Consider the following 72,089-nt stretch of genomic DNA (forward strand, 5'->3'; position numbering starts at 1 on the left):
TGGTGCTATTATAAATAATTAAGATAATTATCCAATATGTTTATGACAACTGACTGCTTTGGTTTGGCTTCTCTAAGGACTCCTGTCATCAATGAAAATTCTGTAAATGGAGGCGTTTGCAGACTCTGGCGCCAAAGATGGATTACCTGGAAGCTTTCAGAGCTATAAACAATGCACTTTCCATTTGCCTCTCCATACTGTATGGACTTAATCAGAAACTGTAATTTTATAGTGCGAGTAAATGGGTGAGAGACATCAACAGCCTGAGTGAGACAGAGGCATTGTCTGTCGCGATGCCAAATCCCAGAATATTAAGAGTTTGCCAAAGGCATTTCAGAGATAGGTTTCCTATCTACATCAATAATTTAAAACATTCCCAAGTCTCCTCTGAGTAGCTCAGAATAAGAGCTGAAGGCACGGATGTCAGCAGGCAGAGTGACTCCCAATTAGTCAGGTAGAGTGCTTTCTTGTTGACTCAGCCGGGGCAAGGGTGGCTACAAAACCCAGGCTTAAGTCCTTATAGATTCCTTAACAGTTTTTCTTCTTTAAATCTGTGGTAATTTGTAAGAGATGAGTGGGCAATCCAGTCCCTAATCCACCGGGGTACTCATTAGTGCCACTGAAGAAACACACGGGCGACTGTGTAAGTTGGCGGATACAGTTGCTAACAGAAAATGGGCTGGAGAATCAGCACCACATTGTATGTCAGCGAGACCCAGAAAAAGGTAGCAGCTTTTAAAAGCTGCTGGAAACTGTGGCATGACTTGGGGACATGATCAGCCAAGGAAAGTTTGCAGTGATGCCTTCTAAATTGATGCTTCTTTTTTGAAAGCATTGCCATTAGGATTGCCGTGTATACGTGGGGTTTTGAGGAAGTGACGGTACTTTGTTCCTCGCACGTGTGGCTCTTACTAGAATGTTTGGGTGTCATGCAGAAAATTGCCTGTGGGCCCCTAAAACTGGGTCACATGAATGAGTTATCCTGAATCAGCCAATTTGCAGCATCTCTCTGGCTACATCTATCTGGATGTGTCAAAACTCTTGAGCATGCTATCTCTTTTTGAGCATGCTAAACGTGTTTATTTACCACACAGCTTATTGTGCACTAAACTCATCCACATGGCAGGCAATTTTCTAGTGCTTAGGCCACTATTTGACCCAGCTGCCTAGGAGAAGACTATATTAAGTCCAGCTGATCAGGGCTGTCTCCATGGTGGAACAGGAAATTAGTCTCTATAGCTATATGACTCCGTCAGCTTTTCTACACGTTTCACACAACTAATTTCCTATAATGTGCAATTTTTCCTACCTTTTTTTTTTCTCTGTGTGTGTAAGATTATTTTTATATAACATTCCCTGATGTGGTATTCAAATCTTAAGCATGACACTAATTAAGATTTTTTTTGTTATGTTTTTTTTTCTGTTACTTTCTCCTGACACTGCTTACTGCACCTGTTTATGCCTTAGTGCTTTTAACTGCACGTTATTCCATCCAAAACATGCTTGTTCCTTGCACTTGGTTTGGAATCGTGTTTTGCTGCACACTTCTACATTTTAATCACAGCTTTGCAGTGCTTGTCTGGCCCAGTAGCAGTGCTCGCCTGTGAAGCTTCCCTCCTTTGAAAAAGCATGGACTTTTCAAAGCTGTCCCTTGTGCTGTTGAAATCAGATTTGAATAGCTGGTTACTAAGAAAAAGTTGCAAGTGCCTTGGAGATAGAAGTTTTGGAGATTAGAGGAGCTCTGGAAAACTGCAGATTAAGAGAGGATGAAGAGGATGGGGTTGCAGTGAAGTGGGGATTTGCTTTCCTCCCTGTAGGCTTCTGTTCCAGCATGGACTTCAGTCATCATGCACAGTTGCAGGTGTTGTTGGCCAGACTTCGAGTCCTGGCTCCTTATTGTATCTGTATTCTATATCAAGAATCTCATTCCAAGAGGAACAGATCTTCAGCTCTGCAACTCATATTTTCAAGGAGCGGGGCATTTTTATCAGTGATGCAAGCCGTGATAGTGCCTAACGTGTCTTGAGTTGTGTAAGCAAAGCCCCTCCGTGCGTGCTCCTAGCTCATGGCAAATGAAAGGTAATTCATGGGTCTCAGATGAAAACTCCAGATCCTTGATGCTCCAGGTCTTGTCACTGTTTCGTTAATATGACGGAATTTTTTCAGCTGCAAAATATGGTTTGATGTTCAATCTCTTTGTCCATAGTCCTTCAACTCCCATGAAACTATGTGATGCTTGGCAGGTCCAAATTCTCATCTAAATTGCACTGCTTTGAGTCTAAGGCTACTCCTCTGTACTGCAAGGATTTTGTCCCTGCACTTCCCCACTGTAGAGTGCCAACTTGCCTATGCTTTATGCCTTGCATTTTACTGATCAGGTGGCTAGAGAGCTGGTAATATGCCACTGGGCCAGTGGCTTAATGCAGGAATTACTGGAAGCGGCAATCTTGGAGTGCTTTTTATGAGGATAACAAGGCTTTTGCAGACATAAAAAGCAGGAGAAATGCTTATTAGTTATGGGGAAGGTGAAAGGCTTAGAAAACTGATTAGTGTAGCAGTGTGGTCAGATTGAAATGAAAGCTCAGTGGCATAATCGTTAATTGGGTGCTTACTTACCTACTAATTTGAGCTTGGATGTCAGCAGTACTGCACTTCATCTCAAACCAGAGGTCAGGCTTTAATGCTACATCATAAATTACGTAAAGGCACAACACTAACAATTAGATAATTATGGAGACCCATGCTGTTGCAATTTAACTGGGCAAGTTCAGGGCAATCATGACAGGAATAGTGCTTAACCCTGAATCTGCTGCCTTTCTTTCAACCTGACAGCCAAATATATGTGGCCAAGGATGTACCCAGCTGTCTGGCAGCCCACAGGTTAAAAGCATGTTCTCCTATTAGTCAGATTCATCAGATGGCCTGGGCGAACTCTGAGGCAATATTGCAAAAACATTCATTACGGTTCAGAAAGAAAAGCCTGTATTTCAATCTACGGGAGATTCTGGGCAGGGCACAACAGTCAAAACCGTTTTTGTGCGCAAGGCACCATTGTGGGTTTTTCATTTGTTTCTAAGCCAAGCCTATGGATATGTTTGGTTTATTTACTTTGCTAAAATAAACCACCAAGCCAAAAATAAGGTCATCCACAGGGATCTCTTTGCATGCATCCATGCAGCACAGGACAGACCCACAAAACCTCACATTGTGAGTACTGGAGTAATTTAATTGCCCACAGCCTTGTGCTTGTATCTGCCCAACTGGCAGTGCTGCTTTCTGGGTCAGAAGTAGCATTGCAGAGCAGAGATGAGGCCACTGCAGAGAGTGGCTTATCCCCAGCTGCGTTCCTGCTATGACCATGCTAGGAGGCACGTTGCCCAGCTGCAGCCTCTGGTGATTCTTGCCCATCAGTGCCGAGAGCGTTCAGCATGGCTTCTCTCGATGCCCATGATGGTTTTCATGGGGAGAGAGTTCAATCAATGCTGGACACTTGAAAATTCAATCCAGAGAAGAGATATTGAAGATCAGGGTCAGGTGGATTGGAAAGTGATTGACAGTGGGATGAAATTAATAACGTGCGGATCTGGGGTTGTTGGGCTGCATGGTTTCAGACATGAGCAACGTACCCTCATCTGGAAATATGTAATGAACAGTGATTTCCGTGGGGTGTTAGAAGCCTACAGGCTTTATTGGATTTAGGCCTAGGACTTTTTTTAGTTCTGTCCTTTTACTTTTGTTCCTGATCTTTTTGGCAATCGGGTAAATCGCTCACACCATAATATTTTATTACTTTTGTAAACATTGAAGTCTTGTTTGTGCTTTGGGTGGGGCTGAGTAAAGTCTTTGCACAAAAAAAAAAAAATTAGAACTGCCCACCACTAGTGTTTTGGTACTGTTTTCCTTATTCAGGACATTTTATATAATTCAGTAGAAAAATGGTCTGTTGCACAAGTATCTCCTATTCGTAGTAATGGTGTGTTCTAGTCTACGATGCAATGATGTCATACATCATGCCAACATTTTTATTCCTGGGTTGAGGGACTGTGTGCATTAGGTGTAGCAATCTTTTGCTTTAGCCTTAGTAGGTAAAATTCCTTCAGGTGCTAAGTTTGTTATAAAAGTGCTAGGAAACCCTTAGCCATGGCACACTGCTTTGAAAAATAATCCTTTATATATAAACCTTTATATATATGCTGCAATATAGCATGGTCAAGTAATGACACATCTGGTTACCTATTATTAAGGGTTGAGTTATGGCATACTTTTTGTTTTAATTAGTCTGTGATAAACAAAAACTCAGGAGCTGTTCTGCTCTGGTAGTTCTCATTTTTCCTGCAGCCTTCCCTGCCCTTATGGGTTTATTAGTGTAGAAAAAGTGGCATGTCACACTTGCAACATCTAGACCGCTGTGGTAGACCAAGCAGGAGGCTGTAGATTGAACCAAATGTCCATAATACGGTACTGGGGTACTCTGGGTAGTTCTGTGTTTCATCTAATTTGGTAGCTAGAGGCTACCCCCAGCCCAAATTCCCTAACAGCCCTGCAGGGCAGGCTGCAAACAGGGCCTGAGCCAGGTTGTCCCCTTTTGGGGTGCTCTACAAAGCGTGGGGAGAGGAGATGGACTCCTTGTTCAGGCTGCTTGAGGACTACATTTTTTTTTTTTTTCCTTTTGGTAGTTTTTAAAGGAGAAACCAAAGCTGACCTCTACCATGGACTGGGCTACACCTGGCTGTGTGGGTCTGGAGAGCCTCATGCAGAAGTTACTGGGCTCAGTCCACCAGTGACCAGTAGGGATTTTCTGGCCTTTATAAAGAGACTACTTGGAGTAGGGGTACCAGCGCTCCCTTCAAGCAGTAAAATCAATCTCATTCTTTGGCTGCTGTCCTCCCAGCACTGCCCAAGGGAGAGCTAGGGCAACGGGCGTAGGGAATGGCCTAGTGCTACACAGGGTTATGCTGGGTCTGAATCTGGGTCTTTAAAAAAAACCTTTAATGGGTTGGAAATGATCTTCAGTACAGGGGACATGCAGGAGTAGCCTAGCAGGCATGTTGGCAGTTTTGGCCTCCTAATAAATTTGACACTGCCCTTCTGCAGCATTTGTGGGTATTTATTGCCATACTTCATGGCATGTGTCCTTTTCCAAAGGGGCTGGTGTCTTGGGTCTGTGACAATCTGATCAGCGCTTTAGACCATGACATAAAAAGTCCAGCAATTCCTCCTGGCAGGCCGTTACTAGCAAAACGCATTTTATAAATAAACTCTCTTATGGGAGTTGGAAAAAGAAATCCTGTCCTTAAGATGGTGCAGACCAACGCCTTCAACTGCAGGCCAAAAGGAACTGCTGTACTTACAGGTGTAGCTCCTGTGCAGATCCCTGTGTAGGCAGTTGTTCACAGCCAGCTTGAGGATGTGGCCTGCAGGTTGGTGCTTGCCTGGACAGCCTAGGGCCAGAGACAAACCACTGTCAACCCTGGAAATTTCACTGCAGTATTTGGTCTTTCTCTTAAAGCTGTAGCTGCTGGAAGGAAGAAAAAGAAGTAGAGTTGCAGTTTTCACTTTAAAAAGCACAGGTTTATAGAGCTGAGAAAGAAAGCTGAGCAACATAAAGCAAGTGTGCCCTCAAGGTTCAGGAAGCAGAAGGTGAATGAAAGGCACCTGCAGTGATTTCTTCTAGAAGGACCACTTGATGTTTGACCTGTTCATGTGGCTTCCTCATACTTGTGTCAGGACTTCTGCATCCTTAGGACTGGTTCCAGCACTCACAGAGCAAAGAGCAGAGACTGGTGTTGTGGTCTGCTCATCTGGGCAGGATCCCAGGCACATGTGTCAGTGAAATGCTGTGCCTGAAGCGTATCAAATGTCTGTGCTATGGGTTAAAGCTACAGCATTGATGAAGCACTTAATGCTCGCGGAGTTTGGTACACCACAGCACTGGTGCCCGTTCACGGGGTTCATTCTGTAGCAGCCATTAGAAATCCTGGCCGTGCTTTAATTATATCCCTTCCTTCTCCCTGCCCCCCAAAACAGAAAATATCCATAGAAAATAAAAAGTTAACTTTCATCAGTATTTCTGTCTTCAAAAGCTTGGGCCTCTCCCACTGTATTGTCTTGAATACCGATTACCACGGGATTTATTGCTAGTGGATTGGGGATTGAGTTGAACTGAGGAACACCTGAACTGTACAGCTGGCCAAGTAAATAATGTAATCTCTGCACATTGGGAACAAAGCTACAGGTCCAATTTACTCAATATCTGCAAAGACCTGAAAGCTGTGGCTTGTTCCTTGCTCATCCCCTATGTCTCTGCGTTATGCTTTGGCATCAATAGTGCAGGAGATCACCAGCTCTCTGGGAGTTCAGCAGCCCCTGCGCACAAAGAAAGGAGAGAAATATCGACAGTTTTGCTGTGAACATTTTTGCTTGCATCGGTGGTTTGTTATTCACATGTACAGCAAGGCTCTGATGTAAAGTAAAGACCGTTTGGGATCCTCTCTCTGGAGAGAAGTTATATCTCCACAGGTGTCTGGAGCCTGGTGTTTTGAAGTAAGATCACTGAGTGAACAGTGGTATTGCCAGGGGGTTGGACTGCTCTGTCACTGGGGAGGATTTACATGAGGTGAGAATATCCTGAGGAGACCTGCAGATGACCTGGGTAAACCTGGGGGCATGAGGCCAATTTCTTTTCTCCTCTAGCACAGACAAGATGATTCCAGCTAGCTGGTGTAAGCTATTTCACTCACCTCCCACGCCAGGGAATTTTGCCAGGGAGTCATGCCCTTCCATGAATATTAGAGAGACAGGCAAAAACCTAAATCTTATCCTTTATCACTTGGAAGGGCGAAGGTCTGATTTCCGCCCAGACTGGCTTTGCCCCACCTTGCCCCATTTTACAGGCTCTGCCCAGACTTGCTTCTCTTTGCTCCCAGTGGCAGCACGGCATTTCATGCCCTGTGCTGTGACTCCTCTGCCCCGTGTCAGATCCCACCTGTGCACAGTCCTGGAGCTGGGGACTGGACCCCAGAGGAATCCTACATGCGAAAGAGCCCCCATAGAAAGCGTGGTAGCCCTTGCTATAGCCCTGCGTTACAACCCCTCCGACGTTACAGGATCAGTTCCTGAGGCTCTTCAAAGCCTTGTGCAGTGTCTCAGAACAGCACAGTGACCTTAAACGTGCTTGTAACTTATTTATACCAAGTCTAGATGCTCTCGAACAATTGTATGCTTCATACAAAGCTCTGATTGATCTGGATGTTTTCGCTCTCTTCTTTGAACCTTTGTTTACAATCAAATCTGAGACTTTAACTACCTTTGCCTTTGAAAAGCTGAAAATAATGTTTTTTTCAGAATCAAATGCTCTGTCTTGTGCATAAAGCAGAGATGTGCCACTGTACACCAGCTTGTGACTTCAATGTGCGTTGATTTTTCCAAGTGAGCTTCCAGTAAGCAAATCCCATCACGCTGCCACTTGGCCCCCACAAAAATGCTCACAGGTGCAATGCAGCATGGGCTGAAATTTCCTAAAGATAACTTCAACTTGGCGCTGTGTGATCTTGTCCATAGTTGCAATCAGTAACAGCAGTGCTGTTGCTAACAGTATTAGTGCTCCGCTTGCAAGAGAGTGGGTGGTGAATTTAAACAGGACTTTGGTGGCAGCCAGTAGTGCCCAACTGCAGTCACTGTGTGTTCTGGAAGAACAAATTCTGTGTATTGGTGGTGCAGCTGCCTTTGGATCAAAAGCTCCTGACTAGTCTGCCCAGGCTGGGACTAGAAGTCAAACAGCAGCAGCATCTGGGGCTTGATTTCGCTTCCTGGTGGAAAAAAAAAATAACTTAAGAATTCCTGTTGCATTAACATTTATTTTTGATACAAATGGTAAAACAATTCAGCAAATGGAATCTTTACAGCTGAGAGATTGAGTAACAAGGGAAAGAAAATGTCAATGCAAGTTAAAGCAAATTTAATAAAGCAAATAAAAAACAATATACTGACACTGAAATATACTCTTAACAGTCTGACTGCAACTAACTGAAGCCAGGAAATTCTCAGCTAAGTGTTCCCTCAGCCCTCTTAAATCAACCCATTTTGCTTAGGCATTGTTGCACGTAAGCGCCTTTATGAGATGGCCCCAAAACACTGGATGATAATATGAACACTAAGAAGATATTTATTTCGTCAGCTGTGTGTTTGGATATATCTGTGATGAATGTGTCAGCGCTGATTCTGCAAGCCATTGAAAAATCAGCTAAACTTTAAGTATATGCTTACACAGTTTGCAGAATCATTGTCACTGTGCTCCAGGACAAGTGCAATCCGTAAGGTGGTACTGAAGACACAACAGTATTAACAAGGTCCCTTTGTACTCGAATGCTGCTATTCACAGAACTGATCTTCACAAAATCTGTACATTAAGGAACCTTCATTTGCCAGACGAGAGACTGAGGTCCTGAGACATTTAGCGATTAACCAGCAGTCTCAGAAGGTGTGTGTGGCAGTTCCAAGACTTGAACGTACATTCTCAGTGCCTCCATTTGGCTATTTATGCCTGAGATGTCCCACTCATGGACTGAAAAAAATTAAAAGGCTCAAAACTTGGGAAATCTGAACTGCCTTGCAGGTGGAATTTGGTAGATTTTTAACTAGAGCTGAGAGGGGGCTCACCATGCCCTGCTGTGGGTTAGGATTTGGTTTTGGGAACTGGGGGCCTCCAGAGCTAGAATTGCCTGGAGTCCTGCTTGAATCAGAGACTTAGGACAAAGGCTGGGTCAGGATGGAGCTGCTGCACATATCTGCTTTGGAGCTAGAAGAGGACTTTGAGATGGGTGATGAGCATTCTAAGAAGCATGGTCTACTCAACACCAATTTTTTTCCCTAGAAAAAATTCTCAAAGAAAATGCTGGCCTTGAAAAAGAAGATAAAGGGTGCCACTTGCATCTTTTCTCCGTCTTTCACTGGAAATCTGTCCCTTAATATGTATTCAGAGTTCTGATTCTTCATTCTTACGGAAAAAAAAAATATCTTTCTCACATGAGTAATCCTGTGAAAGCCTTCGGAGTCTGCTTGAATTGTTAGGTTTACAGGTCTTTTGGGTGAGATAATGTAAGCAACAGTTTGTGCCAAGTGCTTGTGCTTTTGTTCCCCCACCTCTGAGGAGTTAGACCAACCAAATTTGAACCTCCTGATACTCTTTGCAGTTGAATAAGAAAACATTGATATCAGCCAAATATATGCCTTGGTTGTTCTCGCTTATGTTTAGAAAATGCACCTAATATTTCTCTTCCGTAAGCACAGCAGAAACAGGTTTCTTGCCCAGATCTGCCTTGCTGCTGGATTCCGTGTCGAAGAAGCTTTGACCTGCCTCTGCCTCTCGAGTCCTCATTGCTAGTCCTGACTGTCTCTTTATTGAAGAGCCTTCCCAGCCCAGATCCATCCTGTTTATCACTCTTACTTAGTATTGACAAATCTATGCCCAGTCCTGATAGGCCACAACTAATTGATTCTCTACCAGCAAAGTTTTCCAGCAAACTCTTTTGCAGTATCTGGCCTTATGAGTTCCTCACGGACTCAGGGAGAGGTAGTGAATATCTTCAAAAGTATCTGGTTTTGTAATATTTAAACTATGCTTCCTGTCTTGCTTTCCCACTAAAAGCCTGTTGAAGACAGAGGAGCAGTGACACGGTACCAATCAAGAATTCTTCATTGCTTCTACTTTCTTTCCCTCCATTTTTTCATGTACCACATGCAGGTTGCCTTCACACAGTGTTTCTATTTATCGTGCTCAGGCTGTGAGATCTATGGGGCTGGGGCTCTCATTCTGTGCAGCCTCAGAATACTGGGATCTTAATTTGCGCTTAGGAATCCCAGAATATTGGGATCTTAATTTGCGCTTAGGACTCCCAGAATTGGTGGCGGTACAAATGTTAAACGGTCTCCTCTGCTTGGGTGCAGGCAACCCCAGTAAACTCATCTGGATATAGCTCAGCCCTGCTTTTAATTCCTTGCCAGTGGCACACACTATCCATGGTTCACTAGTTTAGAAAGGCTCTGAGCTTCTGCTCACACCCAGTGATTTTATGAGGATATGGCTACCATACTGAAAGGGTTAGACGTGAAGACAAATATCAGCACCTCTCTAGGTTACAAGATGATCTTGGTTTGTTCCTGTAGTCTGAGGATAGGAAGCCGTTTTCTTTCCTAAAATCCCATTTATTCACTGTAGTAATTCAGGGCCTGACTTCTTAGCTTTTACCTTTCTGTGACTACAGGACTACAGGGCTGCGCCAAATCACAGTGTAGCCTGAGCTGTCAGTCATTTTAATAATTATTATTAACCCCCTGCTGATGCTTTTCCACATGAAAGCGAGAGTCTCTTTGGCACTTTTCTTACTTTTCTTTAAAAGATGGAAGGTGGAGTAACAAAGTTCTTAATTAGCTGAGCTGGTGTTGGAAAGCTCAGTGTCAGATTTCCAGGTCAATGTTTGATGGAGGAATGATAGGGGGAAGTGATGCATCGACATTGATTAAAGAGCAGTGATGAAGCAAGATAAAATTGACATTTAATTCTTCCCAGCTAAAGTAATGTGACTGACAATACTTAAAGGTGAACAGTCTTATTTCTTGAATCAACAATGCAACCTGTAAAAACATCCGTCACAGCAGTCTTTTCTTAATTACTAACATCTAATTAGCCCCAAATCACTGTAGCGCACTGATTAAAATAAAAGGTGCCTGCCACTCTTTCTATTTTGGGTATATCTGAGAAGGGCAGAGGACATAAAATTAACTGGCACTTCCAATTGTTTCATCTGTAGACCTCACAAAGATGTCTCAGCTCTTCTCTCTATTCTTCATTCCTTGGTCAAATAGAATAGTAATCCCAGATGAGGGTTTTTTTTTTTTTTTTTCCTGGATGCTGACCGGGGACAGCTCGCTGGAAACACTGAAAACCCCCTAGAGGGGTGTGGGAACACTGCAAAAAGCCAAGATACTGCCTCTCCTGCTGTTAATAATGGGGAACAATTAATATTTTATAGGACTAAACTTGTTATTGTTTTGTTTTTAAATGTAGTGCATTTTTAAGCTCCTTTAAACTAGCAATTTAATGTTGCCTCACTTTAGTAAAAGACCAACCCAGCCTCCTTCCTTCAAGTTGACAAAAGGCTTTTGATGATCATTTCCCACCCCTTAGCTTTTTTCCCTTGAAAGAAACAAAGGAAGTAACAAATATAAATCTCCCAATACCTTGTTTCCTACAAGGGGTCTGGAGTGCAGATGATTACTCTGTGAATATAGTTTGCATTGCAGAAAAGAGTGTTCAGGTGATAACGCTTGAACTAGCAGTTAATGCTCATTTTCGAGCTCTGATGGAGTTGAAATATTGCTTGTTGCACCAAGGTGACTGAGACAGGAGACAAGATCCCAGAGAAGTAGCATCCTTTTATCAGTAGATGGTAGTATAACAACATGGAAGAAGTGTAGCTGCTCTAAGGTTGTCCCAAGATCCAAGCTGTTATACTTGAATCTTAAGTGAAAAACAAGACAAAGAGAGGCAGAGAATAAGTTTAGACTCCTGTTATGTTTTACTTTACAGCAAATAGTAGTTTACAACGGAGGGAATTAATGTATGTTTTTATTCATGATTTATGCATGGTTTATCTAGAGCAGCGTGAATAATTGATTATTTTTGTTTTCTGGCAGTGCAAAAAAAAATAAAATAAATATGGGTTTTTTTGAAGCAAAGTAAAAAAAAGTTAAGAAATCAAACAGTGAAAGGGAAGGAGCAGACTCTTTTGTGTCAAAATAAATGTTTTATTTCTCTCCAAAACAACTGTTTTGTTCCATAAATGCTTTGCTTTTAAGGATGGTTTGAATCATTTAACATAAAATTAAAGAAAATTGCCAAACAAAACAGTTGTAGTTCTGTTCTGGCTTGTACATATCAAAATAGCGGGTTTTAAACATTGTTTCCCTTCTATCTCAAAGGCAAAGATTTTGGTGAAACTGGGACAAGCTTCCCAGAAGATGGGTGCTGCCAAAACTGAAATTATCATGAGAATGTTTCAACCAAGACAACGACCATCCAGGCCCTTGGTTTGCCTGTGAATTTCCAGCTATGAAAATACAAATAAAAAAGAATAAACCTGCCAGAGGGGCCTCATCCCTCTGTAAGCCCACATTCGCAAAGCCTTTTTTTTTTTTTTTTTTTTTTTTTTTTTTAATTAAAAGCAGACTTTTCCTGTATGTGAGTTCAAGGATCCCAGGGGCTGGATTCACAATGTAAGCACTTAGGCTAAAGAGATCTGTATTGATTTGTATCAGTAGAGGATCTGGCCCAGTAGGAACAAACTCTGCTTTTTGATGTAGTGTTGAATTTGTATGTGTTGAATTCTGTGCTTTGGAATTAAAATCAAGGATTTGACAGCAAAAAAAGAGGAAAGGAGGGATTTGCAGAGATACTGGCATCCACTGTTTTCACTCTGCATGTCTTCTTATTAGCAAAAACGCCGTTGTAGGGGTGATGTTGATGAAGATAAAGGGCTTTTTGTTTACAACTGGGTTCTAATCCAAACCCTACAGTATGTATTTGGTAATGGTTGACAGAAATGACAGCTTTTCTTCATGAAATTCAAAGAAGGAAAAGAATCTAAGAAAACTTCAGATTTCAAGCCTTTTCTAACTAGATCTGTAGCTCATTGAAGAGCGATGCTATTTTTCTTCACCAGCATTTTTCTTCCCTCTCTCTCTTAAATTCTTTACTGCTAAAAATACATTAGAAATATTATCTAAGTCCACTCTAATAAATGTACCCATGAATTAAAATCAATGCTACAATGCAAATGTATGAATGAATAATAGAAGAAAACCACTAATAGTGTATCCACAAGAAGGAAGGGTTCATCATCACAAGTCTGAGGTGTGAGTTCCTATGTTGTTTTATTGCACACTTATGTGCTTTTGCAATTTAAAGTGAGGTTAGGACCTTTGTGGCTGAAGTATCATCTGGGATCAGAGGTCACAGAAAAAGAAAAGCCAGAAAACGCGGTTTCCTCAGGACATTGTGGGTCTGGGCAGCCACCTCAGGCCTGGGATCCGTGCTGGGTGCCCTTGGCTGGTGGCAGGGGGAGTGTGGCCTTCTGGAGAGGGCTGAGAATTTGTTACTGTATTAAAACTGCAATTTTTTAGATTTATGTAGTGGAGTCTGTGATTTCAGAGCAGGTGGAGCCGCTTCCCTTAGTGCCCAGGGTTGGGGATGCTGTGGCCAAAAGGAGACCAGGGGAGGTCTCGGTGGCCCTCCAGTGAGGGGGTGGCTTTTTGTAGTGAACCTGGACTTCCAGCTGCAGGGGTGTCCCTTTGGAGCTGGGGCTGCTATCACAGACTGGTTTGCAGTGCGATTGTACTTTGTCTTGTACTGGTGAGCATCTCTCTGCAACATGGCTAGTTCTGCTGTTGGAGGCTGTGATAGGTAGGGATGTAACGAGAAACGGTTCTTCATCCTCGCTTACTTTAGGGGATGAGGTCAGTGTGTGTGTGGATGTGTATATGTGTGTGTGTGTACATATATATGTCTCTCCCCTATTTACATGTTTAGGGAAAGTCTGTGAGGAAAGCTGTGTACAAGCTCTTACTGCATTTATTTTGCGAAATCCTCCCTTGTACTCTCCTCTCGCTCCCCCTGCCTTCCCAGGGCTGTGCTGAGGGTTTGCTGCCAGACACGTGACGTGATTGCAGGAGCTGTGGAGAGCCGGCGGGGAGGCAGGGGAGGTCTTTCACCAGCAGCATCTTTCTCCATGCCCAGGAGGACCGATTTTGTGTTTCACGTAGCGTTGCTGGCCTCGGGTACAAATCCTGCTAAGCCATTTGGTGGTGCAGTGGCTCGGTGCCGGTGGGCCTGCCTGCATTTCTGGTACCGATACAGCAGTACTGCTCAGGAAGGGGTCTGGTAACCTGCGACTGAGTGAGCTTAGCACTTTAGGCTGCCCGTGACCAAATCTATTAAAGTGCAGATATATTCGGAGCATGTGGAAAGGGAGAAGGACACAGGAAGGCATTCTGGAATACCGGAGTGCATAAAAAAAGTCATTGCCTGGTACATGCAGTACTTTTATGGGGACATTCAGGCTGTGTAAGTAATATAGTAACAGTGCAAGTCCTGCTACAAATGCATTCTTGCTGTGCCACAACGCTGCTAGAGGAAACTTTCTCTTTACGCATTTCTATCTAAAGGCACAACACGCAGGTCAAGGGTTTTGCTGCCATATTGGAACAAGTGCTCTGGCATCTATTAGGTTAAGAATTTTCTGAATGAATTGTCTTTATGTCTTAAAAAAGATATAGAAAGTTCTGTTAAAAACTGTACTGATAAAACAAAAGCATAACAAACTGGCTGGCCATAGACAAACTGATCCAGCCTGTCCTGGCTGGATACAAAATCGTGTTATTGTGTGTACTGAGAGGAGAGATGATACCCCAACCACAGCCTCATCCGGGTAGAGGTGTGTGTTGTACTTAAAGGAGAACTCCAAGAGATGAATGAAGTTTATGTCTGTGTGGGAACCTTCCTGGATGGAGAGATGAACCATGTGCAGAAAGCATGGTGCAATTGGAGAAGACGACTCTCAGTAATTTTAGGTGGCTTTAATTAAGGTGAGACTGGTGCTACCATGCCTGAATGCCAGTTGTTTATATCGAGTACTAGAAGGCCAACTACATGAACATGGAACATCTTGTGCTAATGGATTAAATCCAGCTTGGCAGGAACCTCACCGTTTCTTTCCAAAGAGCAAACATGCACGTGTGTGTGCACATCTGGGACTGATGCTAACACAGCTCGGCGAACCTGTGCTATGAAACTGCGGTGTGGTAGAAAGCATGATGGCTGCTTGCAGGAGTCCAAATGAAGGAGATGTGATAAATCTTGCGTCCTGTTCAGGTAGGGGAACCTTCAGATGACAGGATGGCTCAAACAATTCAATTCTGTTGTCTCAGTCCTGTTCCAGTAAAACCAACTATCCAGTCCCGTGAAAGATGAGCTCTTCCCTGAGGAACTGGATGAAAGGTGTGCGTGCCTCTGGATATACCTGACAGGAGAGCACCCAAACTTTGTGGCTAAGGCTGGAGAAGGTGTTTTGCCATGGCACACGAGGGCTTGCTCATCTCCAGGGAAGCCAGGCTTTGTGTACAAGGTGCCAGAACATGAGCAGGGCAGCAACACTGTGCTGTGAATATATAAAAACCCAGCTCTCAGCGGGGCATGGATGGTTACAAAGGGCCTTCTGAGGCTTAATGCCTCTGTAGGCTTGTCTGCACAGAGCAGGTTGAGAACAGTGGGATCTCCTCAGCAGGTGGACTCTGTGCTTAGATGTTTCAGTCTTAAAGCCAGCTTGCTGGTTAATTTAGCTGAAGTTACTGTTTGAGTGCTTTGGAGACAGGTAAGCAGAAGTGCAGGCGTTTACAGCAGAGAGGTCAGGAACAATAAAACCAATAAAAAAGGACACTGTAGAGGAGGGAGAGTAGAGAAGAGACACATGGACCCTCCATAGCCTGTGTGAAGGAAGAGGAGTTTGCCCTGTTTACAACAGTCTCACCTCAGGTCAGATATTACTCAACAGGTCTGGGGAGAATGACAGAAGAAAACACACCAGGAAGAAGTAAGCTGGGGTGACTGATAGTTCTTGTTGAGCTGGATACTTTTCGTCTTTGCTAGAGTGAAGAGGAGATGTCTGTGTTGGGAGGCCCCAGGAAGAGGCAGTTCCCAGGCCTGATGAGGTGGGACCCAGCTCTGGCAGTGCTTTTGCCGAGGGAGGGAGAGAGGACTCCTGGTTTTTATTTGCACAGCTGTAAACCAGAGCTCTTCCAGGGATATGGCTCTTCTTGCAAAGAGAGAGGATGCTGAAACTCAATAGGAGTTTCCATTTCCTTCACTTCTGAGCTCATGCCACTAAGGAGTTTGCACAGCTCCTCTGGTGCACTCGCTGGCTACAGTAATAAATAAAAAGAGATTGCCCAGGTGTATCCAAAGCCAAACTTTCATCTGCAAACTGCATCTTTGATACTGAGATCATTATTCACTTATACAGAGCTTAGACAAAGATGAGGAGTGGTTCAAATCCAGGGCAAAATTCCTGTCATGCAGGTGAATGCTGAAAAACAGGACTGACTTGAGTGTATGCTGTGTTCAATAACAGAAAGTCTGGGATGAAAGCATTTCACAGGCTTCTCTGCCTCACTGAGGGCTTGATTGAGAACATAAAACTCTATGTGTAGACAGAAGTTGTTTAACATCACTTTTAAATACAGTCAAGTTAGTAATTTTCTTTGTAATTTTTCCAGCTGTTTATGTGCAAGTCACCGCTGGAGAGCACTTTCTGTGCTCTCAAAAATCATGAGTTAAGTTATATTGCTGAACTAGTTATATTTAACCTAATACTTGCTTTTGCTTCATAAGGGCTACCCATTTTTTCTCTGATAATCACTAGAACCGAAAAATATGGCATGTTTATGCAATGTCTGGTATTGGGTCTAATTAGCTAACATTCTTGAACCTTTGATCGTTTGGTGCTATTCTAGATAGACTCTGCTCAGAAACCTAAGCAACCATTTTTTGATTGCTGTTGACTTGTAACCAATTACATTAACAGCAAGATCAAGTATCAAAAGACTTACCTTAATTCTCCTCCTCCCTGCAGTCACTGTCCCCCTTGCTGTGGCAGTCTTTAACTCCAGGGATAGGATCCTTTCCATTTGGGGTGGGACTCCTCTTCTCGTAGACTTCTACAGCTTGAACAAGTCATGAGGACTCCTATTCTAGTCTTCTGAGAGAAAAATGTACTTCTAAGGTGTGATTAATCTCGTCCGAAAATAGACATTTGAAGGAATGAGATGAATAGCATTCCAGGAGTGCTTATTTTGGTCTTGACGACTACCTTAGATGTAGCATTCGCAACATCTAAATATAGATGTGATGAATTTGATCCTTGGTGTCATTCTGTTAGATCTGATGTAAAGACTGTTACAGTCGATGGAAATACTCTCATGTAGGTGTAGTTATATACTGCATTGATCTTATTCCCGATCCCTTACTGTGCATTTTAATTTGAGCCAATACTGTCTCCTCTTTCAAGAGGTGGAGAGAAAACACAGTCAATTACACCATGAAAGTGATCCAGACTGACTGGGAAGTTACATTTGAAACCATTCACCCATTCCATTAAAAAAATACTAGGGAGCATGCATCCCTATAAAATAATGATGGGCAGAATAAACTGTCTGAAAGTATCTTGCCTACTCCATACCATTTAATCAAGAAGCAGTGAGTGGAACTGGCCTAACATTTACAAAGGGAGAACTGACACAATGCATATTTGAACACCATGAGAAATAGCATCACCGGGGACAGAGAGTGAGTTTAGTTAATAATGAATGGCACATCCTATAAAATACCATTACACAGTGTTCAAGGCCCAAGAATGATGACATAATTATTAGGAGACTGGGAGATTAAGATATAATTTAAAAAAACATGACAGGGGAGGGTGTAATTGGGGAGACAAAATACACAGGAAGTTTGTAATTTACATGTCAAAATACCTTTTTCATGTTTTGATTGGATTGGACGCCGCCTTTCCACTTCATTTATCTTGGCTTCAATTAGAGGCAGGAGAAATGACATCTCATGTTCATATTCTTGACACACACTGCTCATAGACACTTTCTAATTCTAACAGACAGTGAGGGGAAAAGGGAAACTCGATTCTGCCTCCGTCATGGACTTCTTAGTTAACCCCTAATTTGTTTCTAAATGAGGCTGTCACTGTGGTTCAAATGAATATGCGCTTAGGAATCAGGGTGTGCGTTTGGGTATTAGCTTGTAGGCAGGGCTTTGCACGTTGCATGGCTGGTTGTACCCAAAAGCTGCTTAGCTGGTGGAGGATAAAAGGAAAAAAAAGACTAAGAACATTTTACCTCCCAAAGAAGTTTCCTGCATGAATGGTGCAGCTTTTTTTTTTTTTTATCAGAACAGCCATATTCACAGTGTGCTTGTAATCATACAGAGCCATCTCCAAGGCAGAGGATGTGAGTTGTGATTTTCCCCTTTGGCAGAATTTTTGCTCTTTTTATTTTCTGTCTGTCTCTTTTATCTGGTGTCACCATATGTTTCCCATTGAGCTCTGAAGTCTGCTTCCATTTTTTACAGGAGCTGTGCTCTGTTTTACACCCATCCCCACCCAAACACATACACTAGAAATGTCAAAGGTGTGTTTGAGATAAAGTCATGTGTTTCATCAGGACTGTAGTATCTGCTCACCTGGAGGCATGTATTGAAGTCTTTCCTCTCTTGGCAATCATAATTACCCTTTTAATAGTTCTTGTGCTTCATCTCAAAATCTGAGTTTTAGATTTTTCCAAAGGCTGTTGATTTTGGTTTCCTTTCTTTGCAGAGAGGAGTGCACAATTTGTGGTGCTGGAAGGAGGGTGAAAGTTTGCCCTTCTATAAGACTTCTGCCCACTAAAACTGAGGGCCCTTTAAAGCATCTTAAAGTGTCCAGCTGCAAACAGAGGTACTCAGAATTGTCAGTCACTTTTGAAAACATGGGAAGCAAGTTTCAGGCTTATCAGGAACTCTATTCATTGAATTTCCTTATAAAGCAAAATTGCTCCTGGAAATGCTAATCAGGAAATATCAGAGAAATAGTAGTCCTTGAGAGAGCTCCTCTGAGTGGGACTTCGACTCACCAGACGGAGAGAGAAATCAGAGCAGCTGTATGAGGTCTCTGCACATTCTCTCTGTCCCCTGAACTCTATCAGAAACCCCAGAAGTGACCTGAAACTGGATGAAGTGGGCAGTGCTGCTGTTGCTAATGCTATTGCATTTTTGGTATTTAAGCCACCTCCAGCCATGCTGGGATCATTCACCATAAGGCTCCCCCTAATACTGCAGCAGCACACCACTCCTCAGTCAGGTCTGAGTGTCTTGAAAATGGTTTCAACTGCAAGGTTAAAAAAAAAAAAAAAAAAAAAAAATTAAAAGGCTGTGAGTTAAATAACTGACTTAAGAAATACAGTTTGGGTCAGACCAATCATTCATTCAGCTCGAGTGTCTTAGACTGCCCCTAAAAGCTGTCCAGGAGGAGTGTGTGACTCTAGCCACCTTCTGCAGCCCCTTCCTTTCATACGGCTCCAGTATCTGTAATCATTGGATTAAAGATGTTAGAGGGTATGTTCCTGCCTACCCTTTTGATGGACCTGTTGTCCATGGATTTCTCTAATCCTTTTAAACTCTGCAGATCCTGTCTGCCTCCACGGCCTCCTGTGGCAGCAAGTTCCAGAAGTTCACTAATGGTATTGCTTCACACAGTTTTGCAAACTGCTTTTCAGCAGAGCAGCCTAACATGCATTGCAAAGTTTACTAGCCTCACCTAGAAAGGCTGCATTGAATGTCCTTGGAGTGAAATACTATAAAGTTTTAAAATATATAGTAGCTTGGGTCAGAGAAATACCCCACTCCTCTGCAATCTCCAGGATAATGTGGTCTGACTCTCCCAACGAGTATTTGTGTGTAGTGTAAACCATGCAGGCAGTCTCTAGGAAGTCAGTAGGACTGTATGTAGAGTTACTAAGGTATGTATTTGCTACTTGAGGAGTTGTCTAACTTTTTCTGGAAGAATTGTTTCCAGTTCTTCAATTGTCAAATGTCAGCTCTCAACATTGATTGTGCTGTCCCAGCTCCCTAGCAAACAAAGCAAGTAAAAAAGAAATAATAATAATAATAATAATACCCCTGTGAAATAACTTTGGCTGTCAGGCAGAACTTTGACGTGATAAAGGGAGATGCCTCAGGTGTTTCATAGTCTAACACATTTTGGTAGGTTATGGATTTTACATGAACAGGATTCAGATCATTCATGAATGCATGAGTGGGTAAACAACAGGAGAAGGAATACAGTTGAAGAAAGAACTTGTGGATTAGCCAAGGCACCAAGTCCATTATTAACTCATGTTAGCTGGGTGAACTCTGAATCATTTCACTCAGCCCTTCATTTTGTATTTATTTTAATAAACACAAGATTCTGGTTTTGGTGGAATATGTTAATTTTTAGCTGTGGAATGGGTTCGGCTCTGTATTCTGTTTACAGTCTGCCCATCTGAAGATACCTGGGCAGTAAAAGGGCATTCGGTATCTGTGCTGCTGCACAAGTTTCCGTATTAACAACTCTTGTGCTGATATGCAATACTTGGAATCACCAAAGTTAAAAATCGCTAGTTCATGAGTTATTCACATGTGTACATCCCATTTCTGCTTAATGTTGACATATGCAACAAACCCTTTCAATGTGAGTACTTCCTGTGGTTGGTTTTGTTTTTTCCTCTATCTCGTTTGACGACACTTGAGAGATCAGTACAACCTTACGTTGGCTGTTCTAATAAGAATTAGACAAAAGAGGAGTTTACGCTGGCAATAGTCTATCATCAGGGACTCATAGTTTACTATGAAGAGGCTACTGGCAGCAAAAATTATGTTTGCCACTGTGTTGCATGACCCACTTTGAGCAGGGATAGGTTGATCATCTGGAAAAAGCCCCGGACTGGCTAAAAGAAAGAATATGCAATAGGAATCTGTATGTCTTTATTTCAATATTCATCCTGAACAAGGACAAAATGGAAAATACAGGCCAAGGGCCTTAACTCAAGTCTGCGGTACCCCAAAGACTCAGGCTAGCGCACACTGCATACATCATTAAGCCACTGGCAACAGCACACTGAAGCCCTGCCCAAATTTCAATTCTTACACTTCAAATAGTCTCAGCTCTCACCAGACAAATTAATATTTAATGCACAAGTGCACGCTGTAATATTCCCAACTGTGCAATCTCATATTAACAGCTATTTCATAAACCAACAAGGCCCATTCAATTGGTGACCATTTAAACTATAACACGCCATTAAATGGTAAAAGCAGCCATGAAAACGCGATTAAGATACATGTTTGTCAGTCCTTCGCTAAAAACGGGAACATAACAAAGTCAGTACAAAAAGTCGGCATGTAGTTCCAGCAAGGCTGTTCAGAACAATAAAGGGAGTCGTGAAGCAAATTCCTTCTTGGAGTTGCAGTTTGGTTATTAGAGCAAAGTAGATCCCATCCACAAGAATATATAGTTTTTAATAAACTTAAATGAATCCGTGAGAATATGTGGCATTATCTAGCTTTCATTTACTTGTGCTTCTCTATGGATGTGTCTACAGAGTCCCCCTGTTTCTGTGCTAATTCTACAAAGGGTCGTGATTCATGGAGATTTAATCAGGGTGGCAGTGAAGTGGGAAGGCAACTTCACCCCTGTCTTTAGGAAGCCAATGGTACTGCACTTTACCTGCTTCTTCTAATGCTCACGTTCTGAAAACTATACTGGTAAATTGGAGAGGGTGCAGAGGATGCAGAAAAGAGATGCCTGGAGTAATACAAGGGCTGGGGAAAATGCTTTGCTATGAGATACTCTCAATCTTTTTAGCTTATCAAAAAGAAGATTGAAAGATGACTTGTCTTCAGTGTTAAGTGCCTCCACAGCAGGAAAACGCTAGTTTGTAAGAGGTTCTTTAATCTATTGGTGAAGTTATAACAAGCACCAGCGTTTGGATGCTGAAGTGAAATGACTCAGGCATATGTTTATCTCAACAAGGGTAAATAATCCGAGGTAAGTTAAGGCTAATGTTGATTTTTTTTTTTTTTTTTTTTTACTGTCTCCATATCAAGACAAGAAGCTTTTCTGAAAACATACTTATTTCTTGATGTTTTCTTGTTAGGTATGGAAGAGGGGGGCCCTGTGCATTATACAGGCCTCAGTAGTCATTCTCCTTTCTCTTGTTTCATAGTCCAGGCTTTCAAGAGAGTTAGACCTGAGTCCACAAAAGAATGTGGAAGTTGATATTGAAGGTATTGAAATACAATCTGAAGACTTTGGCCTAAGCAGTTAAAGTCTTAATATCATTAAGTAAACAGTGTCATATGAAGTGCCTTCAGATGACTGAGTTAGTTTTCATTTTAGAAATAAGAAGGAAATGGTCTGAAATTAGGTAGAATAGCAGGGTGAAACACTGAACCAAGACAAAGTGGGATGTTAAAGGTGATGTGGGATGTTAAAGATGCCCAAGTGGAGAAATCTGATGGTCATAGCAAGTCCTAGAAATGAGCCCTGGACCATCCAGTCATGAAAGCAAAGCAGGTCTGTTCCAGTACCATCACACTAACTTTCTGGGGACCTTATTAACATGGTAGTGAATGACTGCTGGCCCACAGGACATTGCAGGCACCCTACTTCTTCTCTATTGTCAATGTTTTCTGAGTTTATCAGCTTCTAAACAGGAATAACTCTTCAATTGTTTAACTGTATAAAGCCACTTCTGCGTTCTTCTTCAATTTGTGACCGTTCGTTGTGCAGAGTGCAGGCATTTCATTAGGTGGTCAGTCATTACATCTTTGCAAATATTATTCTTTTGGTGCTCTGGTGTTCTTGATTCCCTTATTTTGCACTTACTGAATGAGCTGAAGGCAAGAGCTTGGAGGCCTCTCTGTGCAAGGACTTCCAATGGAGGACCCTATATCGTCCGTCTGATAAGCAAGGGGAAAAATCTTGTCTGAACTGCACTTCAGCATTACACAACCATGTGTTGTTATGCCTGATGCTGAATTTTAGCGTCCTTTTTAATATAGTTTCCTTCTGTTTATACTAGAGGGTTTTTTTTTTTTCCAAATCCCCCCCATGCAAATAAAACAAGTCTCCTATGAAGTAGTAGACTAATAAAAAAGGCTCTAAAAAGTTTCCTTAAATATCATCCTTCACCTAAATGAATACTTTAAAATATACAGAGGCTCAGTCTGTGGTTTACTACATGCATTTTTGAACTTGGTGGTTTTGGAGGTAGGAACAACCTGTTGACAGATGACTTGCCAGTGACAGGTTGTAGTCGAATGTGACCCAGGGCAGAAGCGACCAAAAGCCGGTGAAGTTTGATGTCTAATCTGAAATGACCTGTTTGTCTCATTGGAAGTCTGAGAAGCTATTCAAATCAGAAAAACCAGCACTGCAGATGGTACCAACTGTCACTCCTTGTTGGCAATCACATTAGAGAGGGCAAGAACCTGAGCAAAGCATTTCAGATAGAGGATTGCAGCTATTTGTCTGCTTGCCTGCTTGTCTGTTGGAGCTGATACAAAAGGTAAATCTGTTTTGTGAAAAAAATTGTTCAAAAATATTCAAAACATACTGACTACCTAAAAATAGAAATCTTGAATATAAAAGATACATCTTTGTGGCCTGGTATTCAGTTCCTGTTTTTTCTCCCTGTCCACTGCCCCCCCCCCCCCCCCCCCTTATTTATTTATTTATTCCTTGTGACTATTTTGATTTTGAACTACGGATGGAGCTCAAATTGAATGAAACCTGATATCCGCTCACAGACTTCATATCTGGATTAAAATGTATTTTTCCTCCCTACTGAATAATTAGAATTTCTCTAAAAAGTCTGTTTATGGATCAAAGTTTTGTCCTTAGCTGTCTATTTATCCATGATCCTTCTGAAGCTACCCAGGCAGGGGAATGACCCTGAGTGAGGTTCTTGGTCTTGTGCTGATTTCTGTAGAGCAAGGCTCTGTCTATGGTAACTACGTACTGCAGCTGCAATGGGAAAGGACGATAGAGTGGAGTCTTGTAGTGTTTCTTGATGCTCTGAATTAATCTGTTCTCTTCTGGAAACTAGTCCTCAGAGGAATCCCATTGCCAGCTTTTTCACCGTTCATGGTGTGCGTGCAATTGCCTTGGTGTACCTTGACACAAGCCACAGGGATAACGGAAGGTCAGCTCATGGAAGTGAAGTCATTTGACCTGAGATCTGAAACAGTCGAGGAGCCACTGGATGGACTGGGATGTTGAAAATATGGTGGTGATACTCCTCTTCATTCAGCCTCAGACGCAGCAAATTAGAATGATTCAGCAGGGGAACAAAATATGTAGCTCTCTGTGGACCAGTCCTTACTAGGATGAAGGAATATTATTTCTTTACATGATGGAGCTGTAGTGGTGATAATGATATCACTGACTGGAAACAGCCTAAATTTTCATATCACTATGACAAGTAGAAAGAGTGATGCCTCAGGTAGAGCAAACAGTGAGTCAGATGTCTCTTCAAATCAGACAAGGCAACTTATGGGATATATTGTTGGCTGGTGAGCTGCGTGGAGAAGCAGCTGTGAGGCATCATCCAGACTGCAGAGACCTCAGAAGCTGCCAGACTCGGGTGTGCTTCTAGGCTGGGTATGGGGGCAAAAATGAGCTGTGCATCACTGCCTAGGTCTTCTGTCCCTACCTGCACTTTGCTTTCTACTGAACAAAAGACATGTGGGTGCATGAATATTAAGAGCTGTAACATATCCTGGTCGTGTGCCGTAACTGGATGAGTGGGGACCAGAGCCCTACGGTGTGCTGCAGTGTTGCTCACTGCTCTCTTTAGAGATGAGCAGAAGACTTTGATCTGTCCCTGTTTTGCAGATGGATGATCACTGGCAGTTCACTTCATCTCTCCTTGCTTTGATTTCCACATCTGTAAAGAGCAGGCAAGATTTTTTCCTTCTTTTAAAAAATACTTTAAAATCTCCCTCCAAAAAGTGCAAATAAATAGAAGTTATTACACAAAAGTATTTTCTGTTTCTGATTGGCATTGCCTGGGTTAATTCTGAGCTGTCAGTCTGTTCCTTGGGAGATGATACTTTGCAGACTTCATAATATTACTGCGGGAAAAGTGCTGTATTTTTATACAGTATTATTATTCGCTTGGAAATAACCAGCACGAAATTATTTCTTTAGGTTTTCTAGCAGGAATCCCAGTTATTCTCTTCTGCTGCATTACACAAATACGCAACGTGTGATGCTACCCAGTGGTGGGAGACAACAGCTTTATAAAGAAATGCAAATGATAAACACAGGACATGTTCTGTAGCACTAGAAGCTGTGCCTATAAAAGTATTGGTAGGATTGGACAGCTTTATTTTCGCCTGCGTACGAGAGTGATATTGAAATTTAAAAATACATAAAAGAAGACTGATTTGTAGGGAGTTTGTTAGCTTTAGAAGTCATGTATGAAAACTTGGCTTTGAGTTTTAAAGCCTGCAGTTTTGGGCGACTGTGTTTTATGGGCTAAGGAAAATATTTCCTTTTCTTGGCAGTTGAAGCTTTTCACTGTTCTTTGGTTACGTTGCCGCGCTGAGCTACAGCCCTCAGTGTGCAGTCAATTATACACTCATGCTGCTTTCAGATTCACTTACCCTGTGATGATGACTGTGAGCAAAATCCATCAGAGAGTTGTTATCTCTAAAGCCTCAAATGTTCAGGGATCTGATCTGCCCCTGAAAAATCAGTACCTGTTCTCAAAAACACAGGACCTCAAATGACTTATTATTTTGGATACTTGAAGGCTGGAAACATTTTTGAAATCTTGTCTGTAGCTTAACAATTCAGGGTTGTCTCAGGTCCATTGGTCAGTATGAGACAGTGTGAGAGGCGCAACGTGTTACCTGTGGTACAAAAGGTCACCTGGATCATGTTATAATTACCTGAACCTCTTCATTGTGCACCGTGACACCTACAGTAATGCTAGATAATGGCTTAGTAGCATGCTAATTGGCTATATAAAATGAATGTTTTAAGCAGTGAATCTTGATCTATCCCAGTATTTATGATATGCGCATGATTAACAGATGTGCTTCTTAGTTCTTCTAGACCCGTGATTCTAGCCACAATTTTAAGTCTGGTGTTGAATGTCCTTTTTCCCTTTCAGGACTTGGGGTATCCAGGCTTAGGTTAGTTCTCTCTGGCTATTCCCCCCCTTGCCTCCAGCATTTGCTTGTTCATGTCACAGTGTAAAAGCAATTAAACCTAGTCGTGGTGATGCATGTTGCAGGACTAAATAGACAGTATGGCCACTCTTGTATCATCATGGCAAAACTTTTGGTATTCCAAGAGTAAATTCTGTCTCTGATTAGAATCTGAGAAAGCATAATAAACGTGAAGCTCCTGATGAACTAATCAGTTTATGTAACTGTGGTCCTAGTGCAGTGTTTTTTCATTGTAGCTGATCACCTTAAATGTGTTTACTTACCTCAGTTCACAAGTCTTACAAGGGTCTTGGAAGCTCCTGGGTCATTGTGTGCAGCAGCCGTACAAGAAACTTGTTTGAAAGCTGGCATCAAGTTTGAGCTGTTCATCCAGGCTTCACCTATTGCCAACTGAGAGAGAGGGAGAGGGTTGTCTGGGGGTATGTTTAGTTATTTAGGATGAATCATCTTAGAGAAGAGGCCATTAAACTGAGCTAAAGTTAAGCGAGATGAATCCCATCTATCATGGAGAACAGTCAACAAATGTCTTCACTTGCCTCCACACTCTACAGGCCAGGATATATTTCCTGCTATCTTTTAACAAACTTAATGCTGAGCAGCAAGAAATTTCTCCCCTATGTGGCAGGAAGATCACTGGAGGGACTGAACTTTGTATGTCTTGTATTCCTGCAAAGCTGGGAATTTTGCAAAGTACATTTTCGGGCCAGTCAAGAAGCGGACTGGGCCTGTTTTTCGTAAGAAACCAAAAAACCCTCAGCAGTACTTGACAGCTTAACCTGAGAGAAGTCTTTTGACCACCCCCTGCATAATCCAGTTTCTCTTGACACAGTTGCCAAGGACAGGACTCGCAAGCTTGACTACTTCTCTTCAGATGGCCGCCTTCCAGAACAGCTGCTGCTTTGTTAGTGTTTATGAAATGACTGGGAAAAGGTTTGTCCGGAAATAGTGTTTCACTTTTGTGTCTGATCCTGTTACGGTGTAAGCTTTTAAGGCCAGAACATCTTAACCTGAGAATATTAGAGAAGATCCTACAAATTAGTAAGATTTACTGCATAGATAAGTTTTTTCAAGTGGTAGATAAATGAATATCGTAATGAAATGAAGGCTCAATCATTTATGTTCATCCTTAAAAACGAACCGGCCTTTTGGGACACCATCCTGGGGTCATTGTAATGAAGGAGTATTTCATACCTACTGCATCATCTTTGCACCACTGCAAATGACTATGCAAGTCCAGTGTTATGGAAATAGCATTGCAGGAAAGCCAAAATGAGTCAAGCTAAATCTGTACCACTTTCCATCAGCTCAGGATTTCTTGCTGCTGGGCTGCCCATGCTGACGTGCCTGTCCCCTTCCTCCCACTAATACCCTTTGGAGCACTCTTTGAAATGTGGCAGTCAGTACAGCGAGCAGGGCTCCGACAGTCCTTCCGTGCAGGACTCCAAAACACCTACTGGGACTCCATGACAATCCTCTTAGAAATCAGGATGGGATGGCACAAAACAGGGACATCTGGCAGGTTCAACAGAATGGATCAACTGCAGATTCCCCTGTTGGTGAACTTGGCCAGCAAGCTATTTCAGCAGATGTTTGTCCTTAGGCATTGAATGCTTTCTGGATGCATCTTTCCTCTGCCTCTCAGGAGCAAATGCCAGCACAATGGAAATTCACATAAGCTCACTGACCAACATTAGGGAGTGTTGACCTGACGATGGGCTTCAGCATGTAAACAGGGTTCCTTGAAAGAACAGAAGCTAATGCCTCCTCCAGGGAGTTATAATGAAGAAATTCAGAGTATGAGGAGCATTCATGTAGTGTTTGTCCATGGTTGTTAGGTACTGTCTCTTTTATTTTTTGAACAATTTCATCTTTCCCGACATCTATGATTTGAATGTTATATTGACTCTGCTCTGTATACTTTCAAGCAGGTATATTAAAAATGCAAGAGGAACTCCATTTTGAAGGGGGTGGGAGAAAAGAAAGAAAATAATTATTGTTACACATTGGAGCATATTAATGAATACATTAATAATTGATCCACTGTTATGTTTTCCCCTATTAGTCATCAAAATCTGTATAAACCTGCACTACAATACATAACATCTCATTACAACGTTTGCTCAAAAAATCAATGCATATCTAAGTTATTTGTGTCAAAACTCATTTATTTCCACAATAACATGGACTGTCAAACCTTGACATCCTGTTAATAACATCCAGTGCATTTGCATATTATTCAAATATTTCCTTTTATGAAATGGGGGGCTTTTACTTACACTGTCCTACTTGCAGTGCTTCATATATTTGCACATTAGCTCAATTCACACAGTTATAGAAGGGTTACCTGTGGCAACTAATTATACTGCACTTTATGCATATTAATGAACCTTGTGAGCAGCCGTCCTCTGTTCTATGGTGAGATGAGGGGGGGGAAAAAATAACAGTGTAAGTGGGAGACCTATTACAGGCAAAATGCAGGCGAGCGGAAGACAGATATTTTATAATGTTTTCTCTTTGATGCCCACAGCCTTTTTGAACAGACTAACCTGAGTGGGAAAAATACCTCACAGCAGTCCCAGCAGCTTTGAGGTCAGATGTGAAAAATATTATCTCTTTTTTTTTTCTTTTTTTTTTTTTTTCCTTTCTTCTTCTCTCCCTCTCTTCCCCCTCTGCTGTTACCTTTAGTTTCTGGATCGTGTCTGCGAGGTGCTGAGTGCTGCCCTCAACCCTGGCTGAGATCAGCACCTCACAAGATCAATCTTTTAATGCGTAGCCTAAAGCCACCATCTGCCCTCTGATGAAGTCATCTTGAAAAAGGCCTTTTCACCTGCATAGATGAGAGTGACATATTTTGTTTTGAAGGAGCCTTTCAGCAGCACATGCTAGCAGGAGCGGAGACCCAGCTGTAGGCTGTTCAAGTGATTCCCGTGACCAGGTGTCACAAGGACAATGAGAAGAGTCGAGCCATGAGGATGGGAAGAGCTGGCAGCCCCACTGCCATACAGAGAAGGGCCACATCCTGCGCATGCAAATGCGTGCACAGCAATAAAGCTTTCTTCCCCACCGCAAAAGCGGGAAATCTGTCAGCCTAGAGGTCTTGCAAAGGGCAAAACCCATCGGAGGGGTGCGTGAGAGTGTTCTTGGAGGGCACGCAGTGCTACGGGCTGAGCCGTGCTTCCTTGCTGGGATGTTTCTGGAGACTGTCTCCACCTACTTTAAAAAAAAAAAAGAAAAGCTCCCGCGTTGACACAATGGAAGACAGAAAAGGAAGATTTGATTTTATGCAACAGCAGATGTCTCCTAAGCAGTAATCACAGTGTCAGATAGAAAAACTAATCATATTTCAGTAGCTTGTTCAGATCTCTGATTAAAATTCAGTGATACCATTCCTGGATCCCAAAATGCAACAGTCATCAGAAACAAAAGAGAATGTATCATAATTAATGCAATTAAAAGAGCCCTTTCCTTTCTCTCTCTTTTTTTTTTTTTTTTTTTTTTTTCTGGGTAAGCTGTGCTGACCTTACCAGAGATTAAAACCGCTCTACTCAGGACTAAAATCTGACTCAATGTGGGAGTAAGAAATGCTGTCTCTTTGTAGCCCTCTCCAGGGTGTGAGTACGTGGGGTCTTGTGCACATGTGAAAATAAATAGTCTTGCTGCTTACTCCTTTCAGAAGAGGGGAGAAGGCAGATGGAGCTGTGCATCCAGCCTCCCTTATTTTCTGCTGCATACAGCTCTGCCAGTGATAGTTATTTAGTCAGGACTGGCAGTTAGCACCCAAATCTACCCTTTTTAGGACAAAGCAAATCTCCACATTCTGAATTTTTCCACAGTCGGTCCCTGGGCCACCTGCCATGCAAATCAGTCAGAATTTGCTGAGTAAATACTGTGTTAAACCAGAGCAGGGTCCGTAGTTTGGGTGACAGTGGAGTGCTCAGTCAATGCAGTGCTGGACAGATTCAGATGTGGATGGTGCTGAATAGCCCTGGGGCAATTCCCTTGCCATCAGCTGGCCTAGGCAGAGATCTGATTCAAGACATGCAGGTTGAAGAGTGAAATCAGGCAGTGCCATTTCATGCTGATTGCGATTTCAGGTCTGATAATCAGTGAGCTTTCACAGGGAAAATACTCTCAGTGATGATTTATTTGGCTTTGGAGATGAACTATTTTTGAGCAAAACCGGAATGAAAATTATTTAAATGATGAACATTAAAAATAAATATAAATTAGACAAATAGTTTATGCTAGATGAATGCAGGAGAATATTTTTGTAGCAAAACATCTCTATCGATTTTGTGACCAAGGACTCGGGGAGAGGGTCCAGCAACAAAGGTTGTGTTTGATCCTTCTTTCCCTATTTATACCAGCTGCAATGACAATGCCTGCTTCGTTTAAAACAAGACTATATAAATTCCTTTTTACTTTACAATGGCACTTGAAGACTCTTGTGGACTGTATATGGTTTAATTCAGCGTCTTGGATAGGTGGAAAGCTCTATTTGCTTGCTGTTATGAGATCTCTGCTCTAGTGGATGTCTTCTGAGTAACTATTTTGTGTATCATACATGTATCCCATGCCAACTCTGAGAAAAGAATAGGTGTATGAGTGAAAGGCTACCTAAGAGATACAAGCATTAATTTTATTCCAGAGCTGCTGAACTCTGAGTTGCTACTATGAGGTGTTAAAAAAATACTCTGGTACTTCACTAGAAAAGCTGACAACCTGCTGTCTTATTAACCTAACTCTAACATGTCTGAGAGATCCAATAAAGCAGATTGATTATGTTCATGTCTCAGCCACAGTACTGATGATGATACGCTGGTAAATACATCAATGCATCACCAGCTTCAAGCTCAGAAGTCTTTCTGTGACATTTTCTGAATGAGATATTAAAATGAGAATGGTTTGTGTGTCTGCTCTACTCAAGTAGCTAAGTCAAGAAGGCTGCACTGTTAGGCAGAAGTGCACCTGGCAGCAATGATTAACTGTGTGGTCTTGGTAGTCTCTGTGTTGTAGAGATGTCACTCAGACAAGCAACGCAATAGCTTGATCTGTAGATTCCCAGAATAAGAAGTCAATTTACATAGACTGTTTTCTTCCTGAAGGAAAAATAAGTGAATCGTGCCTAAACCGAGAGATTGGCCTCACTGATTCTGTTCTGTTTCTGGTGGAGGGGAACATGAAGCCAGAAAGGAAGTGGATAATTATTGCCTTGAGGCTGGTTAATTAGCACAGGTAAAGAGCATGGCTACAATCAAAAATATCTGTCTTTACTTCCTTTCTTCTATAGATTTTCTATGTGACTAGACAAGTCATGTAGGTTTATTTTTTTTTTGAATGTAGATATAAAATGGGAATAATAGTGCTTTCTTTCTTCTGTCTTTTATCTAGCTACCCGTATCATGTCTAGCACAAGTGAGCACTGATCTCAGTTGATGTCTCCATGTGCTAAACCAATAAACTGAAAAGGTACAGTAATAGTAGCAGTTTGGGACATCATGCACAGGTTATTGCAAAAGAGATAACCCAGGGATGAACATTTCAGTTGGCCAAAGCTCGACTCTGAATTGTCAGGTTTGAGGTCCCAAGGGACTTTGTAACCAGGCACTGAGCTTCAGACAAGGAGGAAAGTGGCAGGCAGTCCTGGATTAGAGATCCCATTTCATTTTTTGCTTGTGACAATTGAATCATTCCACTAGTGCCATTTATCCTTGGGACACCTATGCTCAGTGAATTAATCATGGATGTTCATACAGGTTAACTTAAGGCACCACATTTACCAGTTTCTCTATCATCACAGTATGACCAAAGCAGAAATCTCCCCCGCAGCACCTAAAGATTTTTCTGGTTTGTCTTCAGGAATAGCTTTTTCCTCCAGCAGCTGCCAGAGCACAGTGGGAGACCAGGCTTTTCTACCTTTGCATCAGTGGTAGCAGATGTGAACTCTTCCAGAGCTTTTGGGGTGATGAGCAGCTGCATTTGACCCCGTAGCAAATTCTTCAGGCAGGTTCACCCAAAGAGGCAGTCAATGCAGTAATTGGGTCTCCTCACCGCTGTAGGGGGGCAGAGCACGTATAAGACTGAAACATCATTTTAGCTTTGAAATTCTTTTGGTACAGAAGCTAATATCTCTCTGTGTAGATGACAGTGGGAGAGGAAATAAACTGCCTCTTCTTGCTGAGAAACATGGTAACCAACACAGGAAAGCAAAGACAGATTAGACACTGGGATCATTCGAGGAGCCCATGTGTGGTCTGATCTGGCAACAACTCACATGTGTCCTTGCAAGAGTTTCCTCTCTGTTTAGGCCTGTGCTGCTGAGGACATGTTGGTGCTGCAGACTTTATTGCAGCCTTGGCTTTTAGGGGAACTGAAGGCTTCTGCAAACAGCACCGCTGCAACGCTGACACTTACGGGATTTTATTGCCCTTAGCAGCGATTCTTTCCTAATGTAAAACTGAGCTACTGTATCTTACAGGAAAGGACCTAAACAATGATGTATTCAGGCTGATGGGACTGGATTAACCCATTAATAAATAGGAGGTGAAGAGAGCAATCTTGTTGAACGTAATGTATGCTAATGATGTGACCTGGCTAATGGAGCCCTTTTCTATATTCTGTCATTGCCCACATCAATTATGCAGCCTCAATTATCATCCTGTTTTTGTATCATGTGGCTGAGAAATGAGAGACTTAATAGAGATGTTTCACCCAGTAAAATGCCTGATTAGGTTATGAAAGCAGAAACTCAAGGAAGAGAAGAAGAAAAAAAACCTTTGTTACATTATATCCTGATTTAATTAGCCAAAAGATAGTATTCTCTGTAAGGGCCTTTGAAGTTGTAGAAATATTGCTGTAGGCTCAGCAGCAGAGATGACTAACTGTCTTAATACCTACAGCAAATACACTGATGTAGCACTTACATACAGACAGATCTTAGCCAAGCACTGCAAATTAGGCCAAGATCATTGTTTACTCCATGTGGTTAAGGTTCCTGATTAAGAGGAAAAGGAGGAAAGGGACTTCTGAGAGTCAGAGCTGCAGTTACCTCTAGGAGGGAAACAACAGCAAGCCCATGCTACTAGTGACGTCTTGGCGAATATGGTAGATTGCAGGGTGTGTGGTGGCTTTTGATAGCAGTTCTCAGATAAATATATTTCCCCCTCTTTGCTGGGTGATCTTTTCCCTTCCTCTTCCTTTTTTTTTTCTTTTTCATTTTTTTTTTACATGTGGGTTACACTGAGTTACCTTGATTTTTGGGATTCTGCTTCCCTATTGAAACCCTGGTTTTGAGGACACATCATGTTCATTGAAATCTGTCAGGTTCACTCCTTGTTGCCTCAGGATGGTTGCAGGTATTTCTTCTGTTTCTGACATGGATGCAAATGATAGTCAGAACTGCAGGACAGGGGAGGACCTTGGAGACAACCCAATGTGTGATGAGAAGTTACCAGAGAGGAAGAAAATGGAAAAATCCACTTTTTTTTTTCAGTAGTTGAACCCATAAGGGGAGCTGTGACCCTCAGCTTGTGGTTGCTAGACAAAATCTGTAGCTTTTGACAAGGTGGGAAAAAATGTGGTGGAGAAAGCACTAAGGTATGAAGGTGGACTGCCTTAAGTTGTCTCTGCAGTCCTTAAGGCATATCCAGACTCTATTGTCTTCAGCAGCATGGTGACTTTACACCAGGGAGAAATCTGTCCCTTTCAGACCTGATCTGAAGACAACTCTTTGAGTTTTCTTCGTGGTGGCAGGAGCGTTAACTACAAACACCATGTTTTATTATGTTTTAGAAATAACTAACCAGCTAGATCCCTAGTAATAATCAGGTCTGATTCACACAGTTTTGACTGAATTGCAGTGGCAGAGAAAGCTGGTGTAAAGCATGGGTGAATCAGGTCTTTGGCATGTGTCAAAGTTGTTAGCTTTTTCCTTCCCTCAGGGTCTCGCCTGCTGTGATAAGGAATGATGTCATGCTCACTGAGAACATGATCAGAATGACAAAATGCCCAGAGTGCTATATTTACTCCTCTGTTCTTGGCCAGTCCATCTTCTGGTCTCAGTAAATAAAATGGGGACAGTCAGGGAGAAATAGACACCTGGGCCAACTAATCCAGCTGTAGCTCTTGGGTTGGAGTGCCTCCGCTTTTGGGTGTCTGTCCGGAGAAGCGCATTTATGGCCTGACTCTGAAGAGCTGAGTTTGCAGCTGAAGCTCCTCTTAACTGCGGATGTCTGTCGCTTCTAAAAATGGTTGATATTGACCTAAGCTTTTAAACGCCTCCCTCTGCAGTAGCCGAATAAAATAGCAATAAAACTGTGATTTGCTAACTCAGAGCTGTCACAAGCTGTACTTTATCACTAGTGCTAGCAGGCTGTGTAACTCGGCATTAGGTTTCCTTATTATCATACACTTTGTGGACACTTAAGCCATCTTCTGATGCCCTGTTCATGCCACCCCAGTGCTATGCATCTGTGATCTAATGCACAGAAGAGGTAGCACCAAAGAGCAGGAGTCACGCATATGAGGTGGCTGAAATTGGTCAGGTCTCTTGCTGTCTGTCTGAAGAATGGCATTTAAAGACTGAGGGCTATGGCAGAATGAATTTCACTGGGTTTTTTTGTTGTTGGGTTTTTTTTTTTTTTTTTTAAAATCTACCTTGAACCACTTCCAGCCCTGGTGAGCTAATTTTGTGCAGAAAAGAGATGTTTGAAACTTAAGATGCTATAAGAAGTTTAAATTTGAAAATAAAATTAAAAATGACAGGTTTTTGCATTAAGAAAGCTCTTGTTAGGAGCAGTGAGGTGGGCTGGTTCTTTTCACCTAAAGATTTTTGAATGGTGACATTTAAATAATAAAAAATGATGAGTTTTAATTTCTACATCCCCCCTTCTTGCACACATACACTCCTCACAAGATTTACTGCAAACTTCAGTTTTAATTTGTGTGCCTTTGTGGACAGGAGTGGGGTCATGCTTTTGAAGTATATGCTTCATTATTGCTTTGTGTACTTTCCTATTAACTTCAACACAGTATCCAGCTTGTCATTGCTTGATCCTTCATGCATCTCAAATGCAACACTAACTGCTAGGCTGCATGTGTCTCCTGACCTTCTTTTCATTTCTATACAATGTCCATATGATCTATCGTAGCTTTGAAAATTCAACTGCAGGGTAGAGATTTCTTTGCCAGAATTGATCCTTCTCTTTTCCTCAGAAACCATCAGATAAAGGAATACTTGTGACAAATAGTCATGAGAAAGATCGCCACATTAGAAATCTTTTGCTTTGTGCTGCGCTAGCTCTGTGTAATTTGGACAGGTCCTCAGTTACTTGTCTTTCACCTTTGGGGTAATTATTTGCTTGCCGGTGATGAAGATTCTTGATCCCATTTTGACCTGCAGAACTTCTGATAAGAAAAGATTTGCCTTCAGGCTTCAATCCACAAAAGCCTGATATTACTTTTTTTTCACCATTACATTGTATTAGTTGGAGAATCTGTACAAGATGAGAAGCTCATTATAGCTTTAGGGTCATCACCGAATAACTTTATCCAATGGCCTTTAAGCACTTCCACAAGGGCTTTCATATCCTCCTCATTACAATAATCTTGTATACATTGTTTTAATTTCTGTATCCTTTTCATCTAGCTGCTGAGGCAAGAGTGTTTTACAATTATTAATGTATTTAGCCTCAAAGCTTGTGAGCTAGAGAAAACTTCATCATGCTTAGGGCTGGGGTGGGTGAATCAAGGAGCAGAGAAAGGAAAGCGTTTGCTAATGTTCCTGGAGTCTAACTTGCACCTCGCTTGTTCCATGTGTGACTCAGGGATGAATAAAATCAGGGCTAATATGGCTTCAAGCCGTTCTTTCACACAGTGTTTCCTGTGTTATAATATCAGTACTGTTTGTTTAACTAAGAGTTGTTCTGTGCCTCTTGGCTGGAAGGTGTTGAGTTTTACAAAACTTGGACAATCTGGATTTTTCAGATAAAAATGAAGATATACCAAATATTTAGGAGGAAACCCAAAATGTTGGGGTACCTGAATGATTAAGGCTGAAATTCAGAAGAGCTGTAATTTAGACACTGTATTCTCCCATTCCCTTCCCTGCGGGGACCTGCTTTGCCATGACACACTGCAGTCACACTGTGGGTACCTGGTTTTGACATATCATGGGAGACGGAACTGGGATTATAAAACCTGGCAGATGGGAGAGGGAGAGAGCATGAGACCTGCTCACTGCATCCCTGCTGAGGCATCTTCTTTCACAAAAAGCAGGCCCTTACTGTGAGAAACGTTGTTCAGTTAAAACTGCTTCGGTTGAAACTTTTCACCAGCTCTGCACTTGCTTTCATTTGCAGTTTCTTCTAATGTTTTGCCCACTGGGTCTCTGTGCAATGAAAAACGCGTCCTAATTCAGAGGTGACCATTAAAAATGTGTGTTAACCAGGCACCATCCAAACCTGCCTTAAGTGTAGCCGTTAATGGTTTGCAACAGCAATGACTGTGTCAGGATAGGACATTTAAAATTCAGTCCATGTGCTTTCTATTCCAGAGAGTTTTGTGGTTTGCACAAGAAGGGTTATTGATAGTTTATCCAAATGTTTTTTGACAGACCCTTTCACACGTTGCTCCTAGGTGGTACAGCACACAGGGCTGCTTTTTATCACTGTTGGTTGGATGTTACCCAAGGCTGCTGTTCTGCCCTTGTTCATCACAAAATGATCCATAAAGCAAATTGGGATATCTAAATGCACCCGGCTGTTCACAGGTCCCACAGCAATTATTTTGGAGTGTTGGATGTAGAAATGTTTGCCAGAGGTGGAAAGCAAGTTGCAAATTGTATGAAATCTGCTCTCTGCAAATAGTGACTGGTCTCAGTCCACTCTCACTTGCTCAAGGAGAAGGATGGTCTTGGCACACCATCCCAGCACTGAGTAGAAGGCATATTTGGAGCTGAAGTATCAACTGCAGCCCACCATGGATGGTCCAGGTTGGAAGCTGGACTAAAGGACAAAACTAATCTAACTAAATCCCTCTTTAGCTGCTGGTTGTCATGCAGTCATGGGGATACGCTGAACCCACTGTCACTGAGTGATGTGATACGGAGCTGACATCTTCTTTTTTCCTCTTACATAGAGGAATTACCCCAATGACCAGCCAGCTCTGCACAGGCCATGGCCAAGAAATTCTTGTACTGCACGGGACCTACAACTTGTAGTCTAGGAACAGGGGATTAGGACTCTGAATGCCAAATCCGATGGATATCTATGCCTAGAGCATGTGATCAGCTGTGTATTTATCATGTGTGTCTCTGTGTGGATGTTTTTGGGCAGGTGTTGCATGTAGACATGGTTCTTCGACAACTGTCACACATGAGCAATATGGGTGATGTACCTTCTCTGATGCACGTGTACATGTGTGTACGGTGAATGCTCTCTCTTTGTGTCTGTATAGGAAGGCCGGGAGAGCTGCGTGAAATTTGGACTTTTCCTTTCACGTGAAACGTTATCAGATTGATCTGATTAGAGGTGGCTTGAAAAAAAAAACAGTGAAGTGAACAGGTGGCAGACATAAATACACAGCTGTGCATTATTGCTGATTTTATTGCTATTTCATAATGTTGTCCGTGGTTATTTTACAACAATTTTCTCTATTCATGACATTGCTGTAAATCTCGTTGTAAAATGGCCCTAATGTGCAATGAACACCATTAAGCAAAATGGAGAAACTTAGAGAATCACTCTTTTGTTATGAAATGGGAGGCAAGGAGAGAGATGCAGCTAGGGGAATAGCAGAAAGCCATGGGGAAAGAATTAGGGGACCGAAAGGCTTGTTACGTAATGAGGGTAAATCTCCATGTGCGATGCCGTAAAAGCATCGGGGGATAAAGCAATAGCTCCTTTAACCCACTAGATGGAGATGGAAAGAAGCATTTTCTGCACGATGATATTCCTGGTAGCTGCCTGCTATGTCCTCTGCTTGCTTATTGAATGGCTTTTACTTACAGTATCTTAAGCCTATCCTTAAAGCAATTACAAGATTTCTCCAGAGTGACATTTGGCATGTGCAGGCTATATCTAGGCTTTTAGCACTGGCTAATTTGCCTGGTCTAATTTTGTATATGTTCCCATTTATATTCATGGTCAGTATCTATTGTAGTTACAGGCTTTTTCATATAAAAGGCACTTCATTCTTTTCTTAATTTTATTGAGAATTAATACAGCTTCTTGTATGTCAGCAGGATGAGGCTAGAGAGCTGGAAATATTTTTCCTTCTGAAAATCAATATCTCAGTGGCTCTATCCATCATTAACTTTGCTCACTCCTTTAGTACCTGCAAAGTCTTTTTCGGGTTGAGTCCTCTGACTAGGACTGACTGAAACACAGAATTTCCTCTCCTTTGAGGTGTCCAGCACCAGTGCTTGCTCCAAAGTCCAAGGCAAATTTGCACATGTCCTGTCATGAAAAATGTCAAATTCTCCGTAATGCTTTTGTCGGTGATGCATTCACCCCCTTTTTCTGAAAGCTGATTTTATCACAAAATGAAGCCAAAAGTTTACAAATGCCTCAAACCCAGAAATTTTGGGGTTGGGGAAAAAAAGAAAAAAACAGAACTCCCAGCACACGATGTTTCTCAGAGGAAAGGTAGTGGGGATGCCCAGGCTGCAGCAGCCTGTGTCCCGCACAGCTCCACAGCTGCACTCCCTCACTAGTCGCATCTGGAGCGCTCTCAGCTCCTGTGAGCTCCTGTGTGCCGCTGCAGCAGCAGCGCTGCCTGCTTTTCCAGACACTCAGCTTCCTGACACAGGGCCTGGAAGCCCAGCTTTGCTAGCAAAGCCTGAAGAAAACAGGTTTCCCATCCAGTAGCCCTCTTGGAATCCATGCCCATGGACCCACTGCGATGTGTTGGAAATTTACAGGACATTTCTGACAAATTGTTTTGGATTCAGCCAAAGAGCATCTTACACTGAAACGGTGTGTTGCCTGAAAATATCAGACCCGTTTTTCACTGATTGCTTTGGAATGTGGGGAACAATTGAATGAATACCAGAAAGTCATGGAGCATCTTCTGGGTTGGGAGCTGACTGTCCTCTTGGGAGACCAAAACGGCCTTTGCTGTATTTTCTGAGAATCTCTTTTATCGAGGTTTAGCTAACAGAGTTCACTGTGTGACCAGGGCAGGCTAAGAGCCTACAGCTGAGTAGCTGTGGCAGCTCTACTGATGTATGGTAAAGCACAGAGCTGCTCACATGTATTTGCCCTTGACTGCATGACCATCTCTTGAGTGCTAGGCTGGCTTACAGTCCCCTTCCACTGTTCAATAAGCTGTATTCTTTCAATGTGCCTGCTCTATTGCTTGTAAAGACTCTGGTAGTTGAGCAGAAAAAGCGTGTTTGAACGTGGTACGCAGCTCACGTAATACTGCCTCACAGCACCATGCTCTAGCCTCTCAGGTTGCGTATCTCCATGCACTGTTCGCACCTGAAACATTTGCTCCAGTCTCTTGCAACCCCCAAAGGACTGGCAGCTCCAGAGCAGTGCCTATTCCTTCAGTCTTTGCTTTTCTTTCCTCTCTCGATTGTCACTCACTGCATGGGGCAGAGACATAAGTACAGATTTCTGCACCTCTCGGACAGCAGCCATCCATTGGGAAATGTGGGACTTGGGGCTCAACGTGCTCCCCACGTGCAGGTCTCAGGCTTTGCAGGGCAGAACCTAAGACACTTGTTAGGCTGTTTATTCAGTGTTACTGTCACTTTTCATTCTTCAAAGGAGTGAGATCAGAAGCCACTTCAGCAGACCCTTCTCTCTCAACAACCAATTCCATGAATCACTTCCAAGCCTGCCAAATGTCAGCAATGTGAACGGGAGTTATAACACTCGGGGCTGCTCTTGCAGAGGAGCTTTCCCACACACAAGCTTTGGCCTCCATACAAGATTATGGCTGATTTTTAGGAGGTGGTGATATACAGGATGTCAGAGTAAATGCTGTAATGGTCTGCTGTGGGCTTGAACTGCACAAACTCCACAAAGGAGAGAAGTAGTGCAAGCGTCATTCCTCTAGCAGGAGCCACAGCTTACCAAGTGCAGGCGATTTGTCCTGCCCATGATCAGGAAAACTGCATTAGAAGAAAACAAGGAACGGGTCTTAATTAGGTGGACTTGCCTGTAGGCTTGAAATGATACTAAGCCGTGGTTAAAGGCAGGTACCACTCCTGGGTGACTAGCACTTAGTGTGGCTTAGCCGCGCTGTCTCACAGGCCACAGCTCTGGGCAATTGCCCTGGTCGCTTGTCCCTAACACCGCCTCAGGAGGCTTTCTGCAGTTAGCAATCTGTTTCAAACCTTAGAGAGTTTATTTACTGTCGTACTTCAGCTCTTACAGCTGAGCCTGCGCCTGGCCTTCGTTTCAGAGCTGCCCAAGTGCTCCCTGTAACAGCTGCCTTGTTGGAGGTGACTTTTCAGCTGTGCCAGAAGAGGCTTGCAAGGAAGTTTGTATTGTACTTAGTCATGCTGCTTGGTTCCAGCAATGTTATTTGTCCCACAAGACCGCAAATGCAAAAATCACTTACGAATGTATAAAAGCCCCCAAACCCCTGAGCACCAGGCAGAAACACTCTTTTACAAGCCACTGATTGCTCCAAGGGTCTCACTGGCACTGAAAGCCCGCCATTTGCTGGCCTTTTGTAACCAAATACACAAACTATGTCTCTCAGGTGGCAGGGGGAGTTTGTTTCCAAATCTAAGTGCTGTCGCCAAGAGTATGTTAGAGCAGTAGAAAGTATTTGTTTGAAGAGGGATTACACGTTCCAACTCAGAAATGTGTAAGGTTTTTCAAACTGATTGCAGCTCTCTCTCTGGAGAGGACAAGTGTGTTGTCTGGCTGTAAACTGAAGTGGAAGGAAATTGGAGTAAGGGTTTTTTGATGATATTTGAACAACGTCTTTAGAAAGCCCTCAGACAGGGAGCAAATATGTCACTGCAAGGGATGGTCAGGGCTCACTGGCTCTGCAAAATCCCGCTTCCCCACTGGGAACCCAGACCTGCTGCCCAGCATGGGGGACATGCCATGCCAGCGGCTCTACACACCAGCTGATTTTTCTGTGATAGATGTGGGTGCTTATAACAACAGAAATTAATTTTGTATAACAGCTGCAGGGCTGCAAAAGGCAGATTGCTCAGCTCATTTTATGTATGTGAAGGGCCGTATACGGAGTATGAATCTAATCTTTCTGTGCTCCAAATTCCTGTTAACTAATATTTTATGGCTTTTATTTCTCTAGTACAAATGACTGCGCACTGTGAATATTCTTGCCCCCATGGTGAAGCTGCTCCTAGTTCCCAGCACAGCAAAGCAGTGAGGGGGGAGCGGGAAATGCATGATCATACAGGGCGAGGATAAGAGGTCGCTGTGTGATGAGAGCAGACCAGGAAAGTTCTCCTGTATTTAAATGAGAGGAAGTACTCCAGTGGGAAGAGTTTGGGATGGCTGGTGTTCTGTTGTCGTGGTTTAACCCCAGCCAGCGACTAAACACCACACAGCTGCTCACCCACTCTCCCCACCCAGTGGGATGGGGGAGAGAATCAGAAAAAAAAAAGTAAAACTCGTGACTTGAGGTAAAGACAGTTTCATAGGATAGAAAGGAAGAAAATAATAATAAAACCAAATTGATGAAAATATTAATATTAATATTATTAATAGAATTAGAATATGTAAACCAAGTGAGGTTCAATGCAATTGCTCATCACTCACCAACTGATGCCCAGTCAGTTCCTGAGCAGCTGTCCCTGGCCAGTTTTCCCCCTGGTTTATATACTGGGCATGACATCATATGGTATGGAATATCCCATTGGCCAGTTGGGGTCAGCTGTTCTGGCTGCGTCCCCTCCCAACTTCTTGTGCCCCTCCAGCCTTCTTGCTGGCAGGGCATAAGAAGCTGAAAAGTCCTTGACTTAGTATAAACACTGCTCAGCAACCACTAGAAACATCAGTGTGTTATCAACACTAGTCTCATACTAAATCCAAAACACAGCACTGCACCAGCTATGAGGAAGAAAATTAACTCTATCCCAGCCAAAACCAGGACACACGTGCAGGAAGAAGTGTGGGGGCAAAAAATGTCTTGTGTGAGAGCATGGAGGGAAGGGGAATAACCTCTCGTGTGTGATGAAGTGAGAGGGGAGTCGTGTTCGGTGGCACGGGCACCCCTGTGTGTGAGGGAGGTCTCGTGCAGTAAAGCTGGCCCTCTGCTAAAGTGAGAGGGAAGGGGAAACCTGCAAGTCAGGCTGTTTGAGCTCCAGGAGCGGCACAAAGAAGTTTCGTCCCCTTCATATGTGGTGACAGCTTTCTGTGCTGGGGGTGGAGTGGGGAACACGACCCTGGACATCTTTAACATCCCTGGTTGTGGTAGAGACACGGGTAATATGTTTATCAAAGGATCCATCTTTTGCATGTTGTACACCCATGTATCTATTTCAGGGTAGAGCAGCTTCATTTAAACTGCCTGGAAAGATTAAATTATATTATTCTCTTAACATGACAAGAGGGTGACAGACTCCGGTTTCACCGCACAATGGTACACAGTGAAGCGGAACTTGGAACATGTACCTGCTCCCTCCCGGGGAGGAGCGTTATCGATTGAAGAGCCGTGTAGTGCATTAGAAGGATGAGAAAGCGTGGATTAATTTCGACAATCTGATGTAAAACATGAACATCCTCTTCTTCAGCTAAATCACAAAGGGGGGTTCTGGGCCTGTCAGGTGTCACAGCACAGGCAGAGCAGGGGACTCCACGGTGCTGACGGGGATGGAAGACCAGCAGAGGGACAGCTTTAGGGTTTTTCGTCTTTGTTTTGTTGTCAGCTCCTGACTTTGCAACAAATAAAGGCAACTTTGCACAGATAGAACAAAACAATCCGTCCTATTTTCCAGACGGGACCCAGAACCATCTCTTGTTTGGGAACTAGCTAAGGCAAGTAACGAATTTCGCTTTCCAGATCTTCTCCCTGCCCTTTGGCAGATCTGCATAGGTAAACTTTGATTTTGATGGAAGCCTGGCACAGATCATCTCTGGGCCTCCTTTTCTTGTTTGCAAAACATCGTTTCCTTACCTTGCAGGAGTGCCGTGACAATTCGTCTGTTAAAGATGTGAGATGCTCAGGTTTGGGGGTGGTTCATACAGGTGACTTAGACAAAGATAGACTGCTTTGCAGTGCATTAGACAAGATGAGCCAGAAACGTTTGATTAAAAGACAGTTAGATGGACATTCAGCAGTTGGTAACATACACATCAAGGCTCTGGTAGAAATACCTATTTGCCTTGCAAATCTGTCTGTTCTCCTCAGTTTTGGCAGGACCTTTAAACCCTTCAAGCTTTTCTCTAATAACGTGGTAAAGTGTCTCCAGTGCAAGTTTTCACATGTGCTGCAGAAATATTTATTGTACTAGGAAGAAACCGTAGAGCTGTGCTGATGGCTTAAGCTGCTGAAGGCATCCACGCAGTGGGAAAATCAGGCACTAAGTTAGTTCTGACAGCAAATCCTGCAGATTCTCATGGCTGATATCAGAGGTCCCATAGACCTTCTCATATCCCCTGTTGCGTACTGCTTACAGTTCCTTATGGCACAGGAACGCCAGTGGCTGGCTCATACACTGTGACTTTGATGCTGGAATAGGCTCTTGCTCAGCACTGAAGGGAGCCAGTTGCTGCGGGATGCTCTCTCAATTAGATGTTTGATTTGCTCCTAGGAGGAGGGGGGGTTTGTCAGGAGGGCAGATGGCATTGCTTCTTCTTTCACACCCAGCTTTAAATAGCTTCTTGGGAACACCAGACCTCTTCTGTATGCTTTCTCCCAGGTGAACACACCAGGGACTGACTGTTCTGCACAACAATCGTAAACCTCCAGAGCTTGGAGCATGAAGCATTTAGGAATAATGAGACCTCTTTTTTGTATTTCCTCACACGGGGTCGTATCGTGACACCAGGGGAATTCTGCTTAAAAACTGACATCACAAGACTGCTTAGCGCCTACTGGCTTGACTAAGCAGCTACCATCAGTACATGTGAAAGCCAGTTTGTTTCGGAAAGTTGAATTCCTAAATACTCAAATCATACACACAACTGCTTACACAAAGCATTAGTTATGCTTAGTTCACTAACAAGATTTATATGTGCACTGTGCTAGAGGCAGCGAGACCATACTGTGCAACAAATGCTGTTCTCTGACAATGGCAACTCGCGCTCTAGGTTAGATACTGGTAATTTATCACAAAGGCTTGACAAATTTAACAATACGTCAGGTAGATTTACTCTCACTTTGAGCTTAATGTTCCTCATTCTCTTATGTTCTAGAAATGATCCTTTGGTGAGGTCTGGAGGCTGGGAAGCTGGCTTAGAGGTGTAATGGGACTCACTCCTGGCTATCATCAAATCTAAAATTGTTCCTTTGAATATTGTCTGCAGCCTTTAAGATGCAGACTGCAAGACTTTAATGCCACCAAAGTGTTTTTCTTGGTAGAGAAAAATCTTCCTCTTGATATTCAGCAGTTTCTTTATGGGGTTGTTTGGTCTCTAGACATGAGAAAATCCTGGCAATTTTGATCATTTGAAGAGAATGAGTAATGCATAATGCTTAGTACAGTGTGTCGCTCTTCAAATCACTGATTATGCTTTATTTTCTATTATGTTGAATGGAGTGATTCTATTATGGAGTATCATTTTCTCTTTTTACTGTGGTTTATTTCAAGGATTCCTGCTGGAGCCCTATCTACAGAACATTTCTAGATTACAATTGACTATCTAAGACTGTTTCAGGAATACTTAATGGGCCAACTCAAATTAGCCAATCTGAAGAACTGAATTTTGGCCTTGAGAGCTCTCTGAACACATGCCATTCTGCAAGCAAAGGGAAAAGGCTGTCTGCTGTCAGAATTGCAGTAGGTGTCAGTGTGGATTTTAAGCTGGACGCTCAGCCTGAGTATTTAGGTTCTTTCCTTTGTGAATTTATCACAGCCCTGTGTTCAGTTATCAGCCCTTGGTTCAATTTAACCTCCTCTTTCCACACTCTGATCAAAGATCACTGGTGTAGACGGTCACTAACTTAGATAACAGAGCCGGGACTAAGAAGGGTCTTTTGCTCCTGTGGTCACAAGTCTCCACAAAACCGTGACCTGAATATCCTGACTCTTGTAGCTGGGGACTGTAACAGAGCTGCACATCTGGCTGAGTCACAGGGTGAGGTACTTCACATCCATCCTGGTGCAACCTTCAAGGTCCTTATCTGGCAGGAATTGCTAAGCCTGCGTGGGAAGATCAAAAGAGCTCATCTCATTCAGCCCATCAACATTTGGGCCTAACTCCAATTGCTGTCAAGAGTACATCAAAGGTAAACACAAGAGCAAATAGGCAAATAATGGCCAAGAAGAAAGGTGGACTGCCAGCGAGAGGCCGTCTAATCTTCAAGGAATGATATTCAGTAACAGCCTTCAGACAGAACGTTGTGATGGGTGAGAGCAAACACTGAGCAAAGTAGGAGGCAGCAAGCAGTCAGTTCATGGCAGTTTGTTCCAGATTTTGGCCAGTGTTTCAGCATATTTCTCATTTGATTTACTTATCTGACTCTATAATTACTACATTTTCAAAACTTATGTGATCTATACTGTCAGGAAATACACTGCTTATTGGTGAGACTGAATTCCTGAGCATACTCTTCAAGCTACAGAACTACCTATATTATATTCTTCCTCTTTAGCTTGAGGAAATTATAAGGAAAAGAGCAAAATTATAGGCTGGAGGCATATCTTTTCCCTCAAAAGTCTTCTTTCTCTAGTTATTAAATCCTGCAAAGGTTTTAATTTCATAAAATGAGATGGATGCAGAGGCACTGGTCCTGTAAGTTACCTTTCAGGGATCATTATTAAAATATCAAGGAATAATTTAATTTTCCCTTCCCTTATTTTTTTCTTCTGTTTGAGACATAATTGTCTGTGTGTATCTAAGTTGCAGCCGAAGAGTGCTCTGAGCATTCAGGGACCGGGGGAGAAAAATGTCAAAGTGGACCAAGCCTTTCTCAGCTATTTTCTAGGTGGTCTTCATTTGAGTGGCATTTATCAAGTACAGAAAGCATCAGGAAAACTGCTATCCATTACAGAGCAATGCAGAAGTCCTCAAGAGATTAGGACAGCAACTACAGAGCAAGGCGCATCCTGGCCAGGGCTCTTTATATAAAGTTTCTTGCCCTTGCAGAAGAGTGTGGGTTTGGGATGTGCTTCCCTCTCCTCACTGTGGGCCAGAGCTGTTGCATGTTTGTTAACTGATGCCTTTTTCTCCAGAGATAGTGGATTTCAGGATTGTTCTTGGCGTTGCATCTTCTTGTTAGGGAAGTGCATAACTAGCTATTTCAGTATAGGTAATTCTTGCAGTATGTGAAGTATGAGCTTTTTTGTTTGTTTGCTTGCTTGTTTAAATGAAGATGGAGTTAAGTGCATGCTTAAGTGATTTCCTGGTGGAGGATCCAAGTTAGAACTTTCTGATGATAATTAAGGTGCCATTAGCAAAAAAAAAAAAAAAAAAAAAAAAAAAAGGAAAGAAAAAGGTTAGCCTGTATTTGATAGCAGCCCAGGGAAGAATGTGAGTGCCCCTCTTCCTATTAAAGTATTCCAGTATATTCCTCTGGCCATGCTTTCATTGGGAAACAGCACTTCACAGAGAGGCCTCAATACCTGTAAAAATCTCTTGTGTGTTTGATGTTGGCACTTCTCTGAAGATGTATTTTTCCAACACAAGCCTGAGTCAGTAACAGACAGCTCAGAGGAAAGGCTGGGCTCCAGGAACAAATACAGCTTTCGTCTCCTCTCTTTGAGGGCTTTGGATCGCAAAAAGAAACGTAACCTGGCTGTTCGGTGTGTTTCTGTTGTGTGTTCAAAAGTCTGATGTGGAGGAGACCAAGAGCTGGTAATCGGTATTGAGTTAATTCCTGCCTTCATCGTTGCTGCCTTGCAAACTTCAAAGCAGACAAACTACTCTCTTTACACCTACAAGCATAATTTCCAGAGCTGAAGCAGGGTAATTTTCACATGCAAATTCAAGAGGCGAGCCTGCCTTATCTGAGTGGGTCGACATGCTGTTTAATGGGACAACAGCACCTCTCCTTTTCTTCCCAGAAGGGGGGAGCAAGGCAGCAGGAATAAAAGGTTTTCTTTTACTGTTGTTTTAGAGGAAAAGATGTGTACCTTTACAAAAGGGGAAAATGCCACCTTGTGCTTTGTTTTTATGCTTTAGATTGTGTTGAATGCTGGAAAAAATAGAATTCAGCTTACCATCTAGAGCTTTATATTACATTTTTCATAAGCAGTTGGAAGTATAATGCAGAAATCAAAGACTTGGCAAAGGAACAGGTTGGCTTTACAATCCCCCTTGTTCTCAGACATTTGAAATACACAGATTTGTGGACATTAATCCTAACATTATTAATGTAGTGGGAAAACAGGGAGCAAATTTATAGTATTTACAGTTCTCACTGGGGTTTTTTTTCGTATTCTCTTTGGGACAGTAATTTCATTTGTTATTTCAAAAGCTGCCTTCTTCATCTTGAATATTGGTGGCTTTTTTTTTCATTGACTGTACAGTGGAATTATTGGGAAAGTAAGTTATCCAAGGCAAAGAAGAGTGAGTGCCGTGGGACCAGGCAGGATAATAACTACCAGTATGATTTTGGCAGGTCACTTTGCAAGCTTAGGTACTCCTGCTAAGTCATCTCAAAAACGACCTGAGGCTTTGAGTTGCTCAGCTGCTGGAAACAGCTGTAGCTTGCTTTTGTTTTGTTTTGTTTAGCAGTTCTGCAAAGCAGGCTGTGGTTTTTCGGTGCAGAAATGTGGCGCTTGTGTTTCCTTTGTTTGATGACCATATTTGATTCTGCCTCTAGCTGGGCTGTCTGTGACACATCGGTGAAGCGGGCACATCTGGCAGGTTTGCAAGGTGGCCTCAGGCGTCTGTTGGCCCTCCAGCATAAGCCTGCATGCAGGATGAGATGTATAAACATATAAATAGCTAAAGCTCATAAATACTTGGGAAGTTGCATTTTCATAGCAGAGCCTCTCTGTGTTAGTTTCCTGTGTGGGTTGTCAGGTGCATGTGCAGCTTTTTAACACGCTCAGAAAAAACCCTTATCCCAATGCAGAGTGGTTTTGGGTGAGGGCAGTACTTCTCAGTGGATTGACTGTTACTGAGGTTTGCTCTCCTCAAACAGCACGCAGGGACGGTGTTGCTGTTCCCTGATCAAAAGCCAACATGGGTTGGCTGTCATCTCTCTGCACCCCGTCACATCTCTCCCAGCTGTCTGGGAGAGAAACAACTGATGACCTCTGCTGAAACTGAAGACTTCACTGTTAATTGCTATGGACTCTAAGTCTGATTAAAATCAGCCTTTATTAAATTAAATAAGCTCCATCTGTTAATAGTGTGTGTGCCCTTCCACTGGAGGCAGAGAAAGCAAGTCAAAGGGAGGATCTTTCAGATGATATTGTTGTTTCAGTTAAGGTGCAGAATAGAGAAGTGGCTCAGTCCTTGAAGTCTAAGCCAGACTACCCCAAGCCTCCGGTCTCTAATGAATCAAACCCAAACCCCAGCTCCAGAGGCTGTGTGAAGTGGGAATAGGAATAAAAATCCAGATTCAATGGAATGAATCTCAGTGGTTTTGGGCCCCACTCTTCAGTGTTGATGATAAAGATGAGACAGGAACTGGCCTGAAATCATACTATGGGTGCAATTGTGGTGGTACGATTCCTGCCTCTCCTGGCCCGCTTGGTACTTGATGTGATTCCCCCTCCCTAGGCTACGTACTAGCCTAGGGCAAGTCAGGTATAGACTGCAAAAGGCAGTGGACCAGAGCATTGAGGCTCCCCCTTGAAGTACCTGGCCCCTGCTTCTCGTATTGTCTGGGAAGCAGTAATGCTGGACAGCCCTGAACATCTCTACCTCGGTTGTGTGCAGCGGTAGGCACCCCCTTAACGTATCTGACTCCTGCTTCTCCTCTTGTTTGAAGAACAATAGTAACAGACAGGACTAGTACCTCTCTCTGTACCTGGGTTGTGGCCCAAAGGGAGAGATGCCAGGACTCCAAGATTTAGCAAGTTCTGGGCCTGCACAACTGGTGGAAAGTACCAGAACATTACATCATAAGAGTCGGGCCGGAATGGAGCAGTACCTGATGAAAGTCAATTACCTCAGACCCTATAAATAGTGACCCTAAGGGAGACCCTTTGGGTTCTCCTCGATCGCAGTGGGCTGTGACCAGTACCTCCCCTGAGCTGGGATGCCTCTCAGGTACTGGTGATGACTGGTCAGGGGTGAAAAATCACCCTTCTTGAGAATCAGTCATCACCCATTGAGGAATGCTGATGCATTACTCCAAAACTCAAAAAGGGAAATTCTACCATAGTCTAGCCCCTTATTCTCACCTCTCAACCTATCTTTGTGTTTATCTCTGTGTGTGTTTTATACATATATATGTTTAATTTAGGATATCTTGTAACAAGTTATTGTGAATCTTGGCGTTCTCAAATCCATAACGAAGTTGCTGTTTTAATGATAACGTATTCTACTAAATTAATTACATTATTAAACTTTAAATTGGTTAATGATTCAAATTTTTGATCTACACCGTACCATTAATAAACTTCAAATTGTTGCTAAATCATAACCATGTGAAAATATTCCATCCGTGACAGAAGTAGACTTACAGGTCCTTTCTCATTCTTCTTTTAAAGAATTAAATGTGTTGGGATGACATTTCTCCTGAGGTTTTCAGGTACCTCTGTGGGAACCTTACTGTGAAGACAGATGTAATTTGGCTGGATGCTTTACTCTCTAGGCTTTGTTCTGCTTTTTCATGCCACTCAGATCCCAAAGTCAGTGAAGTACAGAGGACTTGCCATTTGTGTTTGCATGTATGCATCTGCCTGCCCACTTGATGAAGCTTTTAACTCATCCTTTGATATGCAAGTAAAACGATGCAGAGCTGAGGTCTAAGTATGGAGAAACTTTTAGTAACAGAAACCCTAAGGAGGTGAGCTTGGCATAATTACAATAGAGCTGATAATGCCTGTGCTCCAAATCCCCCTTCCCTTTCTGAAACAGCCTCTTAGGGTATTTAGATTCTGGCTCTGAAAGGTTGCTTGACACCATTTATAAATCAGCCCAGATGACTTGCTGATATGAATGACCCCATGGCAGCTTTCTGATAGACCTGGTATGCTAAACAAACTTTGGATGGATAAAAGAGAGCTCTGGAGAGGAAAAGGCATCTCTGGGTCAGTGATGCTATCAGATACTCTCCGTCACCTTGCTTTTTGTGGCGGTGGGCAAGCAACGTGGAAAATGTGTAATGCCTGGATGAGGCAGGCAATGCAATATCTGTAAAAGCACCGTGTGGTACCTGGGGCAGTACATGGTCGTGAGGGACACCGTGGCCTTCGGTGGGCCTGTGTGGAGGAAGAAGCCTGAGGAATCAGAAGGCATCTGGTTCCCACATGAGAAACTCTAAGCAGATGCCATGTGCTTAGGTACAAAGTGAGAGGGGAGGGCATCTTACCTGTCACCAGAACAGGATGTTCCCTGCAATCATGCACCAACCCCCTATACTACCACAGTTTTCAGGGAGCTGTTTTTTTTCTATTTAAATTGCAGATTGTGTTCATGCTTTTGTTTTTCATGCGGATCAACTCAACTCTGTCCATGTGCTCCAAATCCAGCTCACCTCTAGAGGCTGAAGAATCACAGAAAGTCTGTTTAATGAAATGCCCATTTGAAAAATCCTGCTTCCATTGAAATCAGTGATAAAACTCTCACTGGTTTCAAGTAGGCTGAGGTTTTTTCCAAAGTCAGCAGACAATGTAGTTGAGTCTGTCTGATTTGTTGATTGAAAGTTGAGGCTCTATAAAGGCAGTGGCCCTTCCCATATTTAGCTACGTTGAAAATCACACAAGGACATCCTTTTATGAAGTATGTTTTACTGTGTTCCTTGACCTTGGTCATGTGAGCAAAAATGAATTTTTATGTCTAAGTAGCAGAGGTAAACATTAAATAATATTTTGAGGAAATTTATTTTAAGATTGAGAAGAAAATACAAAAGGTTTATCGTAAATACTGTTTCAGCAAGAGGAGAGCAACTTTTCTTATGGTGACCTAAAGAGCATATAACAAAGATAAAAGGATGTAATTAAGAGAAAGTTGAACTTAGGCTGAACTTTTCACCAGATACTGGAATATTGTCCCAAAGGATGTGGTGGATGCCTCACTGTCTGAGTCACTTATAATAATGCTAGACTGAACTTCCGTTCACTAAAACATGTACAGCGGTGAATAGGAATAGTCCCTTTCCTCCAAGAGATGGATTCTGTACCTCATTGGTCTTTTTCCTGCTCGTTTCTGTGATAGCATCTGGCCTGTTTTCACAGAATCACAGAATGGCAGGGGTTGGAAGGGACCTCGAGATCATCTACTCCAACCCCCCTGCCAAAGCAGGTTCACCTACAGCAGGTTGCACAGGACTGCATCCAGGCAGCATTTGAATATCTCCCGAGAAGGAGATTCCACAACCTCCCGGGGCAGCCTGTTCCAGTGCTCTGTCACCCTTAATGGAAAGTTTTTCCTCATGTTGAGGCGGAACTTCCTGTGCTGCAGTTTGTGCCCATTGCCCCTTGTCCTGTCACTGGGTACCGCTGAAAAGAGCCTGGCCCCAGCCTCTTGTCACCCACCCTTTAGACTCCCCTCTGAGTCTTCTCCAGGCTAAAGAGCCCCAGGTCTCAGCCTTTCCTTGTAGGAGAGATGCTCCAGCCCCCTCATCATCTTAGTAGTCCTCTGCCCCTCTTGAACTGGGGGGCCCAGAACTGGACACAGTACTCCAGATGTGGCCTCACCAGGGCAGGTTTTGACAATTCCCTTATCAGAGAACAGCCCTGTCCTGCCTGCCAGGTCTTCCAAATCAATAACACTTGGAGAGATATGACTGTACTATTAACCTGTGCCTGGTTTTATATCAAACCTTTCTACCATCTACGTGGAAAAAATTCTCCGGCTAACATCAGACTTCTACTGCCAAGCAAACTTCTTTGGCAGTGAAAAATCATTTCTTTTAACAGAGACTAGCAACACTGAAGAAGGCCTCTGGTCTTGGGAGATGCACATCTCATAAATCAAGACTAATATTAATGTTTAAAAGCTTGGACAGAGCTCTCACTGGCTGATCAAATAAAAACCTACAAGTATAGTATGCAGTAACTCAAAAAGCCGAGCTTCAGAACAAATGTGTTCATACCGTATAGAAACTGCAATCTATGGGAAAACAGCCAAAATATGGGCTCATCCTTATATTAAATAACTGCTGCTGTGTGTTCACAGAGTAAAGAGGACCTTCTTCAGCTAAATGGGCCATGGGCTTGACCAGGTTTAACATAGGAAATCTGTGGAAAAATTAGGCAAGAAAGAAAATACCCTTAAAATCAAAGGAGAGGACTGTGGGGTGTTCATTGTCAGATCAAGTCAGCCTAAAATCTGTCTGACCAGCAGCAGAAATCATGTCAAGTTATTTTGAAAGTACTTGAGCCCAACTCACTGTTATCCTGACAATCCTGATCAATCCTACTGACTCTTGTTGTGGTTGTTGTGTACGTGTCTTCTGATAATCATCTGTTGTACTGGTAGCAATGTGACTTCATCACTGTCACAGGGCCTTCAAAATTAAGGGATTTTTAACTGAGTGATTAGCGAGTGTGAGCTAACTCCACTGGCTGCTCCCAAAATCCCAACCAATACACAAATATTTCTTTTGATTGCTGTCTTGGTTGCCACACCTATATTCTAGCTTAGCCAATTCAGAGCTTCAATCACGTGTGTAAAATGTCGTGCCTGAGATGTCCCCCTCTAATTTTTCCTCAGCCTCACCAAGGTTTTGCTGAAAGAGATAATTTATCAGTTTCCCATATGTGTGAGGGAAGACTTGGATGTTGGCAGACCAATGCTGGGAAAGAAACCAGAAGCAGTGAGGTTTGGGGAGAAGAAGTCCTAGTTTTCTTTGAGCAAGGAGTCAGGCTTGACCAGCAGTTGGCCTTGAATAGATGAGGAAACTATATTTCTGAGGAGTTTGTGAAAGGTAATTTATCCCGGGGTGGGGGCTTTTGGATATTTGCTTGCAATTACATTTGTTTTAGTGAACAGAATTTGCTCTTTGGATTTTCATTTCCATGCCCAGAGTTTAGAGTTGCGGGTACCACCTGTTAACACTATGCAAACAAAATATAATTGACTCCCGCAGGAATCCCTCTGAAAGGCAGCACCTTGGGATTAAAGTTGCAGAGCCATCTATCTAAAATGATGTGGCAGATTTAATTAACGTGTCTAAAAATACACAGGCTGCAATCAAGCCTTTGCGTCTGCCCGTGTCTGTTCCCTGAAGGGGACTGCATATAATTTTCAAAATCTTGGGTTCTGTCAGCCACCTGTGAGTTGAATTTATTGATGCATGAGATTATCATAAAATTAATTTGGACACTGCTGAATTATGAGGTTGAAAACAGGTTGAGAAGTAGTTTCTCACCCAGTTTAAGCAATATGCTGTCAATAATGTTCTTTCAAGCCCATATGTAGAGCACTACTAGACAGCTACAGTTACAAACTGTAAATGCACAGAGATGGGATACATATAGCCCCTTGTGGCAGAGAAAGATCTCCGTGGTGTGGTACCGGGAATGATTTGGAATTACTTGAATCTGAGCAGCAGATAACTACAGACATCAAATACATTTCACTACTTGCCACTCAGGAGACAGGTCTTTGCTACAGAGTCAGAAAATGGCATAGTACCAAAACAGCTGAGGAGCCTTCAGTCAATATGTCTCTCTGTCTATCCATCGCTTGGGGTTTCAGGCTTTATATCCACTTCTTAATTAAAAGAACTTGTTTTTGTTAAAGCAGTAGTGGGCAGCAATGAAATGCAGTTTGCTAAGACTGCAGTAAAGATGTTAAGGGAAAAGAACAAATAACATTTCTTAAAGTTGCTCCCAGCCAGCCTTCTTGAGCTGGCAGGTTTTGGCAATGCTTTTTGTCAGTGGTTCGCAAAGGTCCTCCTAGGCTTCAGCGTGCAATAGAGGGCTTGAATTAGATGCCCCCAGTCTGGCTGAATGAAGCCACATTAATGGCTTCACTCACAAGCCCAGATGGGAGATTTCAGGCCAGGTTCTTCTCTGGTAGAGCTCCAACGAGTTCAGTGAAACTCTCCCAGGGCATTGACCTAACTAACCTAACCAGCAGTAGTACTCCTTGGAACTGAAATAATACTTTTCATCCAGAAATTTCAGACCCTGTAGAAACATGTGTGTGGGAATGGAGTGGGGAAACACAGTGCAAATAACCCTGGGTGCTGACATCTTTGGTCAAATTTTAAAACTCACGTGTGTGACAGGATACAGCTCTGCTGAGAAGGGGCTTAAGGGAATTCAGGATTTGGATATTGTAACTCAGGCTCTTGGCAGAGCCAAGTAGGTATTGCCTGTTATGCTTAATTCAAGTTTCAAGGTTGTCTTACAATCTAGAGAATAGATAAAACCACTTTTAAGAACCTGAAACTTGGGGATCTGCTGAGTTCCAATGCCTGTGACTCTTGGAAGAAGGGCTGAAGTGCATAGACCTTGTTTCAGCCTGGCTACGATGGCTGCCTCAACTGCCTGCTGATTATCTGCCTTCATTAGCACAGCAGATGGCTGTTGGTGTCCTGGTAACTCAAGTGGCCTCCCCAGCCATTTTTATAACTACACTTCAGGGAATAGATGTAGGTGCCAAGGTGACTGTTCCAGTTTTAAAGCCCAGTAAGATAAGATGATTGAGAAAGCTTTAAATAAAAGCTAACCTGTGGAAATCCCTTGACAAATTATCCGTTTGTGAACTTTTACTTCCTCTTGCATTGCCTTAATCTCCTCCACCAGACAGGCTAAAGAAAGTCCAAGGGTACAAGAGAACTATTTTAGTTTAGACCACCAACCTCATCCACATTAACAGCTGGGGCTGTTTGCAAAGGCCTTCTGCACGTGGGATAGCATGTGTCAGAGGGCTAAAACCTGGGGTTCCTCCAAAGTGGAGTAAAAATATAAACTAAAAGTGAGAAACTGTAAAATATCTCCTCCTGATAAATAAAGGGAGGACCAGAGAAGAACAGCTGTGCAATGCAAAATGCAAATTCATGTCTCTACCATCAGACTTCTTTGCCGTCAGCAAAGCTCTACGCTAAACTTCAAGAGCACGTTAGTTTCTGTACCATTGTCAGCAATTGTTTTGTTTTGTATTTCTGATCCCAGTAGGATTGCAGGGGTTGTGTGCCTGCATGTATGTGAACGGGTCTAGTGAAGTGTGGTGGGCTGCTCACGTGCCCCAGATCAGGGCTTTATGGTCGGTCTTGCGAGGCTTAATGACTTTGCACAATGTTAAATTGTGCATCCTCTTGGAGAGAGGGTTCTGGCTCTTTTTCAAGACCTATAAATACTCTGGAAGTCGGCCTGATTTCTTGTTGAGGACTGTGGGCACGGTGCAGGCTGGGCATGTGTACACGTGTGCTCTGCAGGGAGCTCCTCACCCAGTACAGGGCCTGTGGTCAGCCAGTCTCCTTTTCCAAAGAGGTAGTGGAGAGAGAAACAGGCAGGTCCTCCATGTGGGATGGTTTTATTTACTTTATCACCTTTCAAATACCTTACAAAAATGTCAGGAGGCCATTAAATACCTCATCTGTCCCCCTGTGGGTGTCTTTCCCTCAGGTGGAGAGGAAAGTGTCCAGACCTGGGTCAGATGTAAGCAATCTGAGTCTTTTGGAGGAGGACTGGGGATGTGCAGATGGGAAAATATCCAGGATTGTGACTAACAGTTAGGGAGAGCTGTGGGACGTAACAGCCCTCATGTCACTGAATCTTTCTGGGAGTGTGCAGTGAAACTCATGGGGGACCATGAAGCTCTGAAAAGTGATGTGATATGACAGAAGTAGCCCTTGTACATGGGATTTACCTGCTGGAGTGGTGAGAGAAATAAATGATTACTGCAGCGTCCAGGAAATGCACTTTATTAATTTGTTTTACCTTTTTTTTACCCACAAGCAGGGGACTGAGAGCAGGCACACAGCTGATGGCTGGTTACCGGCTGGGCAGCCATCCGTCAGCTGTGGGTCTGTCTGCAGCGACAGGAGGCACTGGGAAGCACACCAGGGCTACCACCAGCTCCATTAAATAAGTTCTCAAAATTGTTTTTATAGCAGACACTGAATAAGTCTTTTGGACTCCAAAGTAAATGCTTCTTCTGGAACTTCTCAGTGGATTTTTATTAGAGCTGGCTGAGGCTGGAGGAAACAGCTCCTCTGACGTCAGAGGCTTTCTGTTGGGTTGTTTCCATTTTTGTACTGTGCTCCTCTGGGCATTTAAGGCATTTCCACTACATAGCAGATCCGCCTGGGACTGCTTCACTCCTTTCTGCTCTGGTTTAAAGCAGATAAAAATTCTTTCCTGTTGCCAATTACTAGAACATGTTTTGGTCTAATTTCAGGTATCATTTGGAGTTTATGTCAGTGGATATTTGGTTCTTTGGAGCACGAACCTTGGGCAGAGCAGGTTTCCCATAAATAAGAGAGCAAAGATGCTGAGCCTAGTCTGTTGCTGGAGATAAACGATCACACTCCCTTTCCCTGTGTGTTGTAAAATGTGTGGTGCTGCATCTGCTGGCCCCTGGCCAGCTGTTGGAGTCTGTTTAGCTGTGGCTAGACTTGTTGCATGTGTTCTTCATTCATCACAAGCCATGTCTGAACTTGGCAAGTGCTGCCTAGGCCATGGGCGGCAGCTCTGCCAGGTGAGCCATTAGCGGCTGGTCTCGGCTGGAAGTCTTCTTCCTGCAGATCTTGAACGCAATTCAACCGTGCTAAACAGCAAACCGCAGCTACGTTCACGTGCATGCAGTGGTGGAAACAGTTTGACACGCAAATCAGAAATGTCACTTCATTAGCCAACGACTCTTGGCTGAGAAAGACCTGGGCTTGTGCTCGGACCTGCGAGAGACCAGATGGCTAATGTGGTCATCAGCCATTGCACCGTAATCCCACATCAAAACTTGGCTTTCCGCAGAGGTCTGTGAACAGGAGTGAAATGTAGAATGTTAAATACAAAGCAAAGCAGAACCACTCCATTATAACCTGCGGTGATGGGAATTCAGTGCTGCTTTTAAGCAGCAGGGTTCTTAACTTCAGGCTTTTTCTATTTGGTTTTATTTCCCAAACCCTGCATTATCTTGTTAGGAGAGACATTATTTCCCTTCGGTAATCTCTCTTCCCTTTCCCAGCTCTCCCGCATTTTTTAAGCTTGCAGTGGGGAGATTAAAATTTATAATTGTTGGAGCTCTGTCTGTCTTTATTTCCCCCCTTTCCTAATTCTTCAACTCATCATGTTAAAATAGCGCTAATTCAATCTGTTCTTGCTTAAAGTCCAGTCCTGCCTTCAGTAGGCAAAAATACATCTGGACTCTCCTGAATTGTCTAACCCTGGCAGTATTTCAACAGAAATCGGTGGCGCTATGCTGGGGTAAGGTAGGTGTCGATAGAGCAGAGTCAGGCCCCTGGTTGTTTGAGTTAAACGCAGCCAGTACGCTGCTACCTGTCAGAGTTTGTTAGCTCCCCTGTGAGGTTATGTGAGCACAAGTCTGGGTCAGCTTGGGCTCAACACCAGATCAGCCAGCTAGGAGGGGGGATGGCAAGGAGCCGTTCGGATCCTCTGCGCTGCTCTGCTGTTTTGGAGAGAGCTTATTAGCCTGGAAGTAGTGTCCAGCCCACAGTGGCTGTGTGCTGCACCCACGTGAGAAAGCCTGTGGAAGGACTAGAGGAAAGAGCAGCCAGAGTCCCTGTATTACTGCTTTCTGCTGTCACGTTTATCCCAGCCTTTCAATACCTACCTAATGAAAAATTGCTGGTAGATTCCTCTGCAAGCCTTTGGCTGGTGTGTACTGGGAGAGGGGGGAGCACTTCTTGGATCAAGTCTCTAGTGTGGACGTCTCCTTGGAGGTAATATCCCAGCCACCTGAATCCAACATGTGCTTCCAGCTGGCTGTGGCACTTTCTCATGAATTGTACTGGACTCCTCGGTTTCTGTACACAGCTGGGTTTCAGAAGTGGCTGGGTTTAATGGCATGGGATTTTTTTCCTCCTGCCAGAGGTTTTGGTACCAGTCTTTGCATTCCTTTCCAAAAGAAAAGACAGAGACTCTGCAAAGTCCACAGGAGACTTCGCTGTTACAATTGACCTATTGTCCTGGTTTTGGCTGGGATAGAGTTAATTTTCTTCCTCGTAGCTGGTGCAGTGCTGTGTTTTGGATTTAGTATGAGACTAGTGTTGATAACACACTGATGTTGTTGTTGTTTCTAGTTGTTTATACTAAGTCAAGGACTTTTCAGCTTCTCATGCCCTGCCAGCGAGAAGGCTGGAGGGGCACAAGAAGTTGGGAGGGGATGCAGCCAGAACAGCTGACCCCAACTGGCCAAAGGAATATTCCATACCATATGATGTCATGCCTAGTATATAAACTGGGGGGAGTTAGCCAGGAGGTGCAGATTGCTGCTTGGGGACTGGCTGAGCATCAGTCAGTGGGTGGTGAGCAATTGCATTGTGCATCACTTGTTTTGTATATTTTAAATCTTTTATATTTATTACTGTAATTTTAAAATTATTATTATCATCATCACTGTTATTTTCTTCCTAAAGAAATTATTTTCTTCCTTTGCTGTCCTATTAAACTGTCTTCATCTCAACCCACGAGTTATACTTTTTTTTTTTTTTTCTGATTCTCTCCCCCATCCCACTGGGTGAGGGGAGTGAGCGAGTGGCTGCATGGTGCTTAATTGCCGGCTGGGGTTAAACATCCATGATATAGCAACAATCTCAAATGCTGAGATAGGTATGTAGTTAATAAATAGCTTTGAGAATTCTTTGGAATAAAAGATACATATACAATATGAATGTAAGAAATCTAATTATTTTTATTGCTAGGACTGTGCTGAGCAACACTGCTGGGGAAAGATCACGTTGCCATTCTATTTCTCTTGGGATAGAATAGGAGACTTGCTTAGACCCAAGAAAAAATGCTTCTGTGCCTGCCTCTGATTCATGCTGCATAGTTAAATGCCATGGGAAAGCACTTGTAATACAAACACTTGTTTATAGGCAGACATTTAATTATCATATTACAGAATTCTCAGGACCAGCTGCCACATGAGATTTCTGGCTAGGACATTTAACATAAAATTAAAACACAGCGTCACATGCCCATTTAGCTGAAAACCTGAGCACAGTATTTGTACTTTCCTGTTCTCTGTAAAGAGCTTCCTGGATGATATTTCTGTGCAGATTAGTCATGAGAAGTCAGCATGCTGTAAGCTTGATGACGTCTTTGTGACTGGATCAGAGAACAAATATTGTGATCTGTTCAGCATGGGCTCCCTGCGAGTGATTAAATTTCTTCTCCAAGGAATCTAGGTCGTTTGCTAGGATCAGAGCACTGGGTATCTATGGAAAGGAAAACCAAAGTGGATTGTTTCCCTGCTTTTGAATCCAAAGTTTTGTTGATAATCTTAAATGCTTTGAGAAATGCATAATAGTCCCAGGGTCAATTACTCCTCACTTCTGTCCTGTCTCTGGATCTCCTTTTTGCCTGTGAAGCCGTACACAAAATCAGGACGCTGTTCTGCTTCCATGTGATAAACCCATATCTGTGAGACTCCCGGGAATAGGTATGGAGGTTTATAATTTTGCAGGCTTTTTGGGGCTGTGGCTGGCGAGCCAGCTGTCTTGAATGAAAGCTGGCTCTATCTGGACTTGTGCACTGCTGTTCAAAAATCATGCAAGGGATAAAATGTGCTGTAACCTTTCAGCACTGGCTCGGGGCTTCTCAGCAGCGTTGGCAAAATGCGGTCAAAGCAACGCAGTCTGGATGAGAGCCCTTAAGAGCTGCTTTGCTGAGAAGCTTCTGCTTCCTCTAAGCAGTGTCCTCTCTCTGAAAAAAAGCCACATTTAATATACCTCTGTTTGGTGCCAGTAAGCAGGAAGAGGAATATTGCTTCTGTCTTTGTATATACATTCCAGGAGTAGAGCTAGTCTCTTTTTCTTCTTCAGCATAGGTAAAGCAGCCCGTTACCAGGGTCAGTAGTCATCCTGGGCGATGGTCTTCGTGTCCGCTGAGAGCTGGATCGGTATTCAGGCTGCGAATGAGGCTTTACAAAGCTGCTTTCCTGGTGCTGCGCCCTCTGAGCCCACCAGAGACGTGAGCACATCCAAGTGCAAATACTGAAAGTGAAAAAGGGAGCAGGGGAAGGAAAATCCTGAAGCATATGGGAAGGGAAGTGTCATTTGTTTGTTGTGGGTTTTTTTAATTCCCTCCCCCTTTATCCTGAGGTCATGAAATGTTTTTTTTCCAGCACTGTCATAGTATGAAGAAATACAAAGACACCTACTTCTGTTGCAATAAAATCTGCTGGTGGAAACCATGTGAATGTTTTGAAAGACCAGGAGTTTCTTCACAGATCAGACTGATTAGTGTGTCTGCACTGCAACTCAAATCACTAAGCAACTGCCCTGCGTTGCCACACTGGATATCATGAAAAATGACCCATAGTCCACCAGGAACATGATTTATTCTTTGACACCCTGGGTGAGTGTCTTGGGATTTTGAAAGAAGTGCTTCAGAGATGGGGAGAGAGGGAAGGAAGATAAATAAACCTAGAAAATACCCCATGTAACAGCTGCAGGGCTGGTGACAGGCAGTCCAGGGACAGTTTTTCACAGCTGCACTCTTGGGACCTTAGAGTTGCAATAACCCTGGCGTGCATCTTAGCAGAGTAGAAAGCCCTGCGTTGGAAGCAGGCACCTCATTTCCACTGGGATTCCAAGGGAAGCCTGAAGTCTCTGAGTTTCTTACACAGATGGGGTGAAGAGGATGGACAAGGGTTGTGGCTTCAAAGGCTGTATGAGAAGGACGAGACGTGCAGTCTGTGAAGGAGCATTGCAATGCCGTTCCTGCTGGAAACAGGAGCCCCAGAAAGAGCTGAGTGTGGCTGGGGCAGTTGGTGGGATTGAGCCCACAGGTTTCCTAGGGAGAGTCCCCTCCGTGTGTTTGATCTGCTTTATTTGAGAAAAGAAAGAGCCAGTGCTTACTTGTGTTAGTGTTTCTGGGATGCTGTCTGAGTTCGGACGCCTATATCTCAAAGTGGCCAGTGGGCTTGGAAAGGAGGGGATTCACACCACACTGATGTGGATGCATCTTACGTGTCCTAGCTCTTTCTAGGAGTGAAACCTTTGAATTTCCCAGAAGTCAGGCTTTTATTTACAATCCACCGAGACAGTTGTCTTGCTGGGGCTGGTGAGATATTGCTCAGAAAATCTTTCCTGTGCGGTAACCTAAACCTCACAGATGTGCCTTGCAAGAAGGAAATACTTTTCTCCAAAACCCATCTCCGGTTCCCCTTTCGCTTTGAGCACACGCAGTGCGAAGTCGCTGCCGTAGGCGCTGTACGAGCTTGTACGAAGTCCATGAAGTCCCTGGGCTCTCAGGAGCTGTGTGACCCTGGGGGCTGGCAGCCGGCGTGCCTGGGGCCGAGCCACCAGTGAGCACCGGCCGCGTGGCCGTGGCTCAGAGCATGGCTGGGATGCAGCCACGCACGCAGGCGGTGTGGATGAACAGGGCACTCGTGACATGTGAGGCTGATAGAAGCACTTGTGGGTTTCTACATCTCTGAGTATCTTTGCGGGTTTTGGTGGGGTTCTTTTTCCTTTTTATACGAGCTCCATTTTCACTAAGTCTCGAGTTACTGAAGGGTCATAGATGAGATCATTAAGAAAAGCTATGCGAGATCGGTATGAAGTGGCAGAGAACCACAGGTTAAAATTGCTCAAAATCAGAGGCTCGTTTTCATTTTAACACCTTATTTAACATAGAAGGTGTTGTGGTTTTTTTTAACAGAATAATTAAAACCACTAAGTAGAATTTAAGACGTAAGGACCTCTTTAGGATTATATTTGAGAAATCTTATACTATTTTAAAAAATGGTCTACAAAAGATTATTCTGTTAAATTGTACCTGAATTCCAAAGAACTTTGTCACCAAGAAGTACTATTTCTAAATTTCACATCTTTTCAAAAATTTCATCTCAGTATTTTCAGCCAGTTAGAAAATGCTGAGCATTGAACACCGTCAAATCTGGAAGACTTGCTGTTTGTTACACTGCTCTGTCAGGTCCTCATGATTTCAGCTGACTGCAATTAATAATGATAATATTTGGTTTTAATTACTTGGGGTACATTTCTTGTTTTTCAAAGATGTGTTTGGCACTTGCAGAAAGCACCATTGACCCTCTGATCTTTCACTGGAGGGGATTATTCTTGTTGGGTTCATACTCTAAGCACTGTGGGACCAAAAGGGACTGAACTGCTTTGCTTTGCACAGAGCAATGACCGCTTCAGCCCGTGAAATATTTATGCCTTCTCAGCTGGCCTGTGTGACTCTCAAAGCATTAGCACGGCAGAGAGTTAAACGATATTTAAACTACTTCAGGATTCAGATGACTGCAAAAGCCGAAACCTCTGTGGGCTCACATATGCTCCACCACGTTTGCAGCCCACAGCCGGCAATCTGTGAAACAGCCCATCGCGGGCAGAAACACAAACAAGGGCTGTCAGAAAATTTCTGTTCAAAGGTCAGTGGTAAATGACAGACACTTAAATGTTGTTTTGTCTCTCTTCCACAAGCTGGAAAATAATAGGATTGGATTTTGATAAAGAATTCTCTTTTATTCCCTCCAGTCATTAGCTCTGTGGTCTCCCATACCCTAAGACAAAGTGTAGCTGATAGTAAAGGGAGGAGAGCTCTGACGGCTCATTCGTTTTTTGGGTTTTTTTGGAGTTCAGCTATTTGTATCCAGTGAGCAGCATTGTCTTTGACTGGGACTCAGTCTGCTTCCCCTGATGGTTTCTAAGCTGAGACTGCTGCCTACCAGGCCAGGTGGCTGCTGAGCCGGACCCTCTCATACCCCAGCTCCCCGTGTTCCCCGATGCTGCCAGCTGGGGCAGATCAACACAAAACCAGTGAACGTGTGGATTTTCTTGTTATTCGATACAAAGCACAGCAAAGGCCTTTCCGCAGGGAGCCCTGTTCTGAACAGGGAGCCATGGGTGATCCTCACGCCTCTGAGCTGTGGAGAGGAGACCCCTGGGCAGCAGGATTAGGAGCAGAGGCACGTTAGCTGCAGGCTGAACCTGCGGGAGTGTGATCTTGACATGCAGAATTGCAATGATCAGGAATTTGGGTTCTGGACTATTTAAACTAGATATCTTCTGAACCTTTCTGTCATGTTTTCAGATTATTTTGCTAATCAACTGTTTGAACATTTTTGGACAGTTAGGATTGTGGGGCAAAAAACCCCAAACCACCACCACCAGCTTCCTCTTTTCTTTTTTTTTTTTTTTTTTTTTTTTTTTTTAAATGGACATCCTCTTTTAGTATAGAAAAGCAGGTTGGAGCTTGCATAATACAAGAGGCCTCACTGCTTAGGTAGGTTTCCAGGTTCCTCTTGGGACCTGCAGTTACACACCCACAGTTATATATGTGTATATGCTCATATAAACTGATACCTTTTCCAGCCATCTCAGAGATGTTAGGAAACTGTTGTGATTCAGAAATTAAAACCTTCTCTTTAAAAACCAGTAGCAGTGGATGTGCATGTAATCTTACACAGTGCCAAATGGCTTTCATACGTGTTTCTAAAAAAGAGTTTCGTAGATGTTTACCAGGCTCAAAATAACGGGGATGTGAGCCTGCTGCCATGTGCCCTCTCCATAGCAATGTACACAACAGCAGTGTCCCATCGCTTCATGTTAACCAGTGGGACGCTGGTCAGAGGGACATATAGGGTCTGTCCCCCCAGAAGGTCACCAGCTGCTTGCCCATCAGTGGGATGCCTGAGGCAGAAAGGCTGAGCTGCAGCACGATGGTGGTCCCCTCTTCTCTCATTCATGGCCTGCTTTGCAGATTAACTCCTGCTTTTGGAGGTTCCCATCCAATTTATGGTCCTGGTCACCGCTTTTAACGCCCAGGGGGGCTGCTCAGATGCTTTTCTCCCTCCCTCCAGGCCACTTGCCCTCCCAGCAAACTTTAGCCCTTTTTCTGCCTGCAATAGGGCTGGTTTTGTCTTGATGGTCACATCCAGGAACAGTTTCAGTTTAAGAATAGCATTCCTGTATAGGGTCAGATTCTGCCACTGTATTTGGGACCTCAGGATTATTCTCTGCTAGGGGGTCAGGACCCCATGTGCAAGGTGCTATACAAAAATAAGAAATACAGGTAGCTCCTGCCTCATGGACAGTGCAATCTAAGCTTCACAACACATTTTCCTTGTTAGCACAGCATTCTCTGCAGTGTGTTCTTGCCCTTCCTATGTCTTTATTGGCTGGTTAAGATCATCTTTAAGTGAAGAGCAAAACGATCCAGTATCTTGCAGAACAGAAAGAAAATATCAGTCATCATTTAACTAAGAATAAAAATCCTTTTCATCTGCAAGAGGTACTTAATTTTCAAGAAAGCCTCATTTCCTCTCCTTCCTGTCCACCCTTCCACAGATCCATCATGATGTAGCACAGTATCGCACCCTTGCCTGCTCCCATAGTTGAAGTGAGCAATGGAGGTGTCATGTTTGGAGGTAATTAAAGGTTGCTGCTCTCAGTCCTCACCCAACAATGTACCATTTGCACAATGTACCTTAGTGGAGACTTCACCCTGTGTTTCAGTGTCGTTTGGTCATTTCACTTCTAATAGTCCTTCTACTTCCATTATAACCCCTGGGTAATGCCAGCTTGGAGGACAGTGCAGTAAGTGACTTCTCCCTAATCTGATTTCTGATTCTTAGTGGCCTGGATAGACCAGCATTAGTTTGCTATTTCAATCTGATCCATCAGAGTCCTCTGCTGCACAGGGCTGCTCTTTTATATCACTTACATGGCAAGACCACAGCTTGATTCAGCTGGTCTCCAAAGCAAGGCCAACCAGGTCATGTGCGTGCAGAGCAGAGACAATTAACAGCCTCCTGCTGTACCAAACCCAGTGCAAGAGCTGAGCAAAGAGGTCTGCTGTTACTGGCAGGAGCTGAGCAAAGAGGTCTGCTGTTACTGGCCAGAGCTGTTGGGGAGAAAAAAGGGGCCTCTGCAGGCTGTGAACAGGATGTGTGATGCAATGCTATGATAACTCTTTCTGTGTTAAATTAATACTTTGTCATCTGGATGCTGGCAGGATTCACTGGACTCCTTTATCACCAGTTCTGCAAATAATGGACTGTTTCTGAGTGCAACTTGAAATAGAAATCCCCCCCAAAAGCATTGTTTTTAACGTGTCTGACCAAAGTTACAGTTAAGTCAGTCATCAGCTGAACAAGGTGAAGAGTGTCAAGGTGAGGATTGGCATAGGTTTTGGGATGGAAGTTCATTACACTCTCGTTTATGAAGTGCTACACTCCTCCCTGTGGTCCAAAGCCTTATTGAGGGATTGTAGTGTGGAAAGAGAGAAAACAGAAGGGAAGGAGGTACAGTGATCTTTTCCTGAATTCAGGGACCTCAGTGTGGTGGAAAGGAGCTGCATCTGCCATTCCGTCAGAAGATCCTTCCTGGGAATTAGGTGAGGCTGTTAATGCTCTGGGAATATGCCAGACTTGTGGGCTCCCAAGCACGGAAGGATGTTGCAGTCAGATATAGTTATTACCACCCACCTTTGCTTCAGAGCAGCTGGCTCAGGAAAAGCACAATGGGGCGGATCACAACGTTGACAATGTAATGAGGTGAGGGTCAGGGTAGGAATAGCTTTGGGACCAGTGATTTGACTTGTTGGATTCCGGAAAAGATCTGCTTGAGTTCGATGGAGTTTGGATGTGTTCTCAATTACCTTTGGGGTTTCCTTTTCTCATGGGTCCCTGTCAGACATGTTCATTGCTCAAACCCAATGAGATTTCTTTACTTGGCATTGCTAGCCTACATGTCCAAACCCAGTCTGAAATTCCTCCATCCTCCCTCACTCTGTCTACTGGCCCTAACCTGCAAGAACGCACACGATCCTCCTCAACATCTGTCAATTTGGTTAACAGGGCAGGAAGATAAAGAAAACAGCCCATTTCTTCCACAGTGCAACACATATGTGGTTGACAGTGGTGATGTTTTATTTTTTTTGTCAGCAAGGAAGAAACAGAAACATGGTTGAGCTGATTTTTCAAGGGCTGTGGTCTCAAAGGCTTCTTGCAGCTTTGCAAACTCTCTTGCAAAATCTGAGGTTTGAAAACTCCTGGATATGATTGCACAAATCTTAGAGTGGCATGTGCCAAAATCAGTCATTCTGCTGCCTGTGCCACCTGTTTAGATAAGCAAGCAGCTATCTATCTACCTGCCTGCCAAGCCCGAGGCTGAAGTAAGGCCATAGGTGTGAATGGGAAGTTGTGGAGTGGGAGAGAGTGGATCTTCCCATGGACCGTTGCCTGTCTCTCTCTGTCATACACCAGCATCAAAGATCTCTGCTGTGACCTTTGAGGGTGACTGAGCTTAGCATGAGGATTAAACTGCCCCTGTGAGAAATATCCTTATGAACTACATCTTGTCACTCTGGTGGGATCTTGACTTAGGTCTGGGTGTGGTGAGGGGCAATTGTCTTTCCTTTGGAGTTAGGAATAAGTTGGTTTAAGTCAAGAGCTTTCCGAGTACCGCCTTCTCTGCGAGTTTCTCTAGCTTGGCAGCCTCCAGCGTCACTGAAACATGACTGATGTAGGCACAGGGTGAAATGTGCCTACATCTTCACTACACAGAAACTAGTGCAGCTCCCGGCCTGTCTCCTGCCCCACTCTGGTGCTAGAGACCAAGACATGGATTTAGAAGGCCACTGACCTTTGCATCCCCCAGGAAAATGAGTTTGACATATACAGATTGTAGACCAACTCCAGGACTGATGGGTAGGTATCATGACGATTACTCTAGCGCTTATTGAGTATTTGGAGATTTGGTATAAGGGCTTAAACTTTTATGTTTATAAAGGGATCAAACTTGGGTTACTGAAAATAAAAGTAAAAGTTTCTACTATCTGAAATAAACAACTGTGAGTAGGTAGAAGTGGTAGCAGGCTTGTGTCCTCAGTGAATTCAGCACAAAAAGCAGGATGTAGTAAAGACTGATTGGTAAGCAACTTTTGGAGAGTTTTCCAGGACAGACTTACTAGAAGTACGAAGTGACTGGTAACTACTGCTTTGACTCTGCCTGGTGGGACATGTTTTTGCATGCTGGTTGTGGGAACAGAGGTGGGTGGCCCTCTGTCCTTTCCAGATCATGTTGAATCCAGCCTCAGTGATACCAGGTCTGGTTCTGGACCCAAGAGACTGAAGTCCAGACAGATGCTAAAATTTTTGCCCCCTTTTTGTGTCTGTCCCTGACACCAAGAGCTTTAGGGTAGAGTGAAAATGTCCATGAATCTTGTAGTGCTCATCGGGTTTGGAGCCAAGATCTAAGTAGGATGCAATTACCCTTCATATTCTGCCGTTCTTCCACAAAACTCCTGTATCTATTGCCTCCAGTCAGAGGTAATGAGAAGCGTATCCAGTAGCCTACAAAGCAGCATGTCTTACATCTGTTCTCCATTTCCAAATCTTCGTCTGTTGTTCTACTTATGGGTGGATCACGAAAATAATTACCTAAATGAACCAGGCACCAAAACACCATAAGTAATCATGTACTCGGAAGAATAACAACGATTAGGTCACCCTCCTTGCTTATCTCGGGTTCCCATCCTTAAAATGAGGGCAGCAATATTTTTGCTTTTAAAAGAGCAGGACAAACTTGTTCATGTTTGAAGTATTAATTGTTGTTATTATTATTACTCATGTGGATGACAGGGAAGCACCTAATGAATTCTGGTTATGTTACAATAGGCTGTGACTGCTATTGTCATGACTAACGCAGCATAAATTTACGAGGCTGCCTGTTTATACTAATGCAAACTCCACCACATATTTGTGGCCCATTACCAACAGATCACCGTGGCCAGGAAGTTCTTCTGGTGCTGATCGTTTTGTATTACACCTCCATCCTTTCAGAAGACACCAGCCTTGCTCATCCAACAGAGTACCTCTGCGCGCGCCGCCGCCGAACAGGAGCTGCCCAGCGTGTTTCCTGACTGCCTAGCAATGGCCGGGTCTCTGGAACAATTTCATCCTTTCTGCTTTAAAAGACATAGAGAGGGAAGCAGCTCAGACTTCCAGCTGTTGATTTCAGATGCTTTGTGCGGAGTGGTTCCTTTCAGCTATTAGAGAATTGAAAACCAAATTCCCACCAAGTGTGCCTTTGCTCAGGACTAACTACACGTTGCTCACCCTGTCTTTTTCCTTTGTAGAGAGCGCTTCTAATTACATTCCTTAATAATTTGCTAGAAGTGACCTGGGGTGTGGGGGGTGATAAAATAGAATGTAAGGTGTGTGTATTTGGGTAAGGAGGTGTCACCTTTGCTGTTGGCTGTCAGACAGGCGTGACGCCATTTACCCCCTTTGCAGCATCTCATGGAGAAAGAGCAGCGTTACACATGAGCTGTCCTCCCCAGGAGCTCTGCCTAATCCTCCACGGGCCGAGCCGCATGAGCCACACATCCCTTTCTGGTTAGGGCCACCTCTTCCCGGCTGCCGCTGGCCTGTGGCCCACACGTCCATCTCCACATCCCCACGGAGGTTTTTGGTGTTCACCTCTCCCTCCTCCCAGCAAATTTTCAGCCAAAGGCCACCTCTGAAAGTTGACTACGTGGTGTGTTGCGTCAGACCCTGCACAGCTCATGATTCAGCAGTTGTACAAGTTTCATACCTGTTAGGGACATGCCAGAAACCACAAATGTTCCTAAGCCAGCAACAGCAAAAGGAACTGGGAGTTTCCACTCAGCTGAAGACAACGTCTGCAGTAGATTTTCTTGCAAATTGGTTTCATTGCAGTGCCAAGAGATGAGAGCCGGAAAAGGATGCCAAGGGATGAGAGTAGGAAAACCAGCATCTGGATTTCTAGAGCCCAGAAAGCCCGAGATCTGCAAGAGAACAAGTGACACATTACTCTGCATTGAAGTCTGTTTAAAGGGAACAAAAGTCTTCCTGGAAGGAAGGCCATGAAACCATTAAGTATTTTAGGAAAACCCCAGGCTGCGAGATCAATTAAAAGAAAACACTCCTGAGGTGCATGGGAGCAAAATGCAAACATCTCTGCAGGCGTCAGCTGGAAAAGATCATTATTCAAACAAGCGTTGGCACAAACTGCGGTGTACAAGCTGTGTGTCCTGGTCCCAGACCCCAGGCAGAAGGGCTGCCCTGCTGCTGATGGAGTGGTGGGTAACCCAAGCAGGGGCACCTCCTGGCATCCCGCAATGCCTCCCACTGGCTCTGTCTGCCAGAGAGCCAGCAACGCGTGCCAGCAACGGCGAGATTGCTTCTCACTCAGCGTGGCAGAGACTGGGACACAGCCTTATTAATTTCATTCAACTGTTGGCTCAAATGAGTTGAGCTGGCAAGGAGAGCTGCGGCAGCAAATGCTTGTGCTGCGAGCACAGGAAGCCTTGTTCCCTGCCTTCCTCCTGCTCGTTTCTGTTCTGTGCAGGGATTTTGAGATCAAGGCAATTTAGGTGTGAGGAGGAAGGGACGGATTGAACAACTGAGGGCTGGCAATAGAATAGCTGCTCTTTGCTTAGGGTCTGTAGTTGCGATGTAGCCAAGGTAACAGTGATCAGCGTGCAGTTGTCTGGAAAGAAGGGAGTAGTTAAGGTGCAGCTGAAGGAGTGTGAGGGATTGCTGCCTGGTCGAGCCTGTGGGTGATCATGGCTTGGGAAAAGTGGCACCAGTGTAAATGGATGGAGAGTGTAGGTGGAGGAGAGAAAGAGGGGACGGTGGAAACCCAAGCCTGGTCCATCTTGGATTGCCATCTTGCATTAAATGAAAACGCCCCAGGCCAAGGCTGATGTTGTTGAACTTCTTGTCAGACTGTTCTCTCTTCTGCTTTTCCCCTCCCAAAGCAAAATTTTCTGGCAGCTTGTGTTTAACAGTGTGTGTTGCAGGTGGAGATGGGGATCCCCTTGAACTGTGAACTGTTGTAGGCATGGGAATCCTCTCTAAATAGCCTTGGAGTCATTTTCCCAGCATGCTTGGATTGTAAGTGTGTGCCAGATCCCCATAAGGGCTGCTTGGCTGTGATCAAACAGGCGGCTTAATGACAGGAGATGTAAATGATTGCTATGGTTGCTTGTTGAAGATGATCTGAGCAGAAGTGGGAGGCTGAGTTCTCATGGAGCTGCTCCGTGTTAGGCTGGTGCGAGGTGGCAGTCAGAGTGGGGCTGGGGGGTGGGTTCAGCCTGCGATGTGCCCTAATGCGTCTCGGGGTGACATGACGGCTCAGCTGAGCACAGGGGGTAAAAGTCTATGTGCACGGCTTGAGCAGCACTCAGCTCTGCCAGTGTTCGGTGTGGCTTTGAAAAAGTGGCTGTTGGTAAATAATTTTAAGGTTAAATGGAGTGCCAGAGGGAAGGATGGTGCTTTTAGCGCCGCTTGGACTTTCCTACCAACTCCCGCAGTGCATAACCGACAGATTACCTCCCGCTCCCCGTGTCCATGTACCGGTACACTCTGCTGTGGGCTGTGTTTGATGGTAAAGTGTTTCACTGCTTGGTTTGGGCTTGTGCCTGGAAAAAAATACATACCTGGCACCTACCCAAGAGCTATTTATAGCAGGAGTTCCTGGAAGAAAGTGCGACAACTTCAGAAAACAAGGAATTGCCAAATAATCCTGTAGAGTGCAGCAAATTAATCCCCCGCCACACACACCAATAGCCACAAATCCTAGTGTGAATCGGTAGCAAGTGACTTAATGAAGGAAATACTGACAAGAATCAACAAGGACAGCTTAAGACTCCTGCATGAAATGCCACGCCACGAGCCACAGCCCATGCAAAAGATCCCACGAGACTTTTGTCTTTCTGACAAATTCTGTGGAAACAAACCCCGAGGACACGAAGACTCAATTCTCCAGTGACATGGCACAGTGTCTTTGAAGATACCTCCACTATGTAAATAGCGATCTGTATTTGCTTCAGACTCTTCCAGTCCTCAAACCTTTCTTGGTTTAAAACCCAGGATCTACTGAAGAAGATAAAACCTCTCTAGTGTGACCTCTGAAATGCTACCTGTACAGATAGATGTTGGACTGGTTGTTCCAATCAGGTAGATGCAATTTTTGCGTCAAATATTGTTTCCCTTTTCATAACTCACAGACAGCAGATGTTTCTCTCACCTTGTCAGGAGCTGGTGGGCAGAGGTCTGCAGGGAAACCCAGACTTTATTTTTCACTCTGCCTGGCTGGCTATTGCAACAGGGTGACCTTGACCCTTCCTGGCCTAAGGGAGTTCAGTGTTTAATTGAGCATTGAACCCAAATATGTAAAAACAACAACAACAAAAAACCGCAAACCAGACATTACCTAACTTCTACATGGAGCAGAGAGTCCTGTCCAGTATATCATACTGCCTCCTTCCCCGTACTTCTCTGTAAACACCATTGTGTGTTTATACAATCCATACGCTCCTTGCAGTTCTGTCCTTCTTCACTTGTTCCACCCACTGGACTAGTTGTAACAGGCACTAAATTATGGGGGTTTTGTTGCCTGCTTACTTTATACACCTACAATTTCCTGGTTTATATGTCCAGAGAAGTTTTGTAGTCTTTAATTTAATATTATTCATAGATTTTATTGAGTATTAGCTAACTGTGCAAAGCACCTTAATGGGCAGTGTCTTTTTAATTATATATGGCAAAACCTATAGAAACAAAGGCAAATTTATCCAATTTGTTATAGCTGGTTTACAAAGAGCCCTTGAGGTGACTGAGCATCACTTTCCCATTTATCGTACTTCACACATTTCCCAACTCCTGTCAATCCAGATCACATCTAACCTCTCTTTCCTGAAGCAGCCTCCGCATGCAGTGCAGCTGCCTCTTCTCCCTCCAGCACCGAGCCAAAATCCAACATCTTGCCGGTTATTTTAGGCAGGAGGAAGAGACCGACATAGTCTTGTGGAGGATTTTTTTCCTGCTGGTTACTGGAAATGTGCAAAATGCTGTTTCTC

Source organism: Leptosomus discolor, chromosome 11, assembly GCF_034619465.1.
Source record: "Leptosomus discolor isolate bLepDis1 chromosome 11, bLepDis1.hap2, whole genome shotgun sequence".
NCBI classification, from domain to species: domain Eukaryota; kingdom Metazoa; phylum Chordata; class Aves; order Leptosomiformes; family Leptosomidae; genus Leptosomus; species Leptosomus discolor.